Source organism: Salvelinus namaycush, chromosome 13 (assembly GCF_016432855.1).
Source record: "Salvelinus namaycush isolate Seneca chromosome 13, SaNama_1.0, whole genome shotgun sequence".
NCBI classification, from domain to species: domain Eukaryota; kingdom Metazoa; phylum Chordata; class Actinopteri; order Salmoniformes; family Salmonidae; genus Salvelinus; species Salvelinus namaycush.
In genome coordinates this window covers 3,041,492-3,113,580 of record NC_052319.1, presented here as the reverse complement: position 1 = coordinate 3,113,580, position 72,089 = coordinate 3,041,492, and the positions used below count along the sequence as shown (strand labels likewise).

The 72,089-nt window shown below is 41.0% G+C and overlaps 2 protein-coding genes across 2 annotated transcripts; one reads left to right on the top strand and one right to left on the bottom strand.

The window, feature by feature from the left end:
* Positions 1-18,345: 18,345 nt before the first annotated feature.
* LOC120058177 (zinc finger protein 271-like) lies at positions 18,346-19,635 on the bottom strand (the record flags this gene model as incomplete). The annotated part of the gene is made up of 1 exon (XM_039006655.1): positions 18,346-19,635. A coding segment is annotated over one exon (1,290 nt), but the record flags the coding sequence as incomplete, so codon positions are not given.
* A 2,015-nt stretch (positions 19,636-21,650) lies between these two features.
* Positions 21,651-53,344, top strand: LOC120057728 (zinc finger protein 501-like). Its single transcript, XM_039006209.1, has 2 exons — positions 21,651-21,711; positions 52,094-53,344. The coding sequence occupies exons 1-2, from the start codon at positions 21,651-21,653 to the stop codon at positions 53,212-53,214; spliced, it is 1,182 nt and encodes a 393-aa protein (XP_038862137.1). The 3' UTR covers positions 53,215-53,344.
* The last annotated feature ends 18,745 nt before the right edge of the window (positions 53,345-72,089 follow it).

The window sequence follows — 72,089 nt, the reverse complement described above, 5'->3', positions numbered from 1 at the left end:
GTACAAAACTGCCAGCGGTAGAAAACTCTGCCAGTGGAATACAGTGCATTTGTAAAGTATTCAGACCCCTTCACTTTTCAACATTTTGTTACGTTACAGCCTTATTCTAAAATTAAATAATTATTCCCCCTCATCAATCTACACACAATAAACCAAAAACAGTTTTTTTTGCATTGAAGGTCACCAAGAACATAGTGGCCTCCATCATTCTTAAATGGAAAAAGTTTGGAACCACCAAGACTCTTCCTAGAGCTGGCCGCCCGGCCAAACTGAGAAATCGGGGGAGAAGGGCCTTGGTCAGGGAAGTGAACAAGAACCTGATGTTCTCTTTGACAGAGCTCCAGAGTTCCTCTGTGGAGATGAGGGAACCTTCCAGAAGGACAACCATCTCTGCAGCACTACACCAATCAGGCCTTAATGGAGCAATGATTAAATTGTCAAAATGTATTTCAATGGACAATTCTGTGAACTGTTCTGTGAAAGGTGTCGGCTAGAGATGACATGCAGGAGCTTGCAGGGATTTGTAGTCTTGCATGTCGTCTACTTTGATGTTAATTAGCATTTTAGAATCCGAGAGTAAAGAGGCACAAAGATATTGATAAAGTATTTGTATTTATTATGGATCCCCATTAGTTCCTGCCAAGGCAGCAGTTACTCTTCCTGGGGTTTATTATGGATCCCCATTAGTTCCTGCCAAGGCAGCAGCTACTCTTCCTGGGGTTTATTATGGATCCCTATTAGTTCCTGGCAAGGCAGCAGCTACTCTTCCTTGGGTTTATTATGGATCCCCATTAGTTCCTGCCAAGGCAGCAGCTACTCTTCCTGGGGTTTATTATGGATCCCCATTAGTTCCTGCCAAGGCAGCAGCTACTCTTCCTGGGGTTGATTATGGATCCCCATTAGTTCCTGCCGAGTAAGGTCAGGGAGCGTGCCAGCCTGCCTGAACAGCCCATTTCAAGCAAAAGGTATAAATGATGGGTTATGATTTAACAGGTATAAATGATGGGTTATGAATTAACTTGAGCCTATGGGGGGTGCTATTTCGATCTTGGAAAAATTGGTCTCCAAATTAAACTGCCTCGTACTCAATTCTTGCTCGTACAATATGCATATTATTATTACAATTGGATAGAAAACAATCTCTAGTTTCTAAAACCGTTTGAATTATGTCTGTGGGTGAACCAGAACTCTTTCTGCAGCGAAATCCATGACAGGCACTGCGAAGGTCTGAAAGTTAGGCTCTGTTCTCAGGTCAGTTTAAAGCTCTGTATGTATCCTATGGGTCGACATGAACTGCACCCGCCTTCCCCTGGATGTTAGTAACCAATGAGAAGTGGAATGGAGTGTCTACGTAGCTCTCAGAGTTTATAAAAGGCCAAGGAACGAGGGGACCTCTCTTTTCTACGCTCGTCATGGCGCAAAGCAGGACCTCAGAATGGCATTTTGAAATGCTCAGTTATCGACCTTAGATATATCCGTCTGTAATTTAATTCGATATAGGTGTTAGAAACATCATAACGAAGTTATTTTAAACCGAGTTATATCAGTTTATGCGAGTATATTGCTATTTTCGGAATTTCCTTAGTATTGAGTTTGAGGATTTGGGCATGCTGTGGCCGCATAGCTATTGGTAGCTGCTAATTCCGAAGTTGAACACGACGTTTTACAACCAAGCAACAATTATTTTGGACAAAGGACCACTTGGCCAAGATTCTGATGGAAGCTCATCCAAAAGTAAGAGCTATTTATGATGTTATTCCATATTTATGTGGAAAAATGTAAACGGATTTGTCCACCATTATTGCGGCACTAGTCTGGCTGTAACGCACACTGTATGTCTAGTAACGTTAATTTTAAAAATCTAACTCAGCGGTTGCATTAATAACTAATGCATCTTTCATTTCATGTCCAACCTGTATTTTTTAGTCAAGTTTACGATTATTTATACATTAGATTAGGTGCCTTTCCAAGATGGCGCCGGCCAGAATGCATGCCCTGTTGCCACTGATCACATTGTATAACCACGAATTGTGCTGCTAAATATGCACATTTTCGAAAAAAAACTATATGGATTGTGTAATATGATGTTACAGGACTGTCATCTGAAGAATTCTGAGAAGGTTAGTGAAAAAATTAATATATTTTGGTGGTGATAACGCTATCGCTCTTTTTGCCTTGAATCAATGCTGGGGTAATGTGTGCACATGTGGTATGCTAATATAACGATTTATTGTGTTTTCGCTGTAAAACACTTAGAAAATCTGAAATATTGTCTGGATTCACAGGATCTGTGTCTTTCAATTACTGTACGCTGTGTATTTTTAAGAAATGTTTTATGATTAGTAATTAGGTAATACACGTTGCTCTCTGTATTTATTCTAGTCGAGTTGTGATGGTGGGTGCAATTGTAAACTATGATTTATACCTGAAATATGCACATTTTTCTAACAAAACCTATGCTATACAATAAATATGTTATCAGACTGTCATCTGATGAAGTTTTTTCTTGGTTAGTGGCTATCAATATCTTTATTTGGTCGAATTGGTGATAGCTACTGGTGGAGAGAAAAAATGGTGGACTAAGAAAAATGGTGTCTTTTGCTAACGTGGTTAGCTAATAGATTTACATATTGTGTCTTCCCTGTAAAACATTTTAAAAATCAGAAATGATTGCTGGATTCACAAGAAGTGTATCTTTCATCTGGTGTCTTGGACTTGTGATTTAATGATATTTAGATGCTAGTATTTACTTGTGACGCTATGCTAGGCTATGCTAGTCAGCTTTTTTACTGGTGGGGGGTGCTCCCGGATCCGGGTTTGGGAGGAACTAGAAGTTAACAGGTATAAATGATGGGTTATGAATTAACAGGTATAAATGATGGGGTATGAATTAACAGGTATAAATGATGGGTTATGAACTAACAGTTATAAATGATGGGTTATGAATTAACAGGTATAAATGATGGGTTATGAATTAACAGATATAAATGATGGGTTATGAACTAACAGGTATAAATGATTGGTTATGAATGAACAGGTATAAATGATGGGTTATGAATTAACAGGTATAAATGATTGGTTATGAATGAACAGATATAAATGATGGGTTATGAACTAACACATCCCCTGCGAGCCCAGGCATTTCAATACATTCAGGATTTCTTACGGTTCATGTGCAATATGCAAATATGATCCTTGCAATTATTCTATGTTCTTTTGCAATTATTCAAATATTTTCAAGTACATTTCATGAGAGTAACATAATAATGAATAATTTCTGAACAATCATTTTTTATTTAATGTCTATTAATAGTATCTTATCAACTTTATTTTACTTGGTGATGTTTCATTATAGAGAACATAACATGACAATACATGACACCTAAGTTGTTGGACAAGTCATGTTATTCTGGTTAAACAGTGGGAGACTAGTTGATTAAGGAATGGGGATTTTTTTTCAATTAGGAAAAGATATGTCATGTTTTACTCATACCCCAGCCAGCATTGTGAATGGTTAGGAAATAATGTCATGTTTTACTTGTACCCCAGTCAGCATTGGGAATGGTTAAGAAATAATATGTCATGTTTAATTCGTACCTCAGCCAGCATTGTGAATGGTGTCTGATGCAGTGACAAACTAGACCATGGCAGTAAATCTAATACATAGGTGTTTTTAGTCATGCATGAAAGGGGTGGTTCTGTGGTTATAAGTTACATCTCTGGACATGCTGGCAGGGTCTGAATCAAACCTAATGTCCACCTGACACACTGGCAGGGTCTGAATCAAACCCAATGACCACCTGGCACACTCAGGGTCTGAATCAAATCCAATGTCCACCTGGCACACTGACAGGGTCTGAATCAAACCCAATGTCCACCTGGTACACTGACAGGGTCTGAATCAAACCCAATGTTAAAGGGGAGGGAAGATTGGTCAAGAAGGTGATGATTATTGTTGTTCTACTGCCTGATTGTTATGCAACAACACTGTTTACAAAAGCTTTGTTAATAAAGAACAAGAAGGACCACACACTGTATACAAAAGCTTTGTTAAATCAGCACAACAGTTTTCAGCTGTGCTAACATAATTGCAAACGGGTTTTCTAATGATCAATTAGCCTTTTAAATGATAAACACAGCAGTGATGGTTGCTGATAATGGGCCTCTGTACGCCAATGTAGATATTGGATGAAAAAAATCTGCCGTTTCCAGCTACAATAGTCATTAACAACTTTAACAATGCCAACACTGTATTTCCGATGAATATGATGTTATTTTAATGGACAAAAAATGTGATTTTCTTTAAAAAACAAGGACATTTTCTAAGTGACCCCAAACTTTTGTACGGTAGTATACATCTATCTACCTGACGTATTGTTACACCATGTAGGAGCAGTATAGACCTAGTCTGTTCATTATATACATCTACATGATGTATTGTTACACCATGTAGGAGCAGTATAGACCTAGTCTGTTCATTATATACATCTACATGATGTATTGTTACACCATGTAGGAGCAGTGTAGACCTAGTCTGTTCATTATATACATTTACATGATGTATTGTTACACCATGTAGGAGCAGTATAGACCTACTGCAGCTAGCTACTTATTAAGATTTAGTATGACTTAAATGAAACTGCCTTAAATGTGCTGTAGTAAACATTTTTTATTCGCACTAATCAACCGACACATTCCGGTCTTTGTATGTCTCAATATAATAGTATTATTTAATTAAATCCATAAAAAAAAATCTTGGTCTGAAAATAAAATATGATCCTCAACTGCGTTTCCCACTCCAGTCAGCAGACGGCGATGTGCATTTTTCAGGCGATGCTGCTAGCGTGACGTATAATCTAGTGGACGGTTCTTCATAAACAGCTAGTCAACCACCTCGGTAGCTTGCTAGCCAACATAGCATAAAGATTCAAGCTATCTATACGCTTTCGGTGTATATTACCTACTGTGTTTTAGACACACTTCTGTCGTATCTACTTGTTCGCCTATTTAATTTCATATTACGTTATTTTGTACTAGTCAGCTATAGTAGCTGACTGGTTAAGTTAGCACTGGCCTAGTCGCTAATGATAGCTAGCTAGCTAACATCCCCGAACATGAGCTCCCTAAACTACTCCCCTCCTGTTAAAGAAGAGGAGGTCTGCTGAACGGAGAAAGAAGTTCTGGGGTTGAACATTGTCGTGAAAGAGAAGGAAGAGGAGGCTGTCACAGTAAAAAAAGAAGTAGAGGGTGAGGCTGTTACAGTGAAAGAAGAGGATGATGAGTTCAGAGTGAAAGAGGAGGAGGATGTTTCAGTAAAAGAAGTGAAGGATGCTGTTTTTGGAGTGAAGGAAGGGGAGATTACTGTCACATTGAAAGATGAAGAGGAGGTGATATGAGATCTGATTAACACCAGTAAGCACCGTCTTAAATGTGTTTTTAACTTTGGATATTCAGAGTTGGCTCGTCAGTACCTCTTCAACAGAGGGCCCTGGGATGATGACTGGTATGTCTAGAATCAGACGACGTAGAGAGCAAGCTACCCCTTGTTTTGTCTATTCCGTTTCCAAAAAGTAACTTAACCTTTCTGAACCACCCATCCCGGATCCGGGATAATTGTCATCAGCAACGCTGAATAGCATAGCGCCACAGTCAAATAATATTACTAGAAAATATTAATATTCATGAAATCACAAGTGCAATATTGCAAAACACAGCTTAGCCTTTTGTTAATCCACCTGTCGTCTCAGATTTTGAAATTATGCTTTACAGCGAAAGCAATACAAGCGTTTGTGTAAGTTTATCGATCGCTCGACAAAACATTAAGTACACTTAGCATCAGGTAACTTGGTCACGAAAATCAGAAAAGCAATCAAATTAATCGTTTACCTTTGATGATCTTCGGATGTTTTCACTCACGAGACTCCCAGTTAGACAACAAATGTTCCTTTTGTTCCATAAAGATATTTTTATATCCAAATACCTCCGTTCGTTTCGCGCGTTATGCTGAGAAATCCACAGGACAACGCAGACAAAAATTCCAGATAATATCCATAATGTCCACAGAAACATGTCAAACGTTTTTTATAATCAAGCCTCAGGTTGTTTTTCAAATATCTATTCGATAATATATCAACCGGGAGTGTTGGTTTTTCACTAGGACCGGGAGTAACAATGGCCGCCTTTCTCTGTTGCGCACAACTCACTCTGAGAGCCCCCACCTATCCACTTACGCAATGTGATTGTTCTCGCTCATTTTTCAAAATAAAAGCCTGAAACTATGTCTAAAAGCTGTTGACACCTTAGGGAAGCCATAGAAAAAGGAATCTGGTTGATATCCCTTTAAATGGGTAATAGGGATGCATAAGAACAGAGAGGTTTCAAAAACAGAGGCACTTCCTGATTGGATTTTCCTCAGGTTTAAGCCTGCAATATCAGTTCTGTTAAACTCACAGACTGAATTTGGACAGTTTTGGAAACTTTAGAGTGTTTTCTATCCTAATCCTAATTATATGCATATTCTAGTTTCGGGGGCTGAGAAATAGGCAGTTTCAAATGGGTACGTTTTTTGGCCAAAAACGAAAATACTGCCCCCTACACTTAAGAAGTTTTAACATATATATTTGAGAAGGGTCTATCTGCTGACCGCAGACTGGGGGGCATGGCATGTTGTGATTTTTAACAACACACCGTGCCCCCCAATAGTGTCATGCGAGAGTTGGGTTGGCTACACCAAAGATTATGTATATACTGACAAGATGTCTCGCCGCCCTAACAAGGGGAGTCATTGTCCACAAAGCGGCACTGCGGGTTGTCTCGCTCCCGCCTATCCTTTCTTTGGATTGGTGGATACATCTTATTATTATCTATTGTTTATATTCTATGAGGGTTGTTGATGTCAACCGCCTGCATTCAATGGAGAGAGATGCTAAGCTACTAGCATGAATATGCATAGCCATCTGGAGACAACTCCTATAGTGTTTTGTATCAAAGTTGTCGGTATGTCACGTGTCCACATAACAACTTAATCATTACGAAACTTCTGTTGATCAAGTAAACCTCACGTAGCAAATAAGCCATTCATTTTGTTGTTGACCAAATTCGACACTTTCCACATTGGGTTGATAATTGTTTCCACTTGGATACAACCTACTGTAGCCTACTGGCATGACCTAGAGAGATACAACCTACTGTAGCCTACTGGCATGACCTAGAGAGATACAACCACTTGGATACAACCTACTGTATCCTACTGGCATGACCTAGAGAGATACAACCTACTGTAGCCTACTGGCATGACCTAGAGAGATACAACCTACTGTAGTCTACTGGCATGACCTAGAGAGATACAACCTACTGTAGCCTACTGGCATGACCTAGAGAGATACAACCTACTTTAACCTACTGGCATGACCTAGAGAGATAAAACCACTTGGATACAACCTACTGTATCCTACTGGCATGACCTAGAGAGATACAACCTACTGTAACCTACTGGCATGACCTAGAGAGATAAAACCACTTGGATACAACCTACTGTATCCTACTGGCATGACCTAGAGAGATACAACCTACTGTATCCTACTGGCATGACCTAGAGAGATACAACCTACTGTATCCTACTGGCATGACCTAGAGAGATACAACCTACTGTAGCCTACTGGCATGACCTAGAGAGATACAACCTACTGTAGTCTACTGGCATGACCTAGAGAGATACAACCTACTGTAGCCTACTGGCATGACCTAGAGAGATACAACCTACTGTATCCTACTGGCATGTCCTAGAGAGATACAACCTACTGTATCCTACTGGCATGACCTAGAGAGTTACATCCTACTGTAGCCTAGTGGCATGACCTAGAGAGTTACAGCCTACTGTAGCTTACTGGCATGACCTAGAGAGATACAACCTACTGTAGCCTACTGGCATGACCTAGAGAGATACAACCTACTGTAGCCTACTGGCATGACCTAGAGAGATAAAACCACTTGGATACAACCTACTGTAACCTACTGGCCTGACCTAGAGAGTTACAACCTACTGTAGCCTACTGGCATGACCTAGAGAGATACAACCTACTGTAGCCTACTGGCATGACCTAGAGAGATACAACCTACTGTAACCTACTGGCATGACCTAGAGAGATACAACCTACTGTAACCTGGCATGACCTAGAGAGTTACAACCTACTGTAACCTACTGGCATGACCTAGAGAGTTACAACCTACTGTAGCCTACTGGCATGACCTAGAGAGATACAACCACTTGGATACAACCTCTAGGTCAAGCCTCCAATTCCTGGATTTTAAATGAATATTTTCCATAATAATGATCATTTGTATCTTCCTATCCACATGTGGGATCCCTCTCCTTTGTCGTCCTCTCTACACCAATAACAGACAACTACTGTGGGACTCCCAATCACAGCTGGATGTGATACTGCCTGGATTTGAACCAAGGACTGTAGTGACGCCTCTTGCACTGAGATGCAGTGGCTTAGTCCGCTGCATCCGTGTGTGTAACTATTTAACTGTACTAGAATGCTTAAAAGGCAGCAAAAAGTTTAAATATCGGTTATCGGTATTCTTTTTTAGGCAGGGAAAATATTGGATATCGGTATTGGCCAATGTAATATCGGTGCATCCCTTTATTCTGAAATTGATTATATTATAAATGTTTCCCTCATCAATCTACACACAATACCCCATAATGCCATCACAATACCCCATAATGCCATAACAATACCCATAATGACATTAAAATACCCCATAATGGGGGGGGGTTCTTCTAAGCTATATGGAATTGTTTTAAACAACATGAAGGGCTTCCCCAGTACAGTACTGTTTTAATAAGGTTATACCAAGGATAATTTTGCTATTTGATTTTGAACTGTAAGACCCATGGAAGTATCAACAAAAAATATTAAATAGTTACTTTATGTAAAAAATTATTTGGCCATACTGCTATAACCCATATACTAATGCATTGCATAACATTCACAACATGGAACAACAGTCCCCCAAAACATCTAAAGGAAGTTTGTTCTGAAGTGTCTGTCTGATATCTGAGAGATGTAAACCCACTTTTTTTGTCACTTATGTCTTTGCGCATTTTGTTACGTTACAGCCTTATTCTACAATGGATTAAATAAATAAATCCTCATCAATCTACATACAATACCCTGTAATGACAAAGAGAAAATAGGTTTGGAGAAAAAATGTCACATTTATTAAAAATAAAAAACAGAAATACCTTAGTTAACATAAGTATTCAGACCCTTTGCTATGAGACTTGAAATTGACCTCAGGTGCATACTGTTTCCATTGGTCATTGTTGAGATGTTTCTACAACTTTATTGGACATGATTTGGAAAGGCACACACCTGTCTGGCTACCACAGCATTTTGAAGCGATACGCCATCCCATCTGATTTGCGCTTAGTGGGACTATCATTTGTTTTTCAACAGGGCAATGACCCAACACACCTCCAGGTTGTGTAAGGGCTATTTGACCAAAAAGGAGCATGATGGAGTGCTGCATCAGATGACCTGGCCTTCGCAATCACCCAACCTCAACCCAATTGAGATGGTTTGGGATGAGTTGGACTACAGAGTGAAGGAAAAGCAGTCAAAAGTGCTCAGCATATGTGGGAACTCCTTCAAGACTGTTGGAAAAGCATTCCAGGTGAAGCTGGTTGAGAGAATGCCAAGTGTGCAAAGGGTGGCTACTTAGAAAAATCTAAAACATATTTTGAATTGTTTAACACTTTTTGGTTACTACATGATTCCATATGTGTTATTTCATAGTTTTGATGTCTTTACTATTATTCTACAATGTAGAAATATATATATATTTAAAATAAGAATAACCCTTGAATGAGTAGGTGTGTCCAAACTTTTGACTGGTACTGTATATCTCATGAATGTTTTTACATTCAGATACAAAAAGTAACTTTCTTACCACTTCTTCCATAGTCAAACATATAAGGAAAGCTTTTTATAAATCAAAATGGATGCTGTCAAAAATGTATTGAATTCAAATGGATTTACCCAGCCTACAAAGCACTACAGCCACTCTGCGATGACCAGTTCTGCTCTTTTATTGAGGGATCTAGTCTAGATTAAACCTCATAGGAAGACAGTTTTATCATGTGGAGGTTTCATTCAGGTCTCTGTTTAACGAGATACTGTTTGTCTTTGGCAGGAGAGAAACCAGACTCTGACAGCGGGAAGAGTCCTTCAGGGGAACCAGACCCAGACGCATCCAAACCAGCGAGACAACACCACTGCTCCCACTGTGAAAATAGTTTTTGCTGGTCAGGGAACCTAAAACTGCATGAGAGGACAAACACAGGAGAAAAGCCTTTCCAATGTGGAAAAAGTTTTACTAAGAAAGGGCAATTAAAAGAGCATGAGAGAATACACAAAGGAGAAAAGCCTTTCCAATGTTCCCAGTGTGGAAAGTTTTACCATGTCAGCTAACCTGAAAATGCATGAGAGGATACACACAGGAGAAAAGCCTTACCACTGTAAAACTCTTTTCATTCAGTTAGGTGACCTAAAAGCTCACGAGAGGACACACACAGGAGAAAAGCCTTTCCAATGTTCCCATTGTGAAAAGACTTTTACCTGGTTAGGGAGCCTGAAGGAGCATAAGAGGACACACACTAAAAAAGCCCTACCACTGCTCTCTCTGTGTGGAAGGACATTTTCCCAGTCAGAGAACCTGAAATAACATGAGAGAATAGAAAGGCTGTATTCTGACTAATATTTTTGACTGAGAATAAGGTCCCACAGTTTACAATGCATGTCAGAGCAAACACCAAGCAATGAGGTCGAAGAAATTGTCTGTAGAGCTCAGAGACAGGATTGCGTTGAGGCACAGATCTGGGGACCTAGTCTGTTCATTATACACATCAAATCAAAATCAAATGTATTTATATAGCCCTTCGTACATCAGCTGATATCTCAAAGTGCTTTACAGAAACCCAGCCTAAAACCTCAAACAGCAAGCAATGCAGGTGTAGAAGCACATCTACATGATGTATTGTTACACCATGTAGGAGCAGTATAGACCTAGTCTGTTCAATATATACATCTACATGATGTATTGTTACACCATGTAGGAGCAGTATAGACCTAGTCTGTTCAATATATACATCTACATGGCTAATTCGAAGATGGCGTAGCAGTCAGGCGTATTTTGTCTTCGTGTTGTCGTGTCCCGTGTATATATCTTTTATATATATATTTTTTTCATCGCATATATTTTCATATTTTTCTTAACTTCAACGCCTCACCCAATGTGATCTGGTATTTTCTTTACTTCAGAACCGGAACCCCCAACAGAAGCTAGCCAGCTAACTAGCTACTAGCTAGTAGTCAGCTAACCACTGCTAGCGGTCATCAGCTAACCTTTAGCCCGGACAACTCCTGCCAGTCTGCACAGCGTGATTCAACTCAGAGCTTATCGGACTCCCTTTCTCCATATCTCCAGATTCCTACCGCAAGCTCTGAACCTTTTCACCTGGATCATCGCAGCTAGCTAGCTGCTATCCTGATTGGCTTCTCCTGGCTAACATCCCTGTCCCAAAGCAAGCACCAATTAGCCTGGAGCTAGCCTATGCTAGGCAATCTCCCGGCTAGCTGTAGAGGTCAATCAGCCACTCCTTGGGCTACAATACTTATTCTGCCAATTGGCCTGGACCCTTTTACTACACGGGGCCTTGCTGATCCATCATGACTGGACTACCGACATAATCCGCCCGAGGGGTTTTTTCAACAGGCGCCTACGTCGCAACGTCCCTCTAAGGCCCTTCTGCTTGCCTGCCATCCCTGGCCCGCTAGCTGTCTGAATCGCCGTGTCTCCAGCCCGTCCAGCTACTCATTGGACCCTATGATCACTCGGCTACGCATGCCTCTCCCTAGCGTCAATATTCCTTGTCCATTGCTCTTTTGGTTAGTGATTATTGTCTTATTTCACTGTAGGGCCTCCAGCCCTGCTCAATATGCCTCAGCTAACCCTCTTGTCCCACCTATGCGGTGACCTCACCTGGTTTAATTAATGTTTCTAGAGATAATACCTCTCTCATCATCACTCAATGCCTAGGTTTACCGCCACTGTATTCACATCCTACCATACCTTTGTCTATACATTATGCATTGAATCTATTCTACCGCGCCCAGAAATCTGCTCCTTCTACTCTCTTTTCCAAACGTACTAGACGACCAGTTCTTATAGCCTTTAGCCGTACCCTTATCCTACTCCTCCTCTGGTGATGTAGAGGTTAATCCAGGCCCTACAGCCTCCAGCATCACTCCCATTCCCCAGGTGCTCTCATTTGTTGACTTCTGTAAACAAAAAAGCCTTGGTTTCATGCATGTTAACATTGGAAGCCTCCATTGGAAGCCTCCTCCCGGAACCTGGCTTAGGAAGGCCACCAAAAACCCAGAAATTTCCATCCCTAACTATAACATTTTCCGACAAGATAGAACTGCCAAAGGGAGCGGAGATGCAATCTACTGCAGAGATAGCCTGCCGAGTTCTGTTTTGCTATCCAGGTCTGTGCCCAAACAATTTGAGCTTCTACTTTTAAAAATCCACCTTTCCAGAAACAAGTCTCTCACCGTTGCCACTTGCTATAGACCACCTTCTGCCCCCAGCTATGCTCTGGACACCATATGTGAATTGATTGCCCCCCATCTATCTTCAGAGCTCGTGCTGTTAGGTGACCTAAACTGGGACAGGCTTAACACCCCGGCCATCCTACATTCTAAACTTGATGCCCTCAATCTCACACAAATTATCAATGAACCTACCAGGGACAACCCAAAATCCGTAAACACGGGCACCCTCATATCATCCTAACCAACCTGCCCTCCAAATACACCTCTGCTATTTTCAACCAGGATCTCAGCGATCACTGCCTCATTGCTTGCGTCCGTAATGGGTATGCGGTCAAACGACCACCCCTCATCACTGTCAAACGCTCCCTAAAACACTTCAGCAAGCAGGCCTTTCTAATCAACCTGGCCTGGGTATCCTGGAATGATATTGACCTCATTCCGTCAGTAGAAGATACCTGGGTATTCTTTTAAAAGTGATTTCCTCAACATCTTAAATAAGCATGCCCCATTCAAAAAAAATTTGAACCAGGAACAGATATAGCCCTTGGTTCTCTCCAGACCTGACTGCCCTTAACCAGCACAAAAACATCCTGTGGCGTTCTGCATTAGCATCGAACAGCCCCCATGATATGCAACTTTTCAGGGAAGTTAGAAACCAATATACACAGGCAGTTGGAAAAGCCAAGGGTAGCTTTTTCAAACAGAAATTTGCATCCTGCAGCACAAACTCCAAAAAGTTCTGGGACACTAAAGTCCATGGAGAATAAGCGCACCTCCTCCCAGCTGCCCACTGCACTGAGGCTAGGAAACACTGTCACCACCGATAAACCCACAATAATTGAGAGTTGCAATAAGCATTTTTCTATGGCTGGCCATGCTTTCCACCTGGCCACTGTTACGCACGCCTCTGAGAAGAAGGAACGCAACACCCTGCTGCAACTCAACTCCCCGTGAAGCAAAAGAGGTATGAACTGTAGGTGCGAGAAAGGACGACAAAGGCAGAATCTACCGTTTACTAGGATTTATTTCCTACACATTAATATGGGGAAAAGGGGCTGGAAGGAACCAAAGCAAAGAAAGTAAATATCAAAGCTCCCCCTCTCCTATCTAACCTGCCTACCCACTTAACACCACCTGGTGCCCTAACCAAAATACAGGGGGTGGTCCACCCAGGTCTTACCTAGTGTGCCTAGACATTGAATATACTACGGGTATATGTATGCCCGCGGGCCTCTTGCCTAAGCACTCCCAAAGTGCCTTCTCCTTCCCCCCTGGGAACAAATGAAACAGAACAACAAACAATTTCAATAATCAAAACAGTGCGTCCTATAACACATAACCAATCAGCTCCCTCAGCAACAACTTACATAGTACATACCAAATCTCTTTGAGAAACAACCAACACTTTATCACAATCAAATTCTCCAGAAAAAATCTCTCCAAAATACTCTCTCTCTCTCTCTCTCTCTCTCTCTCTCTCTCTCTCTCTCTCTCTCTCTCTCTCTCTCTCTCTCTCTCTCTCTCTCTCTCTCTCTCTCTCTCTCTCTCTCTCTCTCTCTCTCTCTCTCTCTCTCTCTCTCTCTCTCTCTCTCTCTCTCTCTCTCTCTCTCTCTCTCTCTCTCTCTCTCTCTCTCTCTCTCTCTCTCTCTCTCTCTCTCTCTCTCTCTCTCTCTCTCTCTCTCTCTCTCTCTCTCTCTCTCTCTCAACAGAACACTGGCTTTTATATAGCTTCAGGAGTCTAATTGGATACAGCTGCATCTTGACGAGGGGGCGGGGTCAGCTCTCTAATCAGCCATTAGCCATTGAGTCGACCAATCAGCTGGTTGGGGAGGCTTCCAGGAAGCCATCTCCTGAAACACACACACTCAAATACAACACAGAAACTGGGGAACGTAACAGCCACCCCTACCCTGGTCAACAGCCCTGCCCTGCCCCCCCCCCCCCCCCCCCCCCACCCCACAGAAACTTGCCCAAGCCTCCCCCATTTCTCCTTCACCCAAATCCAGATAGCTGATGTTCTGAAAGAGCTGCAAAATCTGGACCCCTACAAATCAGCTGGGCTAGACAATCTGGACCCTCTCTTTCTAAAATTATCAGCCGAAATTGTTGCAACCCCTATTACTAGCCTGTTTAACCTCTCTTTCGGATCATCTGAGATCCCCAAAGATTGGAAAGCTGCTGCGGTCATCCCCCTCTTCAAAGGGGGAGACACTCTAGACCCAAACTGTTACAGACCTATATCTATCCTGTTCTGCCTTTCTAAGGTCTTTGAAAGCCAAGTTAACAAACAGATCACCGACCATTTTGAATCTCACTGTACCTTCTCCGCTATGCAATCTGGTTTCCGAGCTGGTCATGGGTGCACCTCAGCCACGCTCAAGGTCCTAAACGATATCATAACAGCCATCGATAAGAGACAATACTGTGCAGCTGTATTCATCGACCTGGCCAAAGCTTTCGACTCTGTCAATCACCACATTCTTATCGGCAGACTTAACAGCCTTGGTTTCTCAAATGACTGCCTCACCTGGTTCACCAACTACTTCTCTGACAGAGTTCAGTCTGTCAAATTGGAGGGCCTGTTGTCCGGGCCTCTGGCAGTCTCTACGGGGGTGCCACAGGGTTCAATTCTCGGGCCGACTCTTTTCTCTGTATACATCAATTATGTCGCTCTTGCTGCTGGTGATTCTCTGATCCACCTCTACGCAGACGATACCATTCTGTATACATCTGGCCCTTCTTTGGACACTGTGTTAACTAACCTCCAGACAAGCTTCAATGCCATACAACTCTCCTTCCGTGGCCTCCAACTGCTCTTAAATGCAAGTTAAACTAAATGCATGCTCTTTAACCTGCCCGCCCGTCCAGCATCACTACTCTGGACGGTTCTGACTTAGAATATGTGGACAACTACAAATACCTAGGCGTCTGCTTAGACTGTAAACTCTCCTTCCAGACTCACATTAAACATCTCCAATCAAAAGTTAAATCTAGAATCGGTGTCCAATTTCGCAACAAAGCATCCTTCACTCATGCTGCCAAACATACCCTCGTAAAACTGACTTTCCTTCCGATCCTTGACTTCGGCGATGTCATTTACAAAATAGCCTCCAACACTACTCAGCAAATTGGATGCAGTCTATCACAGTGCCATCCATTTAGTCACCAAAGCTCCATATACTACCCACCACTGCGACCTGTATGCTCTCGTTGGCTGGCCCTCGCTTCATATTAGTCGCCAAACCCACTGGCTCCAGGTCATCTATAAGTCTCTGCTAGGTAAAGCGCCCCGCCTTATCTCAGCTCACTGATCACCGTAGCAGCACCCACCCGTACCACGCGCTCCAGCAGGTATATTTCACTGGTCATCCCCAAAGCCAACTCCTGACTTGTACCAGACCTAATGCAGCTTGGAGTGATCAGATGACAGAAGTCTGGATGCAGTCAGGCCACTGAATCTGCATAAGCAATGTAAAGAGATGGGGTAAAGTACATTCTACACAAAGAACAAATGCATGTATCCGAGAGGAAATTAACTTTCATACAGCCAAAAGGGGTCAGAAAGTACACCTATATCAATGGACAATTTGCACTAATGTTAATAAACATAGATGATGGAACATATTCCCTTTTCCATAGATGCTCCATATCCATTACTTTGAGATTTTTATATAATATGACTAAATGCGTTTCTTTCTGTGTTGCAGAGACAGTCAGAAATGGAACAGCAAGGCCACAGAAAATGACATAAGCAGAGCTGTGGGAGACCACCTCAAGCCCCTGGTAGAGCCGGGGGTGGTGTTTATCACTCCACCACGCATTCAGCAGGCTTGAAAAGTGGGATTGATCTGTTTGTTTCAGTTCTTGGTTGAAAAGTGATACTAAACTTACATACCATGCACTATTTTGACATAGTGGGAGATATACTGTTTTTCATACTAAGATGGACAAAGATATGTGTTGCTTTTGCACATGTTTAGCAAGAGTCTGTTGATTGGGTTAATTTGTTTTGCAATATGTTCAAATCATATCAAGCTTTATTTATACAGCACATTTCAGACACAATGGCTTCACAGGAAAAAACAATGAAATATTTAGTACACAAAAAACAGAAGATTAACAACTTAAAGACTAATGAGTATTCTAAGGAAATGCCCTTTGATAAAAATAATTGGAATCAATATCCAACCTGAAATATAAGCTTGTTTTTTAGGAGGGGCTCTGAAAGACACTATGGGGGTGTCCACTGGAAGTTGACTAGACCTAAAAGACACCCACCATGAGACCCACTAAATCTGCCCAAATAGAGGGAAACAAAAGAAAAACCCACAACAAACTTAAAGACAGGAAGCAAACCAAAACGGTGGAGCAACTAAAGGTGTTGACTCTCCACATCTATCAAGAGCATTGGGCCAGACACCCTTAAATAGAACCTGGACCAGCTCAGGTGAAACACCTTCCCACTAACGAGATGGACAAGCCAGCACAGGTGTAACACATACTGACTAACGAGGTGACACCCAGTGCGCCCTACATGCTAACGAGCTATACCCCAACCTCAAAATATAAATGGAAAAACCAAAGCCTGTAACACCTGGCTGACAACAATAAAAAAACATGTAATTCTAAATATATATATTTTTCTACAATGTAATTGTTTTCTTCTAGAACTCTCGTCCCCTTGAAACGAGCCCAAACAAAACTCATCTCCAATACAGAAAAACATGCAGTCAAAATCAATTGGGATCCATGGTAACGCACTGGCTAAACGCAAAACACAAATCTTTTTGACTGCCCACCCTTGAGACAATCAGCAACCAAGTTGTCCTTACCACGAACATTTCTGATTTCAAGAGGAAACTCCTGCAATATCCGCAGTAACTTTCCACCTCACTGCTGAGCTTCTCTCTCTTTTCAGAGTTCACTCGATAGGCATGTTGTTGGATCGGGGCCAAGTCTCCAATGTCATGCTCTAGTACATGAGAATAGAGAATTAACCCTTATATTCTAAAAGAAGGGCAACAACATCAATATAATTATACCTGAACATTGCCAGTTGATTGCATAAATAATTATGATTACTGAATTGTAAATATGAAATATCAAAACCAAATGTACACCCCTTTGTTAATTTTGATTTGGCAATAATTCACTTAATGGTGAGGCATGGAATAATAAAACATGACAGTTTTGACAGACCTACAGAAGACAGTCAGCTATATTTAGGAGCGATGCATTTAAATGTAGGGGTCGCTAAACAATGGAACGCAACACTTATTTGTCATCACTCATCGATATCATGTTGAAATCAATTGTGCGAGAGGAGGGAGATGAGGTTGCACGCCCTGTTAAAACGAACAGCTCAAAAACCACACGGAATCTGGGAATAATGTGTACATCCCTGGTTAGAGGACAATTTGTAGAAAACAGCTAGCTACATTTTCAAGTGTTACATTTTGATTCAAGTGGGTCACCAACGTGGTAAGTGTAACACAGCTCTTTTTGTGTTGGTCACTTTTTGTTAAATCACATAAATAACACTCTTTCAATTCAGAGCCTGGATTTTTCCCAAGGTTAATATCAAAATCATGCTGAAATCAATTGAACGGGGAAAACTTTTAGGGTTCTACATTGTAAAATTCCTTAAAATACTCCTACTACAATGTTAAAAACATTCTACATTGTGACATTATTTCATTGATATCACAAAATAACTCCTTCATGTATGTATTTTCTGATGTTTGATCAGAGATCTTTTATCAGAGTAGCTCTTGTCACATTGATCACAGCTATGAGGTTTTTCTCCTGTGTGTGTTCTCTGGTGTACCGTCAGATCACTAGATCTAGTAAAACTCTTCCCACATTGATCACAACTAAAGGATTTCTCTCCTGTGTGTGTTCTCTGGTGTATAGTAAGATTGCTAGATGTAATAAAACTCTTCCCACATTGGTCACAGCTGTAAGATTTCTCTCCTGTGTGTGTTTTCTGGTGCAGCTTCAAAGTCTGTGATGTTGAAAAGCTTTTCCCACAATTTGAACAGTGGTGAAGTTTCTCTCTTGTGTGTACTCGCTGGTGTGTAGTCAGATGGCTAGATGTATTAAACCTCTTCCCACATTGATTACAGCTATAAGGTTTCTCTCCTGTGTGTGTCCGCTGGTGTATAGTCAGATTGCCAGATGTAATAAAACTCTTCCCACACTGATCACAGCTGTAAGGTTTCTCTCCTGTATGTGTTTTCTGGTGCAGCTTCAAAGTCTGTGATGTTGAAAAGCTTTTCCCACAATTTGAACAGTGGTGAAGTTTCTCTCTTGTGTGTACTCGCTGGTGTGTAGTCAGATGGCTAGATGTATTAAACCTCTTCCCACATTGATTACAGCTATAAGGTTTCTCTCCTGTGTGTGTCCGCTGGTGTATGGTCAGATAGCTAGATGTAATGAAACTCTTCCCACATTGATCACAGCTATACGGTTTCTCTCCTGTGTGTTTTCTCTGGTGTACTGTCAGATCGCTAGATTGAACAAAACTCTTCCCACATTGATTACAACTAAATGATCTCTCTCCTGTGTGTGTTCTCTGGTGTATAGTCAGATTGCTAGATGTAGTAAAACTCTTCCCACATTGATCACAGCTATAAGATTTCTCTCCTGTGTGTAGTTTCTGGTGTGATTTCAGGGAGCCTGACTGAGTAAATCTCTTCCCACATTGATCACAGCTATGAGGTTTCTCTCCTGTGTGTGTTCTCTGGTGCAGCTTCAAAATCTGTGATGTTGAAAAGCTTTTCCCACAATCTGAACAGTGGTGAGATTTCTCTCCTGTGTGTACACGCTGGTGTATTTTAAGGTCTGATGAATATTTGCAATGTTTCCCACAGTCAGAGCAGCAATGAGGTTTCTTTCCTGTGGGTCTCCGCTGATGTTTCTTTAGGTGTTCTGATGTGGAGAGACTCTTCTCTTCCTCGTCAGCATCATTATGTTGTTGAGGCTCCCCAGAGGATCCACGATAGTCACATCTCTCCCCTGTGTGAACAACAAAGTCAGACAGATGGTTAAAGGCCCACAACAGCAGAAATCCACTGTTTATTTGAGGTAAAAGGTGATGCCCAGAGCAGGGCCATGAAGTTCTACAACAATTGACGTCTGTTAAATTATTTGACAATTGTCAAGTGAGCAACAAGTCATATTTAGTCTTGTTTTCACATTAGTAGATGATTGTTAAGTTATAATAAAGTTTTTGAAATCCTAAGCAGTGTGCCAGACGACTTTTGGTCTCCAATATATATAGACCCCTTTCCGTCTTTGCTAAAGTTGCAGCAGGAGGGCGATGCTAACGCAATTTGGTTGTAGAAACACCATGCTAATGTGGAAACCGCTTTAGGTTTTAGTTTTTCCACAATGTGTTCTGAAAATTACAACTTTGGATTATAATTATAAGGCTTGTTTGAATCTCCTGCTTAATATAATGTGTGTTATTGCCGCAAATCAACTGCTTTATACTTCTACCTGTAAAATGCTCTTTATCTTTTCCATCAGCCTTACAATCAGTGTTTGTACACTTTGTGTATGCCAAATTGACCCATAACTTCACCTAACAACAGCATAGACCTACTGTAGGACCCATAACTTCACCTAACAAACAACATAGACCTACTTGTCCTGATGACTCCTTGCTGTCCCCAGTCCACCTGGCCGTGCTGCTGCTCCAGTTTCAACTGTTCTGCCTGCGACTATGGAACCCTGACCCGTTCACCGGATGTGCTACCTTGTCCCGGACTGCTGTTTTCAACTCTCTCTACCGCACCTGCTGTCTCTAACTCTGAATGCTCGGCTATGAAAAGCCAACTGACACTGAATAAACTTCCACTTCCTTCCATTCTGCTAGCAAACGTGCAATCTTTAGAAAATAAAATCGATGACCTACGCGGAAGACTAAACTACCAACGGAACATTCAAAAATGTAATATCTTATGATTAACGGAGTCGTGGCTAAACGACAACATTATCAACATACAGCTGGCTGGCTATACGCTGCACCGGCAGGATAGAACAGTGGCGTCTGGTAAGACAAGGGGCGGCGGACTATGTATTTTTGCAAATAACAGCTGGTGCACGATATCTAAGGAAGCCTCGAGCTATTGCTCGCCTGAGGTAGAGTATCTCATGCTAAGCTGTAGATCACACAATCTATCTAGAGAGTTTATCTGTATTTTTCGTAGCTGTTTACATACCACCACAGACTGAGGCTGGCACTAAGACCGTATTGAATGAGCTGTATTCCGCAATAAACAAACAGGAAAATGCTCACCCAGAGGCAGTGTTCCTAGTAGCTGGGGACTTTAATGCAGAGAAACTTAAATCCGTCTTAACAAATTTCTATCAGCATGTAAAATGTGCAACCAGAGGGAAAACAACTCTGGACCACCTATACTCCACACACAGATGCATACAAAGCTCCCCCCCTTCATTTGGCAAATCTGACCATAATTCTATTCTCCTGATTCCTGTTTACAAGCAAAATTAAAGCAGGAAGCACCAGTGACTCAATCAATAAGAAAGTGGTCAGAAGAAGCAGACGCTAAGCTACAGGACTGTTTTGCTAGCACAGATTGGAATATGTTCCGGGATTCCTCCGATGGGATTCAGGAGTACACCACATCAGTCATTGGCTTCATCAATAAGTGCATCGATGACGTCATCCCCCCAATGACCGTACGTACATACCCCAACCAGAAGCCATGGATTACAGGCAACATCCGTGCTGAGCTAAAGGCTAGAGCTGCCGCTTTCAAGGAGCGGGACTCTAACCCGGAAGCTTATAAGAAATCCCGCTAAGCCCTCCGACGAACCATCAAACAGGCAAAGTGTCAATACAGGACTAAGATCGAATCGTACTACAAAGGCTCTTACGCTCATCGGATGTGGCAGGGCTTGCAAACCATTACAGACTACAAAGGGAAGCACAGCCGAGAGCTGCCCAGTGACACGAGCCTACAAGACGAGATAAACTACGGCAAATAACACTGAAACATGCATGAGAGCACAAGCTGTTCCGGAGACTATGCTATCACACCCTACACAGCTTATGTCAGTAAGACCATTGAACAGGTCAACATTCACAAGGCCACAGGGCCAGACACATTACCAGGATGTGTACTGCGAGCATGCGCTGACCAACCAGCAAGTGTCTACACTGATATTTTCAACCTCTTCCTGTGCGAGTCTATAATACCAATATGTTTTAAGCAGTCCAGCATAGTCTCTGTGCCCAAATACACTAAGGTAACCTGCCTAAATTACTACCCGAAGCACTCACGTCTGTAGCCATGAAGTGCTTTGAAAGGCTGGTCACGGCTCACATCAGCACCATTATCCCAGAAACCCTAGACCCACTCCAATTTAAATACCGCCCTAACAGATCCACAGATGATGCAATCTCTATTGCACTCCACACTGCCCTTTCCCACCTGGACAAAAGGAACACCTATGTGAGAATGCTATTCATTGACTACAGCTCAGCGTTCAACACCATCATGCCCTCAAAGCTCATCAATAAACTAAGGAACCTGGGACTAAACACCTCCCTCTGCAACTGGATCCTGAACTTCCTGACGGGCCGCCCCCATGTTATAAGCATATGTAACAACACTTCCGCCACGCTGATCCTCAACACAGGGGCCCCTAAGGGATGTGTGCTCTGTCCCCTCCTGTACTCCCTGTTCACTCATGACTGCACAGCCAGGCACAACTCCTACACCATCATTAAATTTGCCGATGACACAACAGTGGCAGGTAGGCCTGATCAACGACGATACAGCCTATAGGGTGGTCAGAGACCTGGCCGTGTGGCGCCAGGACAACTTCCACTTCCTCAATATGAACAAGACTAAGGAGATGATTGTGGACTACAGGAACAAGAGGACCGAGTACGCCCCCATTGTCATCGACGGAGCTGTAGTGGAGCAGGTCACCACATTACCCACAAACTAACATGGTCCAAGCACACCAAGACAGTTGTGAAAAGAGCACGACAAAACGTATTTCCCCTCAAGAGACTGAAAAGATTTGGCATGGGTCCTCAGATCCTCAAAAGGCTCTACAGCTGCACAATCGATTGCATCCCACTGGTTGCATCACTGCCTGGCATGGCAACTGCTCGGCCTCTGACCACAAGGCACTACAGAGGGTAGTGAACGACCCAGTACATCCCTGGGGCCAAGCTTCCTGCCATCCAGGACCTCTATACCAGGCTGTGTCAGAGGAAGGCCCTAAAAATTGTCAAAGACTCCAGCCACCCTCGTCATAGACTGTTCTCCCTGCTACCGCACGGCAAGCGGCTTCTAAACAGCTTCTACCACCAAGCCATAAGACTCCTGAACATCTAATGAAATGGCTACCCAGACTATTTGCATTGCCCCCCCACCTTTTTACACCGCTGCTACTCTCTGTTGTTATCATCTATGCATAGTGACTTTAACTCTACCTACATGTACATATTACCTCAACTAACTCGTACCCTCAAATGTTTCAACTGTATAACCCCACCAGAAACCAAACATAAGCTTGTATAAGGCCACTGTTTGTAAACAAATACAATATGGCTGAGGAGTAGGGTCGATCCAAGCGTTCTGACCTCACAACGACAGTAAAGCACCCAAGCTAACTGGCTAATGTTGGATAGCTTGCTAAACACAAATGAGAGAAAACCTCACTCTGACCATTTTATTCGCCCTAGCAGAGCTATTTAGGCTGTTTTCATGTTATCCAAAGCGTTGGTGACTAAATTGTGCTGCTGGCAACAATTTAATTTGAGCTTTTTTGCCAACGTTTACTGACACCGGCCATATTCAACAGGTGTTGAGCGCTCTGGTACACTCAGACAAGAGTGCTCTGAAATCGGAGTAGAGCGCCAGAGCGAATTTACGAACGCACCCAAATGAACAATGTCCATTGAGAACGCACATGACCCCTTGGCCAAGAATGACGTGAATAATCAAGTCAATAAACGTTGGGTAGTTAGTTAGATAGAATATAGTTAATATACTGACAAGTTTGTTGTATAAGTAGCCAACTAACGTTAGGTAGCTACAGTTGAAGTCGGAAGTTTACATACACCTTTTACACCTTTGGTGTAGGTGTTTACATACACCTACACCAAATACATTCAAACTCAGTTTCACAATTCCTGACATTTAATCCTAGAAAAAATTGTGTCTTAGGTCAGTTAGGATCACCATTTTATTTTAAGAATGAAATGTCAGAATAATAGTAGAGATAATTATATGATTTCTTTCTTTCATCACATTCCCAGTGGGTCAGAATCAATTAGATTTGGTAGTATTGCCTTTAAATTGTTTAACTTGGGTCTAACGTTTTGGGAAGCCTTCCACAATAAGTTGGGTGAATTTTGGCCCATTCCTCCTGACAAAGCTGGTGTAACTGAGTCAGTTTTGTAGGCCTCCTTGCTCGCACACGCTTTTCAGTTCTGCCCACAATTTTCTATAGGATTGAGGTCAGGGCTTTGTGATGGCCACTCCAATACCTTGACTGTTGTCCTTAAACCATTTTGCCACAACTTTGGAAGTATGCTTGGGGTCATTGTCCATTTGCAAGACCCATTTGCGACCAAGCTTTAAACTTCCTGACTGATGTCTTGAAATGTTGCTTCAATATGTCCACATAATTGTCCCTCCTCATGATGGCATCTATTTTTTTTAAATGCACCAGTCCCTCCTGCAGCAAAGTACCCCCACAACATGATGCCACCCGCGTGCTTCACGGCTTGCAAGCCTCCCCTTTTTCCTCCAAACATAACAATGGTCATTATGGCCAAACAGTTCTATTTTTGTTTCATCAGACCAGATGACATTTCTCCAAAAGTACAATCCTTGTCCCCAAGTGCAGTTGCAAACCGTAGTCTGGCTTTTTTTTATGGCAGTTTTGGAGAAGTGGCTTCTTCCTTGCTGAGCGGCCTTTCAGGTTATGTCGATATAGGACTCATTTTACTGTGGATATAGATACTTTTGTACCTGTTTCCTCCAGCATCTTCACAAGGTCCTTTGCTGTTGTTCTGGGATTGATATGCACTTTTCGCACCAAAGTATGTTTATCTCTAGGAGACAGAACGCGTCTCCTTCCTGAGCGGTATGAGGGCTGCGTGGTCCCATGGTGTTTATACTTGCGTACTATTGTATGTACAGATGAATGTGGTACCTTCAGGCATTTGGAAATTGCTCCCAAGGATGAACCAGATGCATACAATCAGGTCTTGGCTGATTTCTTTTGATTTTCCCATGATGTCATGCAAAGAGGCACTGAGTTTGAAGGTAGGCATAGAAATACATCCACAGGTACACCTCCAATTGACTCAAATGATGTCAATTAGTCTATCAGAAGCTTCTAAAGCCATGACATCATTTTCGGGAATTTTCCAAGGTGTTTACAGGCACAGTCAACTTAGTGTATGTAAACTTCTGACCCACTAGAATTGTGATACGGTGAATTATAAGTGAAACCATCTGTAAAACAATTGTTGGAAAGATTACTTCTGTCATGCACAAAGTAGATGTCCTAACCGACTTGCTAAAACTGTAGTTTGTTAACAAGAAATTTGTGGAGTGGTTGAAAAACAAGTTTTAATGACTCCAACCTAAGTGTATGTAAACTTCCGACTTCAACTGTATCTCAGCAAAAAGAGGGGAGAGGGAAACATCTTGACTCTGTTCAGCAATCTGCTGCTTCCTAGAAACATCTTTACTCTGTAGCTGTACATACTGCTGTATTACTTTATTACATAGCTCAACATTTTCTTAACATTTGTCATAATTAGTTAAAGCAGCTCATTTGTATCCGCTCTCTCGTCGGACTTCGGCTGCATTCCCCCCCCCCCATTTTCTTCAAATCTGAAAATAGTTGAAGCCACGCCCATTTCCTGAAGAATTGCATTTTGGGCCCTAAAAGAACAGAAATAGTGTCCTCTGCATGTATACTTCGTATTTTGACGAATGTAGTAGAACATCCGGGAGCTTTGGGCATACTAACTGTATCCATATACTATGACAAATAAGCATACTACATATTCAATTCACATGACAAATAGTACAGTTAGTATGAGTATTCAAACACAGCTCAGGTCTCTGGGCTGCCATTTTGTTTCTGTTTAAAAACTAGGTTGCCCCTTTAAAAAAGCGACACAATCAATCAACCAATCTGCAGTTCAAACAAAAACAAAGCAGTCATTCCACCACTGTTTTGGTAATACAATTATGGATGGGGCTCAGGGGCGAAAATCTGATATCAACTTTGGAGGGGACAATTACATGACATTTTCTCAAGAGCAATTCCTGAGGGGGACACCAAAAGTAGTGCTGTAACACATAGCCTACGTTGTAATATGTTAAATGTATATTGAGGAACCATAATCACTACTACTGGATAATTGATAGGTACAGTAGTTAACTGAAGGGTTGTCCCAACTTGTTCAAATGTTTAAATCATTATAATACTACTACTAATAATAGTTATAGCAGTGTTCCTTATCAGTCCAGTATGTATGCAGGTATTTGTACTTACAACCAGCAATACCAAGAAAGGCCAGTAGGTGGCAATGGTACTGTACACTGTATGGGTGCAGTTTTCGTAAATACAATGAACATGGTGTGATCTCGTCTAAAATAATCTCCATTGAGAACCATCACAAAGTTGATCTCCACTGGCCTGAGTCTACTACAATAGTTTTACAAGAACAAAAAGATACAAATAAGTACAGTTCTAAAAGCAAAATAACTACTTCAATGAATAACCCAAATAAATCAACCAAAATATCCTTCAGTCAGTGTCTCAACTCTTCAAACAGCAGCTATGGACAAGTATGTCACACAAAGTATGCAATTTTAAATAAAATAACATTAAATAATTAGTAAGTGTACGGTCATGTACTAAAAACTGAAAACGACTAAACAAAAGAACAAATATCATACTATACACCAGGGGTTCTCAAACAGGGGTCCATGGACCCCTAGGGGTCCCTTGTGTAATTGAAACGGGTCCCGTGAAATAAAAAAGTGTAATGAACGTATTCAGTACCACAAGGTTTCCAGTAACTTTACATATAATATAGAGGGGGTGGAGGTCCCTGAGGACCACTCAAAACCTTGCCTCAAAATATGCAGGGGTTCCAGTACCCCAAAAAAGGTTGAGAACCACTGCTATACACACTACTGAACAAAATAACTGAACATATGTTTGTGGGTTTCAATGGATCCAACAAATTGCTGGCAGATATTTTCCCTCTTGAGACTGTCCAGCCTGTCTTTATGTACATTACAGACAACTACGCCGTTCAGTCTCTCTTGGCCCATGCTAGCCCGTAGCCAAGTCTTTAACCTGCGGAGTGCACTGAAACTCCTCTCAGCCTCACATGAAGCCACTGGCACCACAAACAAAATTCTGATCAGCACCTCAACTTGGTCAAACAACCCCCGCACCTCCACTGGAAGCCTCCTGAGGATCTCTGCTGCCTCTCCACTGCTGCTACAGGGGTATTTGTTGTGAAAGAGAGGGATCTGCACTGAAAGAGAATCTATGTTCAGCTCTGGGTACTGATCTAGAGACTCATCCAACTCCCCCGTGAGAAGCGCTCTTTCCAACTTTTGCAGGACGTTTAGACTGTCCTGGTCAAAACGGTCGCCAAACTGAACCTCCACACCATCCAACACTTTAAAAAATTCTGCCCTATAGTGATCCACTGCTTTGCCAGCAAATCGTCTTGAGTGCGTCTCAATGGATTCAATAGAGTCAATCAATGTTGTTGCTTTCTCATACAGTCAAAGGTAGCTTTCGTCATTTCTCTTGCCCCTAAGAGATGACCGCACACACTCGACTGCAGCCTGCATACCAGAGACAGTCTGAGTTTTCTTCTGCAGTGAAATGTTTAGACATTCAAGCTCTCCAAGAACAGCAGAGGCAAGTGTGAGGCCCAACAGTCTTGCCTTTGCTGAAGTGCTCGAACAAGCCACTGGCAGTTGAAGCTGTCTTGGATGCAGTTTTTGCCATCTCCTCTAGGCTGCTTAGTACCCGCTCATACTGCCCTAGCACAGCTCTAATAGCAGTATTCCGCACAGTCCACCTTGTTGGACATAGGGGTTTCAGGGTGGTCAGATTTGTATCTTTGGACGTGACAATTGATTCAAACATGCTCTTAAACTTTCCTGACTGGCCATAGAGGACACCCAACTGATGGACCCAAGAAAGGGAATCCCAGATCAGTGGGGAGGGTGAGCAGCCAGCCTGTGTAATCAGATTTACTGTGTGCTCCACAATGTACATAGAGGGCTAATGGCTGCTGCCTCCTCACAATTGCCTGTGCACCTGTGTATTTTCCTGCCATGTTTGAGGCACCATCGTAACTCTGCCCACGTAAGCCAGACATGGGCAAATTGAGCCTCAACAACACATCAGTTGCCACTTCCGCAATGCCCTCGCCTGTTGTCTCCGACACCCTGTACAGCCCAATAAACTCCTTGTGAGGGACAAGGTCATGGTCAACATAACGCAGACAGACACTCTCCTGTTCAGCACCAGAGACATCTTGAGTACCATCAACAATTACTGAAAATTGTACAATCGGAAGAGACCTAATCTCAGCTGCAATGGCTCGAATGACTGTATTGGCCATGATGTTCAGAATTTCATTCCGTGCTTTGGGGCCTTTGTACATTGTGGTACGCTCTGTTAACCACTTCAGTAAAATGGGATCATCCTCTTCTGCCCTAAGTTTCAAAAGCTGGTATAAATTCCCACTGTCATCCGTGTGGCCTCTAAAGGCTTGTCCCTGTCTTACTACATGCCGCACCGAACTAACAATTTTCATCAAGCAATGCCTTGCGTCCTCCTGCTGTTTACCCCACGCGCTGGATAACTGGACACTGATTGGATTTAGCTGGTGTGGTGTTACAGTTACAAAGTGGCGGTGGGTTTGGCAGTTTTGATGTGCTGTGAATTTTTCAATGGCTTTTCTTCAGTTCCTAAACCCTGCACTAATGAAGGCAGCATCTGATCTTTGGCCAAAAGATGGCTGGCTTGAAAACCCTTGGCTACAGTGAAAACACAACACTCCTTTTATTGATGGATTATAATGTAGCCAGGGGAAATCGCGAAACCATCTCTCTTGAAACGTCAACACTCTGTTGGCAAGAGTTTGCGGTTCTATAAATTGTGGGTGTGGCTGATATAGTTTTGTGCCATCACTGAGGTAACTGGACAATGCTGTGCCACTGTCCCCTATACTGGTGCTGCTGGCAACAAGGGTGACACCTGGTCCTGCCGTGGCTGTGACATGGTTCTCTGAAGTCTCTCTCCCTGGCTCTTTCCCTTTCACCACCCTCAATGACTCACAGTCTGTCTCCTAGAAAATAAATAAGGTGTTTGCCATACTCGTAACTACCGGTACCTAAAATGGAGAACCTTTCATAATGTTGCCAAACAAAGACTCAACAAACTTACCTGAGACTCCCTGTCTCTGCCAGTCTGTCCCTGCATATCTGTCCCCAACTCTGTCTGTGTGCAATCTGTTGCCTGCTCTGCCTAATGACATCATTGTGAAACATTTCCATTAGCATTTCACTTATTTCTTATGAACATTTTATCAACTAGTCTTTGAGATATTAGGCTACTAGGATTCTTACTTTGCGTTTTGGTGTACTGAAAAATACTCTGATGTCCGTCTTTTTTCTGCCATTTTTCTACCTGGCTGGCTGGCTACACACACATAGTGTGTGTAGGTTATTTACAGTAGGAGATGGGCTTCTATCATCGTATCTTCTATCATTCTATATGTGCTTCGATCTAAAAGGTAGCTAGCAAATGTGAAACGGATTGAAGTGACAAGAGTTGACAGCTGTATGAGTTCACCATTTACACAACATATGCTGCAACCTTTCGTAATTTTAATATAGTTTGTTTCATATTGGCTGGCTTCCAACAATAGCTGAATTTGCAAAGCTAGCGAGCACCAATTCCGTTTCTGTGGTGTTTGCTATAATATTTGCTACCTGGTTAAATAAAGGTGAAATAAAATAAGAAATTCACTAGCGACAATTTAGCTTTTGCAACGAGACCATTAAATATATTTAAGACAATGGTAGAAGAGAGTGTAGTTCTGTTCTGTTCAGTTTGGACTTCAGTTTATCGCTAACCTTATCACAGGGACTTTGAAGCACTCCAGCTGCATGCTAATCTTGGAATAAACTGACAATGGCAAAGATTCCATCTTTGACGACGCCACATAAATGGAATAGGTACAAGCTAGCTTGATGGTTAACGTTTGCTTTAGTTTGCGTGCTTGCTCGGGCAAATTCAGCTAGTGTGTGTGTGTGAATCCTGCCAACATAAAAAAAAAACATTACTATGGCCGATTGATGAGATAAACCTCACGTCAGTTACGTGCATTGAGTGCCTTTCACACAGTAGATAAGAACCCTATTTTACCTTGCCAGCTAAGGAACTGGCAGTGGATCAAACCATTGTGAGGAAAAGGGCGGGGGTCACAATCTTTCGAAACTTAAAAACGCGCTATTAAGTGTCTATAATCAGTATAAGTGCTTTCATTGCGTATTATTAATATTATTGAAATTACATAGTTATGTTTACAGTGATATATTGGGGGGGGGACAAATCATATTTTTCCCAGGATGGGGGGGTCGTGTCCCCCAGTCCCCCCTGGGATTTCCGCCTATGGGGCTGGAGAAATGTAACTGGTCTCAAATTCATAGACAGCCATATGGATGCAAGGACTGACCATCCATGATATGAACATTATAGTTTTAACCATGTTGAGGCTATACAGTGTTGATTTACATTGTTTCTGAACATTGGAGTAAAAACAAGCTTATTTGGGGTTCTGATGGGGTACAACAGTTGAACTGAGCTCATGAGGCATATGTTATAGTCTTCAAGAATCAATGGCTATAAATAAATAATAAAACGTTTAAATATTGATGTAGCAATTGCACATTTCCTCTTTAACACCTAACATCAGTTCAACAACTGCAGAGTTTGTGCCTCTGTTTTTAAGTACTTACTAGTGTTAACCAGGGTCCGTTCATCGTTAGAACCATTGGATGCCTTAAGATGCCCTTGGGAAACCGGGCCCAGATATCCAGTTTCCTCCTCTTCTTCCTTCTTCGATGTGACAGTCATCTCCCCCTCCTCTTTCACTCCAAAATCTGTATCCTCCTCTTGTTTCACTGAAACATCCTCCTCCTCTTTCACTCTGAACGCGTTTTCTTCTTCTTTCACTGAAACGTATTTCTCTTCTTCTTTCACGGTAACAGCCTCACCATCTACTTGCTTTTGTATTGAAACAGCCTCCTCTTCCTCTTTCACGAAAGTTTCTTTCTCCGTCCAGCAGAACGCCTCTTCTTTAGCAGGAGGAGAGTAGCTTAGTGAACTCATGGTCGGGAATGTTAGCTAGCTAGGCTAATGTTAACTTAACCAGTCCGCTAGCTGACTAATAACAATAACGTAAATATGAAATTAAATCGGATAACAAACTAGATGACAGACGTGGGTTTAAAACACAGTGGCTAATAAACACTAAAGCGTCTAAAGAGCTTTATTGGTTCAGCTATTTTCGCTAGCAAGCTACCGAGGTGGCTGACTAAGTGTTGCTGCTGGTGATAGAAGCGTTCCGTCCACTAGATTATACGTCACACTAACAGCATTGCCTTAAAGTCGCAGATCGCCATCTGCTGACTGGAGTGGGTAACGCAGTTGAGAAAAATATATATTTAATTTTCAGAGGAAAAGTTAAAGGGTAGGATTCATTGACGCCGCTAGGCCTAAAATATTCATTAGCCCCCCCTAAATAAATCAATATCAGTCTATATATTTTTCTGTGATTTCTTTTTTTCGTCAACCGTTCCATCGCATCTTAGTTAATGTAGAGACAAACGATTATGCATTTTTTTATCATAAAGTTAATTTACGAAAATCGCGATTTAGCAAGCAAGCTGACTAGCTAACATTAACCAGCTAGCTGGCTAGCTTTATGGGTGTTGTGCCTTGAGTATGAAATTGTACTTCTGGTTGTTTTAGGGACTCCTGAAACAACCAGCAAACCAAGCTGTCGTTTTGTGAAACAGTGGATGTATAGAATCTAACTAGCTGAAGAATTTACTGCAATATGAATGTACAATTGTGTAAGCGTGCCATGCTGATATTTGCCATGCAGATAAATGAAATAACGTAGCTAGCTATGTTCTTGCTTATTGTGCAGTGGATGATTAAAATCCCTGTATGCCTATGGATGTGTAGCAAGCTATCTAGCAGACCTGTGTATGAACCCAAACGTTTGGTATACATATTAGTTCAGAACCTAGCTATGAACCTCAGCTATCATAGCCAGTTGTATCAACTTCAAAACAGCCTAAATGACATTAATGAAGCCTATGGATTGAGTAGAATATAATATGTTGTACCAAGGATGCAAGTCGTATATACATGTAGTTATTACCATGCATGAGATCACCACATTGTAGCCTGTACATTTAATATATTCACTGATCATGTACTCTACCCTGGCAAATAAAGGTACAGTTTAGGTATGAATGTCTGAGATTATTTGTCAGTCATATCCAATACCAGGAGTATCAAATTCCAGTATTTGAATGACGCTGTGTCTGCATGTATGTATTACAATTATACACTTCAACAGTGTTTACCAATCTTGGTCCTGGGACATCAATGGTTACACATTGTAACTAATAGACTAGAAATAGGATTTAACTAGTTAATTCATATATACAGAAATATAATGTTAAAAACAGAACACTACACTTCCTATGCATCATGTAAATACTCTAACACTGGTTCATCTCAACATCTATTGCCCTTCATCTGCATTGATCTGGTAAACATAGGATAGGTGGAGTATTTCATCAAATTACACTTCATTTCAACCAGTAGAGAATGTGAAACGCTTTATTGAAAAGCTCATTATCCAAGTGTTATAAATACAAGTTCAATCTGTACTTCAATGCACATCTGTTGTGCATTATAAAAACAGAGGACGAAAGAGGTGGCGGGAGAGGTTTATAAGACAGAAAGGGAAAGAGGTAAGCACATAGGAGCAGGGAAGGCAGCACATGATTAATGAATCACAGTGCTACCTGAATATTCTCTCAGTTCATCACAATTACATAATAGTGTCTCTCGTCGGCCCAAAGGTCATCTTAAAAGCAGGTGAGGTGGCGATGATGGGACTGGGGGTTGGCATCCTCTCACATCAAAACATATCTGCAGACGAGAGACAGATGGAGAGAGATAGCATGTTTAAGCCTTGTGTTTTTATTCTAACATTGTTAGTCATCAATCAGGAGCTGAAATGCAAAACTGACCTTAGATCATTAACTCTGGGACAACTGCATCTATCTGTATTTCAATGTAAAGCACCTCTTAAATAATACTTCCTGTTGACCTGACCAAGTGACCTCTCACCTCTGATCATGCTGTGCCCTCTATGTAGCCAGTTCAGATGCAGGAGGGTTTCACCGACACAGCTGATATAACCTAGAGGATTTAGGGAGAAGGGGAGAGAGGGATGAAGTGAAGGAGAGAGACTGTTATTGAGAAAATAAGGTTGTTAAAGCGACAGTGTTCAACAGGAATCTGTGTGTGGCCTCACCTGGTGTCCACATCACACTAAGTGGCTGCAGAGTACTTTATGCTGAAAAACATGAACGGACACACAAGGACAAACATAGCGTAGTTATAGAAATAATTAAGTGTCTTACTATTCTCCATGGTTGGCCCTCTTGCCTATTCGTTGAAGGTGGAAGGAGCCACAGTTATACACCTGAGCCTGCTTACTGCACAACACAATCCATCAATCAGATTGATACAGGAGTGTGTAGGTGTGGGTTATAGGGTGTCTAATTGTTCTACATGTTTTCAATATGGGTGATTTAAAATAGCCTGTTTTGTTTTTGCACAGACATCACACCCTTACCTAAACAGCACCCTCACCTGAGAAGTAGAAATCAAAGGGAGAGAAACTGGGAATTGAATAACTGCAGTTGACATAGCTCAGTAAATGGAAGAATACTCTTATTGCAATGAGAATGGCTCTTAAAAGAGCCTTTGGTTGTGCATAGTGTAGTCTATGGTGTTGCAGGGGAACAGCACCCTCTTTGAAGAAGTAGGAGGTGAAGATCTCCTGCACACAGATTGCCTCTTGCTGCGTTGTTGACCCCATCCTTGAAACATCCTGCAGAGCAGCAGACTCCTCCTCTGGCACACGGCCGCGAGCTGCAGATCCCCTCCTGATCCTCGTGTCCATCCTCATGAAGTTACGCAGGACACAGGTAGCCTTCACACACACCTGAATTCCTCCAGGAGGCAGTCCCAGATGACCCTGGTCACCCAACCTTGCAGTGCCCTACACATTAACTGTAGGAAATCATTTTGAAGGAATCTCCAGTTACAAGGTATCTGTAGGAATATGGAAGACAATGTAATTATTAGACTTTTACATCACCAGGTCATTGTGGATTACTAAAGTATAATATCCCTGATAACAAATCATGATAACATTGGATTGCTAGATGCATGGGCACACATATGTACATGTGTAGCATGTGACAATAACAGGATCATATCAAGGATGGCATCACAAATGAATACATTAATACCACTCTAAGCTTGATGATGAGTTGATCATTTGAATCAGCTGTGCAGTGCTGAAGCAAAAACAACAATGTGCACCTCTTTGAGTCCCCAGGACTGAGAACCACTGCTCCTCATTGGGACCTCTTCATATGTAGACTGGCTTTCATAACGCTCTTTATCTGAGGACAGAAAACCTCACAAGAAATAGACTTCATTATAGTCAAATTACACCACACTGAATATTATGTTACTATTATCTCCGTCCTCACTTCTAGGGACAGGAACTACATAAAAGTACCTGCCCTATTGTAACATCAGGAGAATGATGGGTGTGGAGTCAGGCGCAGAGAGCAGAAGTTTCACGGGAACAAACGCTTTAATGTCCACAGTCAACAGGAACAGGTACAAAAATGACGTGACGCCAAAACACAGGCGCAAACACAACCCAAAGACCACTGTTAATAAACCGGACAGCGAAAACCCAAAATCAATGATACACCTCCTACGTAAAATGACAACAAATAAGCCCGCACAAACACTAGCGGGCGAAACGAAACTTAATAGTACACCTCCCAAAACCCCAACAAGGAACAGGTGAAAACAATTAGACAGACATAAACGAAAAGGAAAAAGGGATCGGTGGCAGCTAGTAGACCGGCGATGACGACCGCCGAGCGCCACCCGAACGGGAAGGGGAGCCACCTTCGGTAGTATTCGTGACACCTATCCAGAATAGCCTACTCTCTCACTGACAGTTGGGGCTGCTATCCTTTCACCCTCCTCCATGGCTGTTAGCTACCTACATTTGGGGTTTGTTTTTTACAGTGATAAATACATCAAGATAGCTAATATGAAGTTAGGTAGATGGTGATATTTCATTCACTTAGCTAGCTATCTATACAGTATTTGAAGTTGGTTAGCCAACTAGCTAGCTCATTTAGCAGTTAATTTGAGTTAGCCTGCACTGTAGCTAGTTAGCTAAAAATAAAAAAATTCTCCATTAACTACATCACACCTGCCCAGACCCACTAGAACACACCCCCATCTCCATTAACTACATCACACCTGCCCAGACCCACTAGAACACACCCCCATCTCCATAAACTACATCACACCTGCCCAGATCCACTAGAATACACCTCCATCTCCATTAACTACATCACACCTGCCCAGACCCATTAACTACATTAACTACATCACACCTGCCCAGACCCACTAGAACACACCCCAGTGGCGGTTTTAGCATGTAAATCTTGGTGGGGCCTCCTAAAATTTTTTTTAGATGCATGCCAGCAAGACACTACGCAACACAACACTTGCAGTAAGATGTTAACATGATCAGTCCAATCAAAGCTACTGTACATATAACGTGATTTGACTTAATTTTATCTGTGGCAAATGACCTTGAGCCTTCTTGGAAGGCCACTTGTAATATAACTCTATGGTAGGACCCAAAGGGCTAACATTTTGGATGTCTACCTTTACTAAGGACATAAACTTCACCACGACGTAGTGTCCCCATGAGTGACAGAACACTGAGCCAATTACAGCGCAATGCTCCTATATTTTGCTAGCTCGCCCCACCACCAGAGAAACCACTGAGCTAGGCTGAAACACCTGCAATTTGGAGCTGCATTACCCAAGAAAAGAAAAAAGATACCATGTGTGTATGCAAATGTATTAACTCAATGATATAAAAAAATGTTTTTACATTGTTTGCAAACTGATATGTGACACTTATTAATGTCAAAATAACATGCAAAACAGGCAAGCCCCCCCACATGTTTATATATATTTATATATATATTTAAGTTCTTGGGGCAAAAATTCTGGGGCTCTGCCCTGAATGACAGGTCGCCACTGACACACCCCCATCTCCATCATCACTCTCCGCCACATGGCCTCAAACTCCACCATTTTATTTCTCTCCGTCTCCCAAGCACTTTACATTTTTAGATAATAAAGAATTTGACCTTTCCATTGCGTTAACAGCGGAGGATTGATTGATTTCCAGTTTTTTAAGAATAGTATTTAAGACGATTGACGAGAAAAGTATCGTCCGACCATCTGGTATCTCACTGCATCCACATATTCCATGTCTTGAACTATACAGACAGACGGATATTGTACTTCTGACAGCCAACTTTCTAACTCCGCCCATAACTTTTGGACTTTATAACATTCCCAGAATGCATGGATTATTGAGTCATTGTTAGTTTTACACTTAAGACATGACTCTGTCGTTGTGCTGTAGAATTTGTGAATTCTGTCTCTTGTATAATAAGGGACTATCATTTGTCCCAACATCACATGCCACAGACTTTGATACAGTTAAAGACTTCCAAAAGTTTTTTAAATGGGGTTTCTCCCTGTGCACCTGCCATTTTAAATCCATTGAACGAGACAAGTTACCAGACAGGACATATTGCTAATGCTCTTCCTATTGATAACCTGAATGACAATTAACTTGTGGGCGGTAGTTGTGATGACAGCCTATTCGATGACGTTGTCCATCAGGATTCCCCAAAAAAGAAGACCGCTCTGGATTGATCACTGGAGTCAGATGTGAAGGAGGAGGTTGATCATCAGTGAACCTCTAGGATTGTGGCTGGGCTGGCGTTTACACTTCCAGCTTGGTCATATATTTTGATACATTAAATGTTGTTATTGTGAACCTATGTTATATATTTGTACCTCCTGTTTTATGAAGTGATGTCACTAAGTACTGCCCCTATATATACAGTGCATTCGGAAAGTATAAAGACCTCTTCACTTTTTACACATTTTGTTACATTATTCTAAAATGGATTAAATCAATATTTTACCCTCAATCTACACACAATACCCCATAATGACATCACAATACCCCATAATGACATCACAATACCCCATAGTGACATCACAATATCCCATAATGACAAAGCAAACACAGGTTTTTATAAATGTTTCAAATGTAACAAAAACAACAACTGAAATATCACATTTACATACAGTACCAGTCAAAAGTTTGGACACACCTACTCATTCAAGGGTTTTTATTTGACTATTTTATACATTGTAGAATAATAGTAAAGACATCAAAACTATGAAATAACACATGTTGTATCATGTAGTAACCCAAAAAGGGTTAAACAAATCAAAATATATTTTATATTTGAGATTCTTCAAAGCAGTCACCCTTTGCCTTGATGACAGCTTTGCACACTCTTAGCATTCTCTCAACCAGTTTCATGAGGTAGTCACCTGGAATTCATTTCAATTAACAGGTGTGCCTAGTGAAATGTTAATTTGTGGAATTTCTTTCCTTCTTAATGCGTTTGAGCCTATCAGTTGTGTTGTGACAAGGTATGGGTAAGCTCTCATGAGGATTGCCACAGGAAAGGAAGAGCCAGAGATACCTCTGCTGCAGAATATACGTTCATTAGAGTTAACTGCACCTCAGATTGCAGCCCAAATAAATGCTTCACAGAGTTCAAGTAACAGACACATCTCAACATCAACTGTTTAGAGACTGCGTGAATCAGGCCTTCATGGTTGAATTGCTGCATGCAAAAACACTGTTTACAAAAGCTTTGATAAAGAACAAGAAGGCCCACACACTGTTTACAAAAAAAAAATGTTTTTCTTTCAAAAACAAGGACATTTTTAAGTGACCCCAAACTTTTGAACGGTAGTATACATCTACATGATGTATTGTTACACCATGTAGGAGCAGTATAGACCTAGTCTGTTCATTATATACATCTACATGATATATTGTTACACCACGTAGGAGCAGTATAGACCTAGTCTGTTCATTATATACATCTACATGATGTATTGTTACACCATGTAGGAGCATTATAGACCTACTGCAGCTAGCTACATATTTAGATATAGTTTGACTTAAAGAAACTGCCTTAAATGTGCTGTAGTAAAAAAAAAAATCGCACTAATCAATCAACACATTCCGGTCTTTGTATGTCTCAATATAATAGTATTATTTAATTAAATCCATTTAAAAAGTCTTTGTCTGAAAATAAAATATGATCCTCAACTGCGTTTCCCACTCCAGTCAGCAGACGGCGATGTGCATATTTCAGGCGATGCTGCTAGCGTGACGTATAATCTAGTGGACGGTTCTTCAAAAACAGCCAGTCAACAACCTCGGTAGCTTGCTAGTCAACATAGCCGAAAGATTCCAGCTATTTATACGCTTTCGGTGTATATTAGCTACTGTGTTTTAGACACACTTCTGTCGTATCTACTTGTTAACCTATTTAATTTAATATTATGTTATTTTTTATTAGTCAGCTATAGTAGCTGGCTGGTTAAGTTAGCACTAGCCTAGTCGCTAATGATAGCTAGCTAGCTAACATCCCCGAACATGAGCTCCCTAAACTTCTCCCCTCCTGTTAAAGAAGAGGAGGTCTACTGGACGGAGAAAGAAGCTCTGGGGCTGAACATTGTCGTGAAAGAGGAGATGGAAGAAGAGGATGTCACAGTAAAACAAGAAGTAGACGGTGAGACTGTTACGGTGAAAGAAGAAGAGGAAGACGCCTTCAGAGTGAAAGACGCCTTCAGAGTGAAAGAGGAGGAGGAGGGTGTTACTGTGAAAGAAGAGGATGCCGTTTTTGGAGTGAAGAAGGAAGGGGCGATTACTGTCACATTGAAAGATGAAGAGGTGGAGATGGGAGATCTGATTAACAGCAGTAAGTACCGCCTTAAATTTGTTTTTAACTTTGGATATTCGGAGTTGGCTCGTCAACACCTCTTCAAAGGAGGGCCCTATGATGATGACTGGTATGTCTAGAATCAGACTACGTAGAGAGCAAGCTACCCCTTGTTTTCTCCGTTCCGTTTCCAAAAAGTGACTTAACATATATATTTGAGAAGGGTCTATCTGCTGACCGCAGACTGGGGGGCACGGCATGTAGTGGTTTTCATGTAGTGATGATTTACTACACACCGTGCTCCCCAATAGTGCCATGTGAGAGTTGGGTTGGCTACACCAAAAATGATGGATATACTGACAAGAAATCCCTCCGTCCTAAAAATGGGAGTCGTTGTCCACAAAGCTGCACTGCGGGTTGTCTCGCTCCCGCCTATCCTGTCTTTGGATTGGTGGATACATCTTATTATTGTAATCTATTTTATTTTTTATACTTAAAAAATATATATATTTTATTCATAATACAAAAATCAACTTACATTACTACATCAAACATGTCTAGCATACCAAACACAGGTATTAACAATGCTCAAACATACAACAAATATAAATAAAAATAAATCTATTATGAGAGTTGTTGACGTCAACAGCCTGTATTCAATGGAGAGAGATGCTAAGCTACTAGCATGAATATGCATAGCGATCTGGAGACAACTCCTATAGTGTTTATCAAAGTTGTCGGTATGTCACGTGTCCACATAACTTAAGCATTATGAAACTTCTGTTGGATCAAGTAAACCTCACATAGCAAATAAGCCATTAATTTTGTTGTTGACCAAATTTGACACTTTCCACATTGGGTTGATAATTGTTTCCACTTGGATACAACCTACTGTAACCTACTGGTATGACCTAGATATACAACCTACTGTAGCCTACTGGCATGACCTAGAGAGATACAACCTACTGTAACTTACTGGTATGACCTAGAGATACAACCTACTGTAACCTACTGGTATGACCTAGAGATACAACCTACTGTAGCCTACTGGCATGACCTAGAGAGATACAACCTACTGTAACCTACTGGCATGACCTAGAGATACAACCTACTGTAGCCTACTGGCATGACCTAGAGAGATACAACCTACTGTAACCTACTGGTATGACCTAGAGATACAACCTACTGTAGCCTACTGGCATGACCTAGAGAGATAAAACCACTTGGATGCAACCTACTGTAACATATTCGCATGACCTAGAGAGTTACAACCTACTTTAGCCTACTGGCTTGACCTAGAGAGCTAAAGTTGTAAAATTCCTGGATTTTAAATGAATATTTTCCAGTAATAATGATAATTTGTGTCTTCCTGTCCACATGTGGGATCCCTCTCCTTTGTCCTCCACTCTACACCAATAACAGACAACTACTGTGGGACTCCCAATCCCGGCCGGATGTGATACAGCCTGGATTCGAACCAGGGACTGTAGTGACGCCTCTTGCACTGAGATGCAGTAGCTTAGACCGCTGCATCCGTGTGGGTGTTAACTATTAGAATGCTGTACTAGAATGCTTAAAAGGCCTCTAGAATTTTCAATATCGGTTATCGGTATCGTTTTTTGGGGCAAGGAAAATATTGGATATCGGTATTGGCCAAAAATGTAATATCGGTGCATCCCTTTATTCTAAAATGTATCACAATACCCCATAATGCCAAAGCAAAAACAGGTTTAGATTTTTTGCAAATGTATTGAAACTATTCCCCAGGATTAGAGGGCGACCGATTTATGATTTTTCAACGCTAATACCGATTATTGGAGGACAAAAAAAAGCTGATACCGATTAATCGGCCGTTTAAAAAAAAATGTATTTGTAATAATGACAATTACAACAATACTGAATGAACACTTATTTTAACTTAATATAATACATCAATAAAATCAATTTAGCCTCAAATGAATAATGAAACATGTTCAATTTAGTTTAAATAATGCAAAAACAAAGTGTTGTAGAAGAAAGTAAAAGTGCAATGTGTGCCATGTAAGAAAGCTAATGTTTAAGTTCCTTGCTCAGAACATGAGAACATATGAAAGCTGGTGGTTCCTTTTAACATGAGTCTTTAATATTCCCAGGTAAGAAGTTTTAGGTTGTAGTTATTATAGGAATTATAGGACTATTTCTCTCTATACGATTTGTATTTTATATACCTTTGACTATTGGATGTTCTTATAGGCACTTTAGTATTGCCAGTGTAACAGTATAGCTTCCATCCCTCTCCAAGCCGCTACCTGGGCTCGAACCAGGAACACATCGACAACAGCAACCCTCGAAGCAGCGTTAACCATGCAGAGCAAGGTGAACAACTACTCCAAGTCTCAGCGCGAGTGACGTTTTAAATGATATTAGCGCGCACCCAGCTAACTAGCTAGCCATTTCACATCGGTTACACCAGCGGAATCTCGGGAGTTGATAGGTTTGAAGTCATAAACAGCGCAATGCTTGTCGCATTGCGAAGAGCTGCTGGCAAAACGCACGAAAGTGCTGTTTGAATGAATGCTTACGAGCCTGCTGGTGCCTACCATCGCTCAGTCTGACTGCTCTATCAAATCATAAACTTAATTATAACATAATAACACACAGAAATACGAGCCTTAGGTCATTAATATGGTCAAATCCGGAAACTATCATCTCGAAAACAAAACGTTTGTTCTTTCAGTGAAATACAGAACCCTTCCGTATTTTATCTAACGGGTGGCATCCATAAGTCTAAATATTCCTGTTACATTGCACAACCTTCAATGTTATGTCACAATTACGTAAAATTCTGGCAAATTAGTTTGCAATGAGACAGGCGGCCCAAACTGTTGCATATACCCTGACTCTGCGTGCAATGAACGCAAGAGAAGTGACACAATTTCACCTGGTTAATATTGCCTGCTAACCTGGATTTCTTTTAGCTAAATATGCAGGTTTGAAAATATATACTTCTGTGTATTGATTTTAAGAAAGGCATTGATGTTTATGGTTAGGTACACATTGGAGCAACGAGAGTCCTTTTTCGCGAATGCGTACTGCATCGATTATATGCAACGCAGGACACGCTAGGTAAACTAGTAATATCATCAACCATGTGTAGTTATAACTAGTGATTATGATTGATTGTTTTTTATAAGATAAGTTTAATGCTAGCTAGCAACTTACCTTGGCTTCTTACTGCATTCGTGTAACAGGCAGGCTCCTCGTGAGGCAGGTGGTTAGAGCGTTGGACTAGTTAACCGTAAGGTTGCAAGATTGAATCCCTGAGCTGACAAGGTAAAAATCTGTCGTTCTGCCCCTGAACGAGGCAGTTAACCCACCGTTCCTAGGCAGTCATTGAAAATAAGAATGTGTTCTTAACTGACTTGCCTAGTTAAAGGTGGACATTTTTTTTAAACGATTTCCGATTGTTATGAAAACTTGAAATCGGCCCTAATTAATCGGCAATTCCGATTCATCGGTCGACCTCTACCCAGGATAACTAGTCTCAGAGTAATGTAAGATCCCAGGATAACTAGGCTCAGAGTAATGTAAGATGTTTGGAAAAAGAAGCTGAGAAGAATAACAGAACGGCACCATTAGAACTAAAATGTGTCGCCTGAATGTCAGACCCCCAACCCTCCAAACTGTAAATAAATAATAAAATGTGTCGCCTGGATGTCAGACCCCCAACCCTCCAAAAGGTAAATAAATACTAAAATGTGTCACCTGGATGTCAGACCCCCAACCCTCCAAACTGTAAATAAATAATAAAATGTGTAGCCTCGGTACGCTTACTGTGTACTGGGTCGAGACAAAGGAATGCTGTAAACAAATAATCAATAATATTTTTGTCAATGAGACCGTATATAAACAAAGGAATTACGTAACCCCCTTTGGTGACTGAATGCTTGTAAGGCAAGCAAACTAGACGATCAAAACATTAGATCACATCAAATAAGCCTGAGTGGTTTTGCCTACTCCCAAACTATACAGGATACTACAGTTATAACTTAACATAGTTATTCCAAAGGTGGGCTACTTACTATCCACTGTTTGCAAGCCACCGTTGCTGATCTATGAGCAAGTTGAAGACTTGTTGATGTGGTGTTAAATGTGAGCCATAGCCGCCTCCGGAGAGTCAAAGGTGTCGTCTTTACCATAATGAGAAAGCTACAGGCGGGCCGGGAATCACAGTCCGTACTTCACACCTTGATGGTCCCGTAGCAGTCGTTTTGCCTGCCCGAAAGCTGCTCGCTGCTTGGAGACAGTGGGGGAATAGTCCTGGTAGATAGAGAAGCTCTGTCCCTGAAAGCTCAGAGTGGTATTGAGGGCTCAGAGAATCTCCATCTTCTCATGGAAAAAGTGCACTGGAAGAATGATGTCATGGGGCCTCTCTCACCGATGCCACAATCAATCTGGGGCTTCTCATCCATGGCGAGAAAATCCTTAAACACGGGCACCCTCATAGATATCATCCTGACCAACTTGCCCTCCAAATACACCTCTGCTGTCTTCAACCAGGATCTCAGCGATCAATGCCTCATTGCCTGCATCCGTAATGGGTCTGCGGTCAAACAACCACCCCTCATCACTGTCAAACACTCCCTAAAACACTTCAGCAAACAGGCCTTTCTAATCGACCTGGCCCGGGTATCCTGGAAGGATATTGACCTCATCCCGTCAGTAGAGGATGCCTGGTTGTTCTTTAAAAGTGCTTTCCTCACCATCTTAAATAAGCATGCCCCGTTCAAAAAAAAATTGAACTAAGAAAAGATATAGCCCCTGGTTCACTCCTGACTTGATTTCCCTTGACCAGCACAAAAACATACTGTGGCGTACTGCATTAGCATCGAATAGTCCCTGCGATATGCAGCTATTCAGGGAAGTCAGGAACCAATATAGAGTCAGTTTGAAAAACCTAGACTTTGCTTTCCTAACAGAAATTTGCATCCTGTAGCACTAATTCCAAAAGTTTTGGGACACTGAAGTCCATGGAGAATAAGAGCACCTCCTCCCAGCTGCCCACTGCACTGAGGCTAGGAAACACTGTCACCACCGATAAATCTATGATAATCGAGAATTTCAATAAGCATTTTTCTACGGCCGGACATGCTTTCCACCTGGCTACCCCTAACCCAGCCAACAGCTCTGCACCCCCCGCAGCAACTTGCCCAAGCCCCCCCCCCCCCCCCCCCCGCCTCTTCCTCACTCAATTCCAGATAGCTGATATTCTGAAAGAGCTGCAAAATCTGGACCCCTACAAATCAGCTGGGCTAGACAATCAGGACCCTCTCTTTCTAAAATGATCCGCCGCAATTGTTGCAACCCCTATTACTAGCCTGTTCAACCTCTCTTTCGTATCGTCTGAGATCCAAAGATTGGAAAGCTGTGACGGTCATCCCCCTCTTCAAAGGGGGAGAAACTCTAGACCCAAACTGTTACAGACCTATATCCATCCTGCCCTGCCTTTCTAAAGTCTTCGTAAGCCAAGTGAACAAACCGATCACTGACCATTTCGAATCCCACCGTACCTTCTCTGCTATGCAATCCGGTTTCCGAGCTGGTCATGGGTGCACCTCAGCCACGCTCAAGGTCCTAAAAGATATCATAACCGTCTTCGATAAAAGATAGTACTGTTCAGCCGTCTTCATCGACCTGGCCAAGGTTTTCGACTCCGTCAATCACTGCATTCTTATCGGCAGACTCAACAGCCTTGGTTTCTCTAATGACTGCCTCGCCTGGTTCACCAACTACTTCTCAGATAGAGTTCAGTGTGTCAAATCGGAGGGCCTGTTATCCGGATCTCTGGCAGTCTCTATGGGGGTGCCACAGGGTTCAATTCTCGGGCCAACTCTTTTCTCTGTACATCAATCTCTGTACATCAATGATGTCGCTCTTGCTGCTGGTGATTCTCTGATCCACCTCTATGCAGACGACACCATTCTGTATACATCTGGCCCTTCTTTGGACACTGTTAACAAACCTCCAAAAGAGCTTCAATGCCATACAACACTCCTTCGGTGGCCTCCAACTGCTCTTAAACGCTAGTAAAACAAAATGTATGCTCTTCAACCTGTCGCTGCCCGTACCCTTCCGCCCGACTAGCATCAGTACTCTGGACGGTTCTTTCTTAGAATATGTGGACAACTACAAATACCCAGGTGTCTGGTTAGACTGTAAACTCTCCTTCCAGACTCACATTGAGCATCTCCAATCCAAAAATGTATCTGGAATCGGCTTCCTTTTTCGCAACAAAGCATCCTTCACTCATGCTGCCAAACATACCCTTGTAAAACTGACTATCCTACCGATCCTTGACTTCGGCGATGTCTTTTACAAAATAGCCTCCAACACTCTACTCAGAAAATTGGATGTAGTCTATCACAATGCCATCTGTTTTTGTCATAAAGCCCCATATACTACCCACCACTGTGACCTGTATGCTCTCGTTGGCTGGCCCTCGCTACATATCTGTCGCCAAACCCACTGGCTCCAGGTCATCTATAAGTCTTTGCTAGGTAAAGCCCAGCCTTATCTCAGCTCATTGGTCACTATAGCAACACCCATCCGTAGCACGCGCTCCAGCAGGTATATTTCTCTGGTCATCCCCAAAGCCAACACCTGCATTGGCCACCTTTCCTTCCAGTTCTCTGCTGCCAATGACTGGAACGAATTGCAAAAATCGCTGAAGCAGGAGACTTATCTCTCCCTCACTAACTATAAGCATCAGCTGTCAGACAAGCTTACCGAGCTCTGCACCTGTACACAGCCCATCTGTAAATAGCCCACTCAACTACCTCATCCCCATTATTATTTTTTGCCCTTTTGCACCCCAGTATCTCTACTTGCACATCATCATCTGCACATCTGCTAAATTGTAATTATTTCACCACTATGGCCTATTTATTGCCTTTCTACATTTGCACACACTGTATATAGATCTTTCTATTGTGTTATTGACTGTACGTTTGTTTATCCCATGTGTAACTCTGTGTTGTTTTTGTCGCAATGCTTTGCACAAGAAAATGTTCCACTGCTCCCTGTGTGGAAAGAGTATTACCAAGTTAGGGTGCTCTTTATTTGTGTACTTTTATTTCTTATTTGTATTTTAAGTTATTTTTTTATTTAAAAAATTAAACTGCATTGTTGGTTAGGGCTTGTAAGTAAGCATTTCACTGTAAGGTCTACACCTGTTGTATTCAGCACAAGTGACAAATAAGATTTGATTTGATAGTCTATTAAGTTGTTATATAGATGAATGGAATTTTGCATTTCTTGATTCCAGCCTTGACACCTCTTGAATTGGATTTGATATATGATTTGGATATTGCTAAATTAATTTGATTGGATACAGTTGCAGATAAACATATTGGCACCCTTGCACTTTTCTTAAATAATGACCTATTTCTTCTAAAATAAGTTGAAATTGATGGTCTCCACACCTTATATGATTTTCAACATTGCAGAACCAATACATTTTTTGTTAACTTAAGTTTGCATTCAGCTAATTCAACCACACCCATTGCTGACAGGTGTATAAAATCGAGCACACAGCCATGCAATCTCCACAGACAAACATTGGCAGTAGAATGGTCTTACTGAAGAGCTCAGTTAATTTCAACGTGGCACCGTCATAGGATGCCACCTTTCCAACAAGTCAGTTTGTCTAGTTTCTGCCCTGCTTGAGCTGCCCTGGTCATCTGTAAGTGCTGTTATTGTGAAGTGGAAACGTCTAGGAGCAACAATGGCTCAGCCGCGAAGTGGTAGGCCACACAAGCTTACAGAACGGGACCGTGTAGCACGTAAAAATCGTCTGTCCTCAGTTACAACACTCACTACCGAGTTCCAAACTGCCTCTGGAAGCAACGTCAGCACAATAACTGTTCGTCGGGAGCTTCTTGACTATCTTCACATTACGCGCGCACACACAGACACACAGACACAGAGCAGCCTAGCCTAGCCTGAAAATATTTTTGATATCTCAGATTGTTCTGACAAATATTTCCAGGCTCCGCTGGCATGGAATCTCCCAGGATAAACATCCATGCTCTCCTCCCAGAGGTTATGACAACTCTACATCAAACACTGTAAATACACAACTTGATGCAACCACATGAAAAGTTTGGGAACGTGTTTTCATTGGCCAGTGAGTGGTCAAGCCCTCGTCACAGCTACAACTTATTTATCAGAATTCCTGCTGTAAAAATAGCTACATTATTTCTGACACCCACAACTCAACTGCACCATGTGAGTTTGATAAGATTTATGTTTGGTTTGTTAAAATATAATCTTTTGTCTTGGGTCCCTGCATTTTTAAAACATTTCTTTACTCTTGATATTGAATACTGCATTGTTGTTGAGGAAGAGCTTGCAGGTAACGTGGCGTTTATACTATTGGTAAAACATGTGGATAACCACGCTAGCTTGGCTCTCGTGTGGTGCTAGCAAGCATAATAGGTAGCCTCCCGAGTGTCGCAGCACTGCATCGCACTACAGATCCGTGTTCGACCCCGGGCCACAACCCGGGAGAACCAGGAGGCGGCACACAATTGGCCCAGCGTCGTCCGGGATAGGGGAGGGTTTGGCCGGCTTGGATGTCCTTGTCCCACCGATCATAAGATCAAAATGATAGTTTTACAGTCTAAGCCCTGTCTGAGGATGTCCTTGTCACACCAATCATCAGATCTAAATGATAGTTTTACAGTCTAAGCCCTCTCTGAGGATGTCCTTGTCACACCAATCATCAGATCTAAATGATAGTTTTACAGTCTAAGCCCTGTCTGAGGATGTCCTTGTCACACCAATCATCAGATCTAAATGATAGTTTTACAGTCTAAGCCCTGTCTGAGGGGGGAGGTTCTTCTAAGCTATATGGAACTGTTTTAAGAAGGTTTAACCTTTCTAGCGCAGGCTTTCCGCTAGCGGAACCCCTCGACAACATTCCGCTGAAAAGGCAGCGCGGGAAATTCAAAATATTTTTTTGAAATATGTAACTTAAGTCCAATACAGCAAATGAAAGATAAACATCTTGTTAATCTACCCATCGTGTCCAATTTCAAAAAGGCTTTACAGCGAAAGCACAACATATGATTATGTTAGTTCAGAGCCAAGTCAAAAAAACACACAGCCATTTTCCAGCCAAAGATAGGAGTCACAAAAAGCAGAAATAGAGATAAAATGAATCACTAACCTTTGATGATCTTCATCAGATGACACTCATAGGACATCATGTTACACAATACATGTATGTTTTGTTCGATAATGTGCATATTTATATCCAAAAATCTCAGTTTACATTGGCGCGTTACATGCAGTAATGTTTTGATTCCAAAACATCCGGTGATCTTGCAGATAGCCACAGCAATCCCAGAAATACTCATAATAAACATCGATAAAAGATACAAGTGTTATTCACAGAATTAAAGATAGACTTCTCCTTAATGCAACCGCTGTGTCAGATTTCAAAAAAACTTTACGGAAGAAGCATAATCTGAGTACGGCGCTCAGAGCCCAATCCAGCCAAATCCAGCCAATGAAATTTCCGCCATGTTGGAGTCAACAGAAGTTAGAAATAACATGATAAATATTCACTTACCTTTGATGATCTTCATCAGAATGCACTCTGAGGAATCCCAGTTCGACAATAAATGACTGATTTGTTCCATAAAGTCCATCATTTATGTCCAAATAGCCACTAGTTGTTAGTGTGTTCAGCCCAGTAATCCATCTTTATGAGCACTAGGTCCAGACAAAAACTCAAAGTTCCGTTACAGAAACATGTCAAACGATGTATTGAATCAATCTTTAGGATGTTTTTAACATAAATCATCAATAATGTTCCAACCGGAGAATTCCATTGTCTTTAGAAAAGCACTGGAACGAGAGCGAACTCTGTCGGGAGTGCGCGTCACGAGCCTGAGACACTCTGCCAGACCACTGACTCAAACAGGTCTCATGAGCCCCTCCTTTATAGCAGAAGCCTGAAACAAGTTTCTAAAGACGGTTGACATCTAGTGGAAGCCTTAGGAAGTGCAATTTAACCCCTTAGACAATGTATTCGGTAAGCCAAGCTTTGAAAAACTACAAACCTCAGATTTCCCACTTCCTGGTTGGATTTTTTCTCAGTTTTTTGCCTGCCATATGAGTTCTGTTATACTCACAGACATAATTCAAACAGTTTTAGAAACTTCAGAGTTTTTTTATTATCCAATGCTAATATATGCATATTATTATTAGTATCTGGGACAGAGTAGCAGGCAGTTTACTCTGGGCATGCATTTCATGCAAAAGTGAAAATGCTGCCCCCTATCCCAAACAGGTTAAACAACATGAAGGGCTTCCCCAGTACAGTACTGTTTTAACTTCTTATGGCTGCAGGGGCAGTATTGAGTAGCTTGGATGAAAAGGTGCCCAGAGTAAACTGCCTGCACCTCAGTCCCAGTTGCTAATATATGCATATTATTATTAATGTAATGATGTCTGTGAGTATAACAGAACTCATATGGCAGGCAAAAACCTGAGAAAAAAATCCAACCAGGAAGTGGGAAATCTGAGGTTTGTAGGTTTTCAACTCATCGCCTATCAAATACACAGTGGGATATGGGTCAGTTTGCACTTCCTACTGCTTCCACTAGATGTCAACAGTCTTTAGAACCTTGTCTGATGCTTCTACTGTGAAGTGGGGCCAAAGGAGACGGGAATGAGTAAGGTCTGCCATGAGCTGACCATGCGTGTTCACATGAGAGGGAGCTCTGTTCCATCGCACTTCTGAAGACAATGGAATTCTCCGGTTGGAACATTATTGAAGATTTATGTTAAAAACATCCTAAAGATTGATTCAACACATCGTGTGACATGTTTCTACTGACTGTTACTGAACTTTTTGACATTTCGTCTGCTTTTAGTGAACGCACTTCCTGACTTTGGATTTGTTTACCAAACACGCTAACAAAAGTAGCTAATTGGACATAAATGATGGACATTACCGAACAAAACAAACATTTCTTGTGGGAGTCCTGGGAGTGCATTCCGACAAAGATCAGCAAAGGTAAGTGAAGATTTATAATGCTATTTATGACTTTTGTTGACTCCACAATTTGGCGGGTAACTGTATGGCTTCCTTTTGTGGCTGAACGCTGTTCTCAGATTATTGAATATTGTGCTTTTGTCGTAAAGCTTTTTAAAAATCTGACACAGCGGTTGCATTAAGAACAAGTGTATCTTTAATTCTATGTTAAACATGTATCTTTCATCAAAGTTTATGATGAGTATTTGTTATTTGATGTGGCTCTCTGCAATTTCTCCGGATATTTTGGAGACATTTCTGAACATGGCGCCAATGTAAACTGAGGTTTTTGGATATAAATATTAACTTTATCGAACAAAACATATATGTATTGTGTAACATCAAGTCCTATGAGTGTCATCTGATGAAGATCATCAAAGGTTAGTGATTCATTTTATCTATTTCTGCTTTTTGTGACTCCTGTCTTTGGCTGGAAAAAATGGCTGTGTTTTTCTGTGATTTTGCGGTGACCTAACATAATCGTTTGTGGTGCTTTCGCTGAAAAGCCTATTTGAAATCGGACACTGTGGTGGGATTAACAAGAAGTGTATCTTTAAAATGGTGTTAAATACTTTTTATTTTTATTATGAGATTTCTGTTTGAATTTGGCACCCTGCACTTTCACTGGCTGTTGTCATATCGATCCCGTCAACAGGATTGCAGCCCTATTAAGAAGGTTATACCAAGGATCATTTTGCTATTTGATTTTGAACTGTAAGACCCATGGAAGTATCAATAAAAAAATATTCAAAAGTTATTTTATGTAAAACATTATTTGGCCATACTGCTATAACTCATACTAACGCATTGCATAACATTCACAACATGGAACAACAGTCCCCCAAAACATCTAAAGGAAGTTTGTTCTGAAGTCTGTCCTATATCTGAGAGATACAAAAAATATATTTTTTACATGTCTTTAACCCCCTTTTTTGCCACTAAAGTCTTTCCACATTTTGTTACGTTACAGCCTTATTGTACAATGGATTAAATAAATAAAAATCCTCATCAGTCTACACACAATACCCCATAATGACAAAGAGAAAATAGGTTTGGAGAAAAAATGTCACATTTATTAAAAATAAAAAACAGAAATACCATATTTACATAAGTATTCAGACCCTTTGCTATGAGACTCGAAATTGAGCTCAGGTGTGCATACTGTTTCCATTGATCATCAATGAGATGTTTCTACAGCTTGATTGGACATGATTTGGAAAGGCACACACCTGTCTAACTACCACAGCATTCTGAAGCGATACGCCATCCCCTCTGGTTTGCGCTTAGTGGGACTATCATTTGTTTTTCAACAGGTCAATGACCCAACACACCTCCAGGCTGTGTAAAGGCTATTTGACCAAGAAAGAGAGTGATGGAGTGCTGCATCAGATAACCTGAGCTCCACAATCACCCGACCTCAACCCAATTGAGATGGTTTGAGATGAGTTGGACTGCTAAGTGAAGGAATAGCAGCCAACAAGTGCTCAGCATTTGTGGGAACTCCTTCAAGACTGTTGGAAAAGCATTCCAGGTGAAGCTGGTTGAGAGAATGCCAAGAGTGTGCAAAGCTGTCATCAAGGCAAAGGGTGGCTACTTTGAAAAATCTAAAATATATTTTTAATTGTTTACCACTTTTTTGGTTACTACATGATTCTATATGTGTTATTTCATAGTTTTGATGTCTTCACTATTATTCTACAATGTAGAAAATGGTCAAACAAATAATTATAACCCTTGAATGAGTAGGTGTGTCCAAACATTTGACTGGTACTGTATATCTCATGAATGTTTTTTTTCATTCAGTTACATGAAGTCACTTTCTTACCACTTCTTCCATAGGCAAACATGTAGGGAAAGCTTTTTTTAAATCAAAAAAATGTATTGAATTCAAATGGATTTACCCAGCCTACAAAGCACTACAGCCACTCTGTGATGACCAGTTCTGCTCTTTTATTGGGGGATCTAGTCTAGATTAAACCTCATAGGAAGACAGTTTTATCATGTGGAGGTTTCATTCAGGTCTCTGTTTAACGAGATACTCTGTTTGTCTTTGGCAGGAGAGAAAACAGACTCTGACAGCGGGAAGAGTCCTTCAGGGGAACCAGACCCAGAGACATCCAAACCAGCAAGACAACACCACTGCTCCCACTGTGAAAAGAGCTTTTGCTGGTCAGGGAACCTAAAACTGCATGAGAGGACACACACAGGAGAAAAGCCTTTCCAATGTTCCCAGTGTGGAAAGAGTTTTACCATGTTAGCTAACCTGAAAAGGCATGAGAGAATACACACAGGAGAAAAGCCTTATCACTGTTCCCACTGTGGAATGAGTTTTACGCAGACAGGGCACCTAAAAGCTCATGAGAGAATACACACAGGAGAAAAGCCTTTCCAATGTTCCCAGTGTGGAAAAAGTTTTACTAAGAAAGGGCAATTAAAAGAGCATGAGAGAATACACAAAGGAGAAAAGCCTTACCAATGTTCCCATTGTGGAAAGAGTTTTACTCTTATAGGAAACCTAAAAAAGCATGCGAGACTACACACCGGAGAAATGCCTTTCCAATGTTCCCAGTGTGAAAAGAGTTTTGCCGTGTTAGCTAACCTGAAAAGGCATGAGAGAATACACACAGGAGAAAAACCTTACCACTGTCCCCACTGTGAAAAGAGGTTTATTCAGTTCGGGGACCTAAAAGCTCATGAGAGAATACACACAGGAGAAAAGCCTTATCACTGTTCCCACTGTGAAAAGAGTTTTATTCATTTAGGGTACCTAAAAGCTCATGAGAGGACACACACAGGAGAAAAGCCTTTCCAATGTTCCCAGTGTGGAAAGAGTTTTACCATTTTAGCTAACCTGAAAAGGCATGAGAGAATACACACTGGAGAAAAGCCTTATCACTGTTCCCACTGTGGAATGAGTTTTACGCAGACAGGGCACCTAAAAGCTCATGAGAGAATACACACAGGAGAAAAGCCTTTCCAATGTTCCCAGTGTGGAAAGAGGTTTACTAAGAAAGGGCCGTTAAAAGAGCATGAGAGGATACACACAGGAGAAAAGCCTTTCCAATGCTCCCAGTGTGGAAAGAGTTTTACCTGGTTAAGGAGCCTGAAGGAGCATAAAAAGACACACACCAAAAACACCCTACCACTGCTCTCCCTCTGTGTGGAAGGACATTTTCCCAGTCACAGAACCTGAAATCGCATAAGACAATAAAGGTGCTGTGTTCTGACTTATTATTTTGACTGAGAATTTGTGTTTTTGTTTATGCCACATGAAATCATATTGTTTATGATTATACCTGTCTATATAAGGTCCCACAGTTGACAATGCACGTCAGAGCAAACACCAAGCAATGAGGTCAAAGAAATTGTCCATAGAGCTCCGAGACAGGATTGTGTCAAGGCACAGATCTGGGGAAGGGTACCAAAGAATGTCTGTAGCATTGGAGGTCCCCAAGAACACAGTGGTCACCATCATTCTTTGATTGAAGAAGTTTGGAACTACCAAGACTCTTCCAAGAGCTGGCCACCCGGCCCAACTGAGCAATTGGTGGAGAAGGGCCTTGGTCAGGGAGGTGACCAAGAACCCGATGGTCACTCTGATAGAGCTACAGAGTTCCTCTGTGGGGATGGGAGAACCTTCCAGAAGGACAACCATCTCTGTAGCACTCCACCAATCAGGCCTTTGTGGTAGGGTGGCCAGACGGAAGCCACTCCTCAGTAAAAGGCACATTACAGCCCGCCGGTAGTTTGACAAAAAGACACCTAAAGACTCTCAGACCATGAGAAACAAGATTCCCTGGTCTGATGAAACCAATATGGAACTCTTTGGCCTGAATGCCAAGCGTCACATCTGGCGTAAACCTGGCACAGCATCAGGCTGTGACGATGTTTTTCAGCGGCAGGAACTGGGATACTAGTCAGGATCGAGGGAAAGATGTACGGAGCAAAGTGCAGAGAGCTCTTTGATGAAAACCTGCTCCAGAGCCCTCAGGACCTCAGACTGGGGCGAAGGTTCACCTTCCAACAGGACAACGACCCTAAGCACACATCCAAGACAGCGTAGGAGTGGCTTTGGGACAAGTCTCTGAATAACCTTGAGTAACCAGAGTTTGAGAGGAAAATGGTAGAAACTCCCCAAATACAGGTGTGCCAAGTTTGTAGTGTCATACCCATGAAGACTGGAGGCTGTAATCGCTGCCAAACGTGTTTCAACAAAGTACGTAGTAAACGGTCTGAATACTTATGTAGATTTTTCAGTTTATTATTTCAATAAATTAGCAAATAAATATATATAATGTTTTTAGGAGGAGTATAGACCTAGTCTGTTCATTAAATACACCTACATGATGTATTGTTACACCATGTAGGAGCAGTATAGACCTAGTCTGTTCATTATATACATCTACATGATGTATTGGTACACCATGTAGGAGCAGTATAGACCTAGTCTGTTCATTATATACATCTACATGATGTATTGTTACACCAACAAAATAAAGGGAAGTTTTATTATTTTATAGTAATACAAAACTTAGAGAAAGAGATTTAGTTTAACACGTAATTCTCAAAAGGTAAGGGTCTGAATTATTGCCACCCATGTTGATTTTGTTCCCAATTTACAATTTCTTTGTTGGTGTGTCTTGCTGGAAGATCCACTTATGGCCAAGTTTCAGCCTCCTAGCAGAGGTAACCAGGTTTTGGGCTAAAATATCCTGGTAGTGGGTAAAGTTTATTTATTTTATACAGTCAATTTTGCTAATCTTTATCAAGGGTATCAATAACTAGGTGCTTATTTTGATATCTAGTTATTTGACTGAATCAGAAAAACAGATGTGGAGTAGATGTAGAGTTTGTTATAAATTCTCATAAAAAATCTGAACTAATCAAACAACACTTGTTGCTCTTTGTACGTGTTGATATAATATTCTTATTTAATGCAGAGGAAAAAAACGTTCCCTAAACTGCTTTATAATATTATAATTCAATGATGGAAAATAAAAGTTTTCCCTCAACTGCGTTTACTCACTCCAGGCAGCACATGGCGATATGTGTCTTTCAGGCGATGTTTCTAGTGTGACGTATAATCTAGTGGACGGAACGCTTCTTCAACACCTGCAGCCACCTCGGTAGCTCGCTAGCCAACAGTCGGAACATTCAAGTTCTTTAGACAATTTCGTGGTTCATTTTCCACTATGATTTAAACATACTTATGTGGAAACAACAAGCTACCCCATTTAATTTAATATTTACGTTGTTAGTCAACTAGCTGGCTGGTTAAGTTAACACTTGTCTAGTCGCTAATGCTAACTAGATATTATCTCCGACCATGAGTTCACTAAACTACTCTTCTATTGCTAAAGAAGAGGTGGTCTCGTGAAAGAGGAGGAGGAGGCTGTTACAATACAAAAACAAGGAGAGGGTGAGGCTGTTACGGTGAAAGAAGAAGAGAAAGACGCCTTCAGAGTGAAAGAGGAGGAGGATGTTACTGTGAAAGAAGAGGAGGAAGATGCAGTTTTTGGAATGAAGGATGAAGAGGGGGAGATTACTGTCACATTAGAGGAGGACGAAGAAGTGAAGACTGGAGAACTGATTAACACCAGTAAATAGTGAGTACTATCTTATAAAACAGGGACATTGATCTGATTAACACCAGTAAATACAGTGAGTACTATCTTATAAAACAGGGACATTGATCTGATTAACACCAGTAAATACAGTAAGTACTATCTTAACAGGGACATAAACTCTGCAGTTGTTGAACTAATGTGTGATTTTTAAAAGGGCATTCTACACTTTATTATGTTTTTGTACTGTCGGAATTGTTCATGACGTCCTCCAGTGATTTTTAAAATAACTTTACCTGTTGAAAAGTGATATATGAATACAGTAAAGTATAAACACACTACAGGGAAACAAATAAATGTTTTGAGCAAAATAGTGTTTTTTGCAAACTTGAAGGAGTGAGTGATGTCATAGAGTTTGCTTGATGGGAAGTCGTGATGTCATCCAATAGGCGACTGATCTTCATGTGAATATTCATTATTCTTTTGAAAATCCTTCCTGTTCCGTCAAGTTGGTTGTTGATCATTGCTAGAAAGCCATTTTCAAGTCTTGCCATAGACTTTCAAGACGATTTAAGTCCGAACTGTAACTAGGCCACTCAGGAACATTCAATGTCATCTTGGTAAGCTCCTCCAGTGTAGATTTGGCCTTGTGGTTTAGGTTATTGTCCTGTTAGTACAGTTTTTTGTATTCAGATCTCTGAAATGCACTCTAACTAAGTATATATTTAGTGTTTCCTTTATATTACGCTGGGAAAACAGTTTTCATAGGCACAGAAATCCTAAATCATTTCAGAGTTTGCAAAATCCAATGGTTCTAACCGAGAGTCACCTTAACTTTATTGACAACACCCAAATGGATACTGTCATTAACGCGGTTCTTCAATAATTACACATAATACTTAATACTGTAGCTGTTTAGTTACAGTCACATGTTCTACTATCATCAGCTGATCCAATCATTTTCTGAATGACAGTCACATGACAAACATCACGACATGCAACAACAACCAAAGTGCTTCTTCATTCATTACTCTGGTAAAGACAGTTATGCCATGCTCCACGTTGGATCCAACATCCCTAGCAAATTGATGTTTATAATGTTTTATTGTCTGCTTGATTTACAGTAGGCTCTCGTTAGTGTGTTTGGACACGGAGATACTTAGCTCATAATGTGTAGAGAACTGTTCCTTGATGGATAGGCTATTGTACAACACACAGCTATTTTCCTTTATTCAGGACATTTAGAATGACAACACATTACAGAGTAGCCTAGTGGGATTATTCACAAAATTATCTGGTGATCATGTTATGAAATGTCATGACAAAGACATTTTAGTTTCCATGTTTCACCTGAAATATTAAATGATATATAGTCCTCGGTCTATGTTATTATTAGGGGAAGATATGGGTCCTACAGTAGGTCTATGTTGTTGTTAGGTGAAGTTATGGGTCCTACAGTAGGTCTATGTTATTGTTAGGTGAAGTTATGGGTCCTACAGTAGGTCTATGTTGTTGTTAGGTGAAGTTATGGGCCAATTTGCGTACACTTAGTTTACAAACGCTCATTGACAGGCTGGTAGCAAAGAAAAAAGAAGAGCATTTTACTGGTGGAAGTGTTTTTTTAAGTATAAAGCAATTGATTTGCGACAACACAAACATTATATTATATTATATTATAATCCAAAGTAGTGTGAAATGTACTCATAAGCAACCTGGAAGTTAAGGCTATTTTTGCTGGCAGCCTATAAGTTTTCCCCTACTGTGGGGAATTAGTGAATAGACAACAGAGCTTAATGTGAGTTTCTTTGAGTAGCACTCCTGATCTTTCTCTGTAATATTCAGAATACCTTGTGAAAAAACAAAATCTTTGCTCACCATTTTTGCTCCAGGCAGATATACTACATCCATAACTAGTGGTTTCCTCATTACCAGATATACTACATCCATAACTAGTGGTTTCCTCATTACCAGATATACTACATCCATAACTAGTGATTTCCTCATTACCAGATATACTACATCCATAACTAGCGGTTTCCTCATTACCAGATATACTACATCCATAACTAGCGGTTTCCTCATTAGCATGGAGGAGTTTCTGCAACCAAATTGTGTTCGCATTGCCCTCCTGCCGCAATTTTAGCTAACACAGAAAGGGGCCTATATTGGAGACCAAAAGTAATCTGGCACAGTGCTTAGGATTTCAACAACTTGAATAACTTATTTCTAGCCTACAATCATCGATGTTACTAATGTGAAAACAAGAGAAAACAAGACAATTGTCATATAATTTAACAGGCGTAATTTGTTGTACAACTTCATGACTATACTCTGGGCATCACCTTTTACCTCAAATACATTTTGTATTTCTGCTGTTGTGGGCCTTTAACCATCTGTCTGACTTTGATGTTCACACAGGAGAGAGACGGGACTACCGTGGATCCTCTGGGGAGCCTCAACAACATCATGATGCTGACGAGGCAGAGAAGAGTCTCTACATCAGAACACCTCAAGAAACACCAGTAGAGACCCACAGGGAAGAAATCTCATTGCTGCTCTGACTGTGGGAAACGTTGCAAATATTCATCAGACCTTAAAATACACCAGAGAACACACACAGGAGAGAAAGTTATTAGCTGTGTTCAATGTGGGAAAAGTTTTATTGCATCTAGAGAACTGACTATACACCAGAGAACACACAGGAGAGAAATCTTATGGCTGTGATCAATGTGGGGAAAGTTTTTCTACATCTAGCTATCTGACTGTACACCAGCGAAGACACACAGGAGAGACATCTTATACCTGTGATCAATGTGGGAAGAGTTTTATTACATCTAGCCATCTGACTATACACCAGTGAGTACACACAGTAGAGAAATTTCATCACTGTTCAGATTGTGGGAAAAGCTTTTCAACATCACAGGCTTTGAAGCTGCACCAGAGAACACACACAGGAGAGAAATCTTATAGCTGTGTTCAATGTGGGAAGAGATACTCTGATAAAAGATATCTGATCAAACATCAGAAAATACATACATGAAGGAGTTATTTCATGATATCAATGAAATCATGTCACAATGTAGAATGTTTTTAACATTGGAGCAGGAGTATTTTAAGGAATTTCACAATGTAGAACCCTAAACGTTTGCCCCGTTTAATTGATTTCAGCATGATTTGGATATTAGCCGTGGGAAAAATACAGGCTCTGAATTGAAAGAGTACTGTTTATGAGATTTAACAAAAAGTGACTAACAAAAAAAGAGCTGTGTTACACTTATCACGTTGGTGACCCACTTGAATCAAAATGCAACACTTCAAAATGTAGCTAGCTGTTTAATACAAATTGTCCTCTAAGCAGTGATGTACACATTATTCACAGATTCCGTGTGGTTTTTGAGCTGTTCGTTTTAACAGGACGTGCAACCTCATCTCCCTTCTCTCGCACAATTGATTTCAGCATGATTTCAGCATGATATCGATGAGTGATGACAAAGAAGTGTTGCGTTCCTTTGTTTAGCGACCCCTACATTTAAATGCATCACTCCAAAATGTAGCTGACTGTCTTCTGCAGGTTGTTCTCTAACCAGTGAGATAAAAGATATCTCCCATTTCCATGTTTTTTTAGTTGTGTTAGTTTCAACGTGATTTAACCCCCTAATAGATATCAGTGATTTATTGCTACTAGTCAAAACAACAGCGTTTCTGGTGCTTGTGCAGTTTATAAGGTGCTTGTTTTAATAAATACATTTTATGTTTTCAATATATCACAAACTGTTTCTGCATTTGGGCTATTGATTTGGACATGTTAAAACTGTGACATTGGGGATATCCCACCTAGCAAAATGTCGTTGAAAATAAGACTATGCCCGACGTATAATATAAGTTTGGTTTTAGTTGAAAGTAAAAGTTGAAAAGAAAACAATTAATTTCAACATACTTGCAGCCTATACACATGGACGCAGTATAATACATTGAGTCTATAATCAATTTTAGGGATAGGAGTCCCGCTAGTTAGTTTAATATTGGATACGCTAGAGGGACAAATTCCTGTTGAAATAAATAATCATAAATATTATGTATTTTAATAATTGATGTGTCTTATATCGGCTGAAAGCTTAAATTTTTGTTAATTTAACGGCACTGTCTGGTTTACAGTAGCTATTACAGCAAACATGCCATGTGATTGTTTGAGGACGGCGTCCCACATCAAAATATTTTTACACCAGCACAGGTTTCATACATTCACAATTAACGATGAAATATTCACTTACTATTTGAAAATCTTCCTCTGATTTGTCATCCAAAGGGTCCCAGCTATAACATGTAGTGTCGTTTTGTTAGATAAAATCCTTCTTTATATACCATAAGGTCTGTTTAGTTGGCACCATCGATTTAAGTAATCCACTCGTTCAACATGCATAGAAAGGAATCCGAAAATATACCCCTAAACTTTGTTTCAACAAGTCAAAATAATTTTCTATTCACTCCTCAGATACCCTAAAATGTAATCAAAATATAATATTTATTTCAGAAAGAAGTATGTTCAAAAGGAAACCGATTTTAGCAGGTGCGTAATGTCCTTATGGCGCGCGCAAACACGAATTTCCAAGATTGTCCCTCTACTAAAACAGATTTTTCTTAATCGTTTTTGAAGTTACAAGCCTGAAACCTTGAACATAGACTGCTGACACCCTGTGGAAGCCATAGGAATTGCATCCAGGGAGCTAATTTTCAATATGACCTTTTCTCGCACTGTCCTCAAACAATCGCATGGTATGCTTTCGCTGTAAAGCCTATTGTAAATCGGACAATGCAGTTAGATTAACAATAATTTAAGCTTTTAAACGATATAAGATACTTGTATGTTCATAAATGTTTAATATTACGATTATTTATTTGAATTGCGCGCCCTCCAATTTCACCGGAAGTGGTCGACTGGTGTCCCACTAGCGGGACGCCTAGCCTTATTAAGGGGGAAGGTGTTACCGGCTTTGGTTTTTCCATTTATGTTTTCTTGCTGGAGAATGTAACTACAAACAATGTAGTAAAACAAGCTCATATTTTGGGTTGGATGTTGCATCCAATTGTTCATATTTTAATCAATGGCATTTCCTTAGAATGTTCATCAGTTGTTAATCTTCTGTTTTTTATCCTCTTATGTTTATTGTGGTAAATATTTGTTTATTTTCATTGTTTATTTGTTTTTTCCTGTGAAGCCATTGTGTTGCATCCATGTCTGAAATGTGCTGTATAAATAAAGCTTGATTTGATTTGAACATATTGTAAAACAAATGAACCCAATGACTGACCAATCAACAGACTCTTTTAAAACCAATGAACAAATATGTGCAAAAGCAACACATATCTTGGTCCATCTTAGTATGAAAAACAGTATAAATTCAGTATATCTTCCACTATGTCAAAATAGTGCATGGTATGTACATTTATTATAACTTTTCAACCAACACAGTGCATTTGTTGAAATCAACAATACGTCAAACGATTCAACTACTGAAAACTGAAACAAACAAATGGATCAAACAGATCCATCTAACTTTTAAAGCCTGCTGAAGGCGTGGTGGAGTGGTAAACACCACCCCCGGCTCTACCAGGGGCTTGAGGTGGTCTCCCACAGCTCTGCTTATGTCATGTTCTGTGGCCTTGCTGTTCCATTTCTTGACTGCCCCTGCAACACAGAAACACATTATATAAAACACTCAAAGTAATGGATATGGAGCATCTATAGCCTCAGTTACACCTGGCACCTAAATGTGACTTTTGTCATCTGATCACTCCAAGCTGCATTAGGTTCAGATCTACCAGGATGGGCCGTTGACATAGTCTGGATGCAGTCAGGCCACTGAATATGCATAAACAATGTAAAGAGATGGGGTGAATGAGTGGGGAAAAGTACATTCTACACAAATTACCTTCATAATAACAAAGAACAAATGTGTGTGCCTGAGGGGAAATTAACTTTCCTACTGACAAAATGGGTGAGAAATTACACCAATATCAGTGGACAATTTGCACTGCTGCTGAAAAACATCTCCACTGCATGATGCTGCCACCACCATCTTCACCGTAGGGATGGTACCACATTTTCCTCCAGACGTGACACATGACATTTAAGCCAAAGAGTTCAATCTTGGTTTAATCAGACCAGAGAATCTTGTTTCTGATGGTCTGAGAGTCCTTTACATGCTGACCAGACCGAACACGTCACGTGCGCGAGCTTCGCAAAATACATTTAGAAATGTTATTCAATTATTGCACCCACACTGCTCGCGCGCGCCAACTAGCGTCTGCGACGCCAAGGGCTAAACTAGAAGTCATTCCTATTTCTGACGCAGATCGCGCTGAAAGTCCTGCCTCTCCCATCTCCTCATTGGTTTATAGAAGCAGGACCCACGTGCCATCTCATTTGTGGGTGAAAGAAAGACGAACTTTGTTGCGGTTGTCGTGGTAATACAATGAAAGTTTAGATGCAATCACAATATAATTTCAAAGATGAAAAAGCCTGGAAGGAGGAGAGATGACTAGAAACGATTCGGTTGGCCGGTTTATGTGTGGATTAATTGTCGGAGTAGAGGTCCTTATGCATTTCAGGTAAAATAACAACTCAATGTTTATATCCCAGGACAAATTAGCTAGCAACAGCAAGCTAGCTAAATAGGACAAATTAACGTTAGATAGCAAGTGCAAGCTAACTAGCTAAATTGCCATACGTGTTTAATGCTTTTCGACCTGTCCCCAAATTAATGTCATTGGTTCAGAGTTTGTTTTGATATTTTAACCTGCGTGTTGTGATTGCGTTTGGGGAGAAAATGAATGTATGCACGATAGCGCACACGCGCAGCCGGTTTAGGTTCCGTGTTAGGTGCCTTTTGGCAAACTTCAAGCGGGCTGTCATGTGCCTTTTACTGAGGAGTGGCTTCCGTCTGGCCTCTCTACCATAAAGGCCTGATTGGTGGAGTGCTGCAGAGATGATTGTCCTTCTGGAAGGTTCTCCCATCTCCACAGAGGAACTCTGGAGCTCCGTCAGAGTGACCATTGGGTTCTTGATCACCTCCCCGACTAAGGCCCCTCCCCCGATTGTTCAGTTTGGCCGGGCGAGTCTTGGTGGTTCCAAACTTCTTCCATTAAATAATGATGGAGGCCACTGTGTTCTTGGGGACCTTCAATGCGGCAGACATTTTTCTGTACCTTTCCCCAGATCTGTGCCTCGACACAATCCTGTCTCATAGCTCTATGGACAATTCCTTTGGCCCCATGGCTTGGTTTTTGCTCTGACATGAACTGTGGGACCTGATATAGACAGGTGTGTGCCTTTCCAAATCATGTCCAATCAATTGAATTTACCACAGGTGGACTCCAATCGAGTTGTAGTAACATCTCAAGGATGCATCTGAGCTCAATTTCGAGTCTCATAGCAAAGGTTCTGAATACTTAAGTAAATACATTTGCAAAAATTTCTAAAAACCTGTTTTGGGTTTGTCATTGTGGGGTATTGTGATGTCATTGTGGGGTATTGTGATGTCATTGTGGGGTATTGCGATGTCATTATGGGGTATTGTGTGTAGATTGATGAGGGGGGAGTATTGATCAATTTTAGAATAAGGCTGTAACATAACAAAATGTGGGAAAGGTGAAGTGGTCTGAATACTTTACGAATGCACTGTATATCGCTGGCAGAGTTTTCTACCATTGGCAGTTTTGTACACAGTTTGAGTTTATTTTATTTTTACAGGGACAGTGCACATTAATCAACGTTTTAGTAAAAGTGCCGGTTTTAGCCAGCTGGCTAATTTTCAACCGCAGTCCCTGGGCAGGTTATTAAAAACAATTACAATATAGACTATCATTGAGCAGTGAGCACACGCAGAGCAACATAGGACAAGCAAAACGTAGCATACAGACAGAGCAACATAGAACAAAAAGCAACAAGACAAAATCCATAAAAGCAACAAAGTGTTTCCACACCTCACCTCACCGCATTTTGTGAAAGTTACAGACAACAGACAACATGGAAAGCGGCAATACACAGCTAGGGATTATGTTCACAAATCTGATTGACCTTTAGCCATGTCTTCATGCATTTTGTGAAAGTGTGATAGGTGGTGCAGTGAGAGAGGTGTGTCTGATGGCAGTGTATTCCAGACATGGGAAGCTCTCACAGAGAAAGTGGATTTACTAAAGGTGCTTTTCCTTAAGGGAACTAACTATACAGTCACCTCTCATGGCAGACCTTGTGGATCTGCTGCCATATGTTTTGGTTTTCTGTTTAACAAAAATACTGAGTGGAGGGGGAGCCAGGCCATTTAGGATCTTGAATACATGCGTCGCTGTATTGCACAAGATTTTCCCAACTCAGGAGCTCAAGCTTTCTGAGGATGTAACAGTGATGATGGCTATTGGGCTTCCTATCAAGCACTTTGAGAGCCTGTTTGTAGACAGACTGAATAGGTTTTAATGTTGTACAGCAAGCTTGGGCCCAACTAGTCAGGCAGTATGTTAAGTGGGGAGGTATCATAGATTTGAAGTACAGTTTTGCTACCTCCTGTAGTCAAACAATTTCGTATAAATCGGAAATTAGCAAGGTTGAATTTGGTTATCTGAATTACCTTTTTCACATGCTTTTTAAAAGAGAGGTTGGAATCAAGTATGATGCCAAGGTACTTAAAATCAGATACCACCTGGAGCTTCTCCCCTGACACATAGACATCTGGCTCAGTAGCATCTGTTGCCCTCTTTGTGAAGAACATGCAATAAGTTTTTTTCACATTGAGATGCAAACACAAGTCACTGAGACACTTTGTAACCTGGACCATTACAGTAGTGAGTTATTGTGCAGCTTGTTGTTTGCTCTTTGCATGCACATATATCTCTGCATACATTTGAACTTCAGACCCAGTACAGACAGAAGGCAGATCATTAATGTACAGGCATGTGATACGTGGTATAGAAAAATCCAATCTTAGGGGAGTACAGTGGAGGCAATATACTGTGTGTCTGCAGGTGTCTATCTGGTCAAAACCACTGATACAGGTGCCCCTCCACCCTCTGGTGAGATGGATCATGTCTACAGAGAAACCTAGATTCAAATACTTAGATGTGTGTGTATTGGGTATATGTTGTGAAATTGTTAGATATTAGTGCACTGTCGGAGATAGAAACACAAGCCTTTGAATACACCGGCAAAAACATCTGCTAAGCACATGTATGTGACCAATAAAATGTGATTTGATTTTGATTTGAAATAAACGTCCTATTTATCAAAGGTGCTTTTGGCTGGTGTCAAAATGACTCCAAAGGATTTGAATTTGTTAAAAGTCCATTTTGATACAGAAACACTAAACCATGATTTAGATTTATTAAGAACAAGTTGATTGACAAAGTCATGGAAAATTTGAAGAATTGAATAAACCACATTTTGGCTATGATCAAAAAAGCCTCTGGGTCAAAATGATCCATGTCAGAAGTATGGTTCAATGCAAATGTGTAGTGGGTGTAAAGTTTGTTTTAATTTGTCACTCATTAAACACGAATCAATCAACACATGCTTCTCTTTGAACGACTTAATATAATATTAAACTTTTATGAAATAAATGAAAAATAAAACTTTTGGTTTCTCAACTGCGTTGCCCACTCCAGTCAGCAGATGGCGATGTGCGTATTTTAGGTTCAGGCGATGCTGCCAGTGTGACGTATAATTTGGGGACGGGACGCTCCTCAAACAACAACAGCAAGTCACACACACCTCTGTAGCTTTCTAGCAAACATAGCTACAACATTCAATCTCTTTACACGGTTTTGGTTTGTATTAGTCGCTGTGTATTAAACACATTTCTGTCGTATGTACTTGTTGGCCCATTCAATTATATATTTACGTTGTTTGTCAGCTAGCTGGTTTGCTAAGTTAGCTTAGAACTAAGCTAGTCGCTAATGCTAGCTAGCTAACATCTCCGATCATGAGTTCACTAAGCTACTCTCCTCCTGCTAAAGAAGATGTCTGCTGGACGGAGAAAGAAGCTCTCATGAAAGAGGAGGAGGAAGAGGAGGATGTTACAATACAAAAACAAGTAGAGGGTGAGGCTGTTAGAGTGAAAGAAGAAGATAAAGACGTTACAGTGAAAGAAGAGGAAGACGCGTTCAGAGTGAAAGAGGAGGAGGATGTTACAGTAAAAGAAGAGGAGAAAGAGGAGGATGCAGTTTTTGGAGTGAAAGAGGAGGAAGGGGAGATGACTGTCACGTTGAAAGAGGAGGAGGAGGAGGAAGAAGAGGAGGTTGGAGATCTGTTTAACACCAGTAAGTACCGTCTCTGCAGTCTTTGAACCAATATGCAGTAAATGGGTTCTACACTTTAATGTTGTTCTGTAGGAATGGCTGAAGCTACACTGTAACGTGTAGAACATCAAGAGTGGACCATCAACAAAACGTTAACAATTGATCAAATGCATCCAATGACAATGCCTGAAATACTGTAGTCCTCAATATCTCTTATTAGATTAGCCCAAGATGTTCTCTTAAAGGGGCAATCAGCAGTTGTTACATCCATTTTGGGACTTATACATTAATGATATGTACCCATTGTTTCTTGAAGAAATCACTTATAAATGCCTCATGAGCTTAGTTCAACTGTTGTACCCCATCAGATCCCAAAATATAAGCTTTTTTTTTACTCCAATGTTTGTCAGTAAGTATGAACAAACACTGTATAACCTCAAAACATGGTTAAAACTATAATGTTGATATCATGGATGGTTACATTTCTCCAGGCCCATCCCTCAGCTTTTTACCGAAACGGGCAGGGAGTACGCTTTGTTATTGTTTCTACTGCTGATTGTGCCCCCATTACTCCTCAAGTTCCAAGGACTGTATGTTATTTTCAGAGGTAGACTGGCTCTGGCAGCCAAAATAGCAAAATATTCCATCTAAATGTGAATCGATTCTCAATTGCGATACGTTTCTAGAAACATAAATCGCTGTACTTTCGTATCACATCAAAATAATTTCTAATACTTTCATATCACATAAAAATAATTTCACATAATACTTTCATATCACATCAAAATAGGTAACCAGTCGCGACGCCCCAAACGGTGAACCGAATTCATTTCTCGTCATTTCTGCTTCCTTCAGGCTTCTTTTTCTTCTTTGGACTTTATATGGCGGTTGGCAACCAACTTTAAGTTGCATTACCAGCATCAACTGCACTGGAGTGTGGACCTCAGTTCATCTTTTAATCACCCACGTGGGTATATACCAAGACAGTTGTGAAGAGAGCACAACAAAACCTTTTCCCCCTCAGGAGACTGAAAAGATTTGGCATGGGTCCTCAGATCCTCAAAAGGTAATACAACTGCACCATCGAGAGCATCCTGACCGGTTGCATCACCGCCTGGTATGGCAACTGCTCGGCATCTGACCGTAAGGCGCTACAGAGGGTAGTGCGAACGGCCCAGTACATCACTGTGGCCAAGCTTCCAGCCATCCAGGACCTATATAATAGGCAGTGTCAGAGGAAAGCCCACAAAATTGTCAGAGACTCCAGTCACCCAAATGATAGAATGTTTTATCTGCTACCGCACGACAAGCGGTACCGGAGCGCCAAGTCTAGGACCAAAAGCCTCCTCAACAGCTACCCCCAAGCCATAAGACTGCTGAACTATTCATAAAATCGCCACAGGACAATTTACATTGACCCCCCCACCCCGCTCCCTTTTGTGCACTGCTGCTACTCGCTGGTTGTTTGTTATCTATGCATAGTGTTAGGAATTTTGTTAATAAATAGTTAAAACAAATTCTAGCTTTAGATAAAACTATAACTAATTGAACTCTGCATGCCTGGTGAAAAGAGATTTGTGTTGTGGGTCATAAAATAAGCAGAAAGGGTCGTTAAACTATGGTTGAACTGACCCAACTTAGCCCTGAGGTGTTTAGATAACTTTTTAGGTTTTCCATTATCTTGAGTTGTCTGCTAAAGTGGTAATCAATTATAGTGAGCCTTCAGGATAAATGATTATATGGTGTTTCATGTGAGTGCCCTGTGAGGTTAGAATGAACTTTTGAACCTGTTTTCTATTTGTCAGGACAATGAGACTTAATTCTGTAATCTATGACGTCATATCTTGTATATAAACCTGTGTTTATGATCAAATGGGAGCTTGCTCCGAGAATAAACTCTATTATCTAATTTTGATAAGACTGTATCCTGTCTATTTTATGTTAATAAGTATCTTACAAATTCTTATAAATAGACAGATTGAATTTAATTAATGAGTATATTGTAGGAATTATTTAATTCCACTAACAATAGTCACTACGCCCCCACCTTCATGTACAGATTACCTCAACTAGCCTGTACCCCCGTACACTGACTCGGTACCGGTTCCCCCTGTATATAGCCTCGTTATTTTTATTCTCATTGTGTTACTTTTTATTATTACTTTTTATTTTAGTCTACTTGGTAAATATTTTCTTCTTCTTGAACTGCACTATTGGTTAAGGGCTTGTAAGTAAAGCATTTCACGGTAAAGTCTAAGTTGATGTCTTGACGGATTTGTAAAAAACGTTTTTTTTTCTCCATAAAACACACTATATATATATTTTTTTAATGTTACTGACACCCCTCCCCAGAGGCGTCTCATTATTGGGATTCATTGCTGATTCCTACCTGTAGCTCACTATGAGGTGTCTAGTGATACAGGTTAAGGGCCCTGTTGGAGATTGGTGGTTGGTAGCGGAGTCGATGGAACAAGCAGGTTTGGACACGGCCATGTTATTATCCCACACAGTCTCTGTGGTTCATATGAACCCCATTCCTGGGAATTTGATTTGATTACAAATCGCCCCTGTCTGTTACCACAGAAGGGTTCCATTCCCAGCTAGGTTACGAGGCGCTTTGTCGCCAGTACCTATGACTGGTTGATAGGGGAAACCTCCATGCTTATTATGGAAAAAGTAATTAGGGGAAAACTATTTAGTGAACTGAAATAAAATAACAAACCTGTTTGAAAAATGAAAACTATTCCAAAACTATCTTTGACTCCAAAACTAAAATAGCCTAAAATAATATTATTTTAAATAATAATATTATGTTCAGTTTGAATAATTTATATCTTAACTTTGGGCAAAAATAGAATTGCGTTTTAAATATTATTTATGTGGTTTTAAAGCTTCTGAATCTGGTGGCTGCTAAATGCTGCCAATGGATGGCAATGTTTCAAATAGACCTAGCTTGTGTATCACTATCACTTGCTATCACCAGAAATACTTTAAGAAATTAGGATATTGGAAACTCCTTTCGATTCTTATTAATAGCTTAAATAAAAGAACATTGGCATGAATTACCCTCCGTGAACAAGAAGCACAACAATACAAATATTTTCAGAGATGTGAGATAATTAACTTGTTCTCTGTAATATCGTATAGCTTTGCAATCGTGACATTATGTACTTTCAAGGAAACTAGGCATGTTTCTCGACTCATACCCTGACTTTAAAAAGGGATTTTGTGAGATTTAGGAACTGCGTGTCACAGCATGACAATGTGAACGCGATTGGTCGACAGTCTCTTGGACGGGCGTTATATACACTTTGACATTTTCTGGAATAGTTTTTATTTGAACACGTTTTTGTTTACTTGCCTGCCTATTGAATTTGGAACGCACTGTACTGTTCATCTCTGAAACTCACTTAGATAATTCCTTTGATACAGCAGTAGCAATACAGGGATATAACATCTGCAGAAAAGACAGGAATGCCATTGGGGGAGGTGTTGCTGTATACAGTGCATTCGGAAAGTATTCAGACCCCTTGACTTTTTCCACATTTTGTTACGTTAAATAAAGCCTTATTCTAAAATTGATTAAATAATTTTTTCCCCCCTTTCATTTAGCTAATTTATTTGGCACACCTGCATTTGGAGAGTTTCTCCCATCCTTCTCTGCAGATCCTCTCTAGCTCTGTCAGGTTGGATGGGGAACATCACTGCACAGCTATTTTCAGGTCTCTCCAGAGATGTTAGATCGGGCTCAAGTCCGGGCTCTGCCTGGGCCACTCAAGGACATTCAGAGACTTGTCTCGAAGCCACTCCTGTGTTGTCTTGGTTGTGTGCTTAAGGTCGTTGTCCTGTTGGACGGTGAACCTTCGCCCCCAGTCTGAGGTCCTGAGCGCTCTGGAGCAGGTCTTTCATCAAGGATCTCTCTGCACTTTGCTCCGTTAATATTTCCCTCGATCCTGACTAGTCTCCCAGTCCCTGCCGCTGAAGAATATCCCCACAGCATGATGCTGCCACCACCATGCTTTACCGTAGGGATGGTGCCAGGTTTCCTCCAGACGTGACTCTTGGCATTCAGGCCAAAGAATTCAATCTTGGTTTCATCAAGCCTTGTTTCTCATGGTCTGAGAGTCCTTGAGGTGCCTTTTGTCAAACTCCATGAAGGCTGTCATGTGCCTTTTACTGAGGAGTGGTTTTCATCTGGCCACTCTACCATAAAGGTCTGATTGGTGGAGTGCTCCATAGATGGTTGTCCTTCTGGAAGGTTCTCCCATCTCCACAGAGAAACTCTGGATTTCTGTCAGTGACCATCAAGTTTTTGGTCACCTCCCTGACCAAGGCCCTTCTCCCCCAATCGCTCAGTTTGGCCGGGTGACCAGCTCTAGGAAGAGTATTCCATTTAAGAATGATGGAGGCCACTGTGTTCTTGGGGACCTTCAATACTGCAGAATTTTTTTTGTACCCTTCCCCAGATCTGTGCCTCGACACAATCCTGTCTCGGAGCTCTACGGACAATTCCTTCAACCTCATTGCTTGGTTTCTGCTCTGACATGCACTGTCAACTCTGGGACCTTATATAGACAGGTGTGTGCCTTCCAAATCATGTCCAATCAATTGAATTTACCACAGGTGGACTCCGAACAAGTTGTATATACATCGCAAGGATAATTAATGGAAACAGGATGCACCTGAAAGCAATTTTGAGTCTCATTGCAAAGGGTCTGAATACTTATGTAAATAAGGTATTTCTGTTTTTTTTAACCTGTTTTCACTTTGTCATTATGGGCTATTGATGACACCACTCTGAAACAAGATAGCCTAACCAAAAGGAAAAAACCTCTTCATTAGCCTACTCCTCCTGCTGCTGCTTGCCTTCGTAAATTCTGATGTTATGCTCCTAAAGTTTCTGGTAATAGGCTACACCAGCAGTCAGCAACCTTTTCCATTTGGTGTGCCAATTTATCTGACCATTTCTACTGATCTGGTGCCAGTTAGGATTTTCATATTCACATTTTACTGGAACAGTTTAATTTAATTTATAATAGTAATAATAATTATAATAGTTTTTGTATCTCAACATCATTCTCTGTGGTTAATCTACATTCTATTTAAATGAAAATTATTTATAAACATTTTTATTGCCATTGCTAAGTTTTTTTTTTAATAACCTACGTAAAGCAAAAAAATATTTTACATTGCAGCCTGCAGGTAGAAAATATCCTGATAAAAATAAATATCATATAAATCACATTGGCTGCACATGGCCTGTCTACAACAAACTTGAAACATTGTATCAACTATCAACTGGGTTGGCCCAAAAATTCAAGCTTGCAACATTGTATAAAATTTTCTGGGCCCTCAGTTTCCCTTGCCAGTGAGTTCTCGACCGACACAGCTGTAGGCTATTTGTGAAAGGGATAAGAAGTAATCAGGTATGTTGACATTTCCATTGGATCAGCGCATTACGTTTTTCCCTTTTGTGCCGAGTGGTTATCGAAAGGGCGAGAGCTGGAAATGTTTTTAAAATACTTTGAGGAACTATTCTCATTTGTAATTGATTTTGATTAGACTTTGTTTACTTGCTGTTTGAGGTGAATAAAACATTACTTTGAGAAGCTCCACAACTCATTAGTGGTGGTGCGTTAAGACAATCAGAAATACTATGACATCCCCAAATTGGCACATTTATAGGCCTACATTTGCGCTCAGGCTAGGTAGACTAGTCCTACTTCTATATGCGTAATTAGGTGTGCGTCCTTACTCAACATTGACAGGAGTGTTTCAAACAAAAGATAATTAATAAATTGACAAAACTGGCACATCTTGCGGGGTAAGGTCTGGGTGGTCTGCCAGGGGCCGTTTCATTTAGTATCCGTTTGGGTCGGCATGGGGAATTATTGTATTTTCCCATAGTATGTTTTACCGAAGTTGACCGACTGAAAGGGAGTGTAACTTTATGACTGTTGGATTCGGGCTAAACTTTGAACATTGAGATATTAAAGACATGATAGATCAGACGCAGAGTATATAAAGGGGTGAGATCTGTAGAAAGACAGAGTGGCTGTGGAATGTGCTGGGTGGACAGGAGGAGATCACAGGATTGCTGTAGGGGAAGCGGATGGACATCTGTGGATTAGGCGAAGGAGGGGTTGACGTCAGGTCAGATCCCCTGAAGGGAGTAATAACGGTTTAGTATCCTGTTACCCTCTTCCTGTCGAACCAG

Excerpts from the sequence above, each read along its gene's own strand:
- LOC120057728 (XM_039006209.1), top strand. The coding sequence starts at position 21,651 with ATGCATGAGAGCACAAGCTGTTCCGGAGACTATGCTATCACACCCTAC. Across the intron at positions 21,712-52,093 it reads ACCCTACACAGCTTATGTCA|CTGACAGCGGGAAGAGTCCT; the intron begins GTAAGACCATTG and ends AGAAAACAGACT.